The sequence below is a fragment of the Polyodon spathula genome, chromosome 9 (genome assembly GCF_017654505.1).
Source record: "Polyodon spathula isolate WHYD16114869_AA chromosome 9, ASM1765450v1, whole genome shotgun sequence".
NCBI lineage: Eukaryota > Metazoa > Chordata > Actinopteri > Acipenseriformes > Polyodontidae > Polyodon > Polyodon spathula.
In genome coordinates this window covers 41,386,031-41,452,942 of record NC_054542.1, presented here as the reverse complement: position 1 = coordinate 41,452,942, position 66,912 = coordinate 41,386,031, and the positions used below count along the sequence as shown (strand labels likewise).

The following is a 66,912-nucleotide window of genomic DNA, read 5'->3' as shown; positions in this document are numbered from 1 at the left end:
TGGGTTAGCGCTGCTGCAGGAGATGCACTCAGGCAGTGAGAATGAGGCGGCATGGCTGGCAGAATGGACTGCGCCATGTGTACTGAGCCACGGCTCAAGCACTAGTGCAGGAGTGGCAATTTTATTTAAGCCCAGCCTAGGAGAAACAATTTTAGATATTGAAGAGATTGAAAAGAGGGAGATAATAAAAGTGAGAGCAAGGTTGGGTGGCACTGTATTTGTTTTTATTAATATATATATATATATATATATATATATATATATATATATATATATATATATATATATATATATATATATATATATGCACCAGATAAGGGAAGGGGGAGCTCTTTCAAGTGTTGATAATGATGATGTGGTGGTTGTGGGAGGAGATTTTAACTGCACCATTGATTTTACTATGGATAGAAACAATGAGGAGCCCAATCCCCAGTCCTCCAGTGAATTAGCTGCAGTTTTTCAGTTCAGTGGCCTGGTTGATGTCTGGAGGTGTCTGCACCCTAATGCAAGGCAATACACCTGGTCTCATTGTCGCTCACAACAAATATATAGAGCAAGGTTAGACCGCTTCTACACGTCACACACTCATTTGAATAGATTCATTAAAGCCAACATCATTCCCAGTAGCCTCTCTAACCACCACTGCCTGTTAATTACAGTAATACCTACCACTGACTCTCACAGCACCTCCTACTGGCATTTTAATGTAAAGTTATTACAGGACACAGTTTTTGTAAAGCAATTTAAGCAATTTTGGAACATATGGAAAAAAAGAAAAAACACTATAAAAATATAAGGCAGTGATGGGACATTTGCAGAACACAGATTAAAATATTTTGCCAGCAATACACATTCAATTCAACTGGGTCACTGAATGCAGAGGTGAGCTTATAATTCTCCAGTTAGAGAGCAACCTGGACACAGACCACCAGGAGCAGACTCTGCAAACCCTGAGGGAGCAGAAACATATGCTGGGCAGCCTGCTGAAGGAAAGAGTGAAGGGGACGCTGGTGCACTCTCACTTCATGGAACTGAAAGACATGGACACCCCCTCCAGTTTCTTTTTTGGCTTGGAGAGAAGGAGAACAGACAGCCGGCAGATGCATTGCATCCGGATGCCTTGCGGCAGGGAGCTGTACAGCTGGGAGGAGATTAGTGGGGAGGCAGTAAAATGTTATGCTGAATTATATAGTAAAGAGCCATGTGACCATCAGGATATGGGCCTGCTGCTTCAGGATTTGCCCACCCTCAGTGAAGAAGAACAACATCAATTAGATAAGCCGCTAACATATCAGGAGCTGACCATTGCTGTTACACAGCTTTCAAACAGAAAAGCTCCTGGCATTGACAGACTGCCCTCTGAATTTAAAAAAACATTCTGGACTGTGATTGGAGAGGACTTTTTGCAGGTGCTGGGAGAGAGCCTCTGAGATAAAAAACTGCCCCTCAGTTGCAGGAGGGCAGTAATCACACTACTGCCCAAGAAAGGAGACCTGTGTTTGTTAAAAAACTGGAGACCTGTTTCGCTTTTATGTTCTGATTTTAAAATAATTTCAAAATGTCTGGCCAATAGATTTAAAAAATGTACAGGAACTGTAATTCACATGGACCAAACTTACTGTATACAGGGACGCTCCATTTTTGATAATTTTCTTTTAATTTGAGACTTTTTATCAATGGCTAATACATGTGATTTGGATGTTGGGCTGGTCTCTTTAGATCAGGAGAAGGCGTTTGACAGGGTCGACCACACATACCTTTTTAAAACCCTGGAAGCCTTCGGGTCTGGCCCTGTTTTTATTTCTTACATTCAGCTTTTATATTTAAATGATTTTAGCATTTTAAAGATCAACAATGGGCTGAGTCAACCCTTCCCAGTGTGCAGGGGTATTAGGCAAGGCTGCTCCCTGTCTGAATTGCTTTATTCGCTGGCCATAGAGTCCCTGCTGCACCTACTGAGGGGTAGGCTGGTTGGCTGGGCAGTGCCCTCCTCAACCTCCCCTGTCACAGTGAAGGTGTCTGCATATGCAGATGATGTGAATGTGTTTGTGTGCAGTGACTGAGACATCGAGGCACTACAACAGAGCCTGCACACATTCCAGAGAACATCTACAGTGGGTTGAGAAAGTATTGACCCCTCCTTGGAATTTTTCCTATTTTGTTGCCTTACAACCTGGAATTAAAATTGATTTTTATTTGGATTTCATGTAATGGACATACACAAAATAGTCCAAATTGGTGAAGTGAAATGAAAAAAATAACTTGTTTCAAAAAATTCTAAAAAATAAATAACGGAAAAGTGGTGCGTGCATATGTATTCACCCCCTTTGCTATTAAGCCTCTAAATAAGATCTGGTGCAACCAATTACCTTCAGAAGTCACATAATTAGTTAAATAAAGTCCACCTGTGTGCAATCTAAGTGTCACATGATCTGTCACATGATCTCAGTATATATACACCTGTTCTGAAAGGCCCCAGAGTCTGCAACACCACTAAGCAAGGGGCACCACCAAGCAAGTGGCACCATGAAGACCAAGGAGCTCTCCAAACAGGTCAGGGACAAAGTTGTGGAGAAGTACAGATCAGGGTTGGGTTATAAAAAAATATCCAATACTTTGAACATCCCACGGAGCACCATTAAAGCCATTATTAAAAAATGGAAAGAATATGGCACCACAACAAACCTGGCAAGAGAGGGCCGCCCACCAAAACTAATGGACCAGGCAAGGAGGGCATTAATCAGAGAGGCAACAAAGAGACCAAACATAACCCTGAAGGAACTGCAAAGCTCCACAGCGGAGATTGGAGTATCTGTCCATAGGACCACTTTAAGCCATACACTCCACAGAGCTGGGCTTTACGGAAGAGTGGCCAGAAAAAAGCCATTGCTTAAAGAAAAAAATAAGCAAGCACGTTTGGTGTTTGCCAAAAGGCATGTGGGAGACTCCCCAAACATATGGAAGAAGGTACTCTGGTCAGATGAGACTAAAATTGAGCTTTTTGGCCATCAAGGAAAATGCTATGTCTGGGGCAAACGCAACACCTCTCATCACCCCGAGAACACCATCCTCACAGTGAAGCATGGTGGTGGCAGCATCATGCTGTGGGGATGTTTTTCATCGGCAGGGACTGGGAAACTGGTCAGAATTGAATGAATGATGGATGGCGCTGAATACAGGGAAATTCTTGAGGGAAACCTGTTTCAGTCTTCCAGAGATTTGTGACTGGGACAGAGGTTCACCTTCCAGCAGGACAATGACCCTAAGCATACTGCTAAAGCAACACTCGAGTGGTTTAAGGGGAAACATTTAAATGTCTTGGAATGGCCTAGTCAAAGCCCAGACCTCAATACAATTGTGAATCTGTGGTATCACGTAAAGATTGCTGTACACCAGCAGAATCCATCCAACCTGAAGGAGCTGAAGCAGTTTTGCCCTGAAGAATGGGCAAAAATCCCAGTGGCTAGATGTGCCAAGCTTATAGATACATACCCCAAGAGACTTGCAGCTGTAATTCCTGCAAAAGGTGGCTCTACAAAGTATTGACTTTGGGGGGGGGGGGGGGGAATACTTATGCACGCTCAAGTTTTCTGTTTTTTTGTCTTATTTCTTGTTTGTTTCACAATAAAAAATATTTTGTGTATTTAGTATTAAGTGGTAGGCATGTTGTGTAAATCAAATGATACAAACCCCCAAAAAATCCATTTTAATTCCAGGTTGTAAGGCAACAAAATAGGAAAAATGCCAAGGGGGGTCAATACTTTCGTAAGCCACTGTACTGCAAGAGTTAATTGGGCAAAGTGTGACAGCTTCCTGTCAGGCAGTTGGCATGATTGCACACCTCCTGTCCTGCCCGAAGCACTGAGATGGTACAGGACAAATATAAAGGGTGTGTTTTTCGGAGTGGAGACTTAAGTGCAGAAAAACTGTGAGGGCCTGGTGGACAGGGTGAGGGGGCGGTTGCAGGGATGGAGGGGACTGCTGGCCCAGCTTTCCTTTAGGGGAAGGGTCGTGGTGATTAATAATCTGGTGGCCTCCATGCTGTGGCACAGGTTGGTGTGTCTGGACCCTACCCGTTGTATGGAGCAAGAGATCCAGAGAATACTGCTAGAGTTCTTCTGGAGCAGGAGACATTGGTTGCGGCCAGCAGTCCTGTATCTCCCCTCTGATGAAGGGGGGCAGGGGCTGGTCAGCATTGCCAGCAGGGTAGCAGCCTTCAGACTGCAGGCGGTTTAGAGGCTTCTATACACTGGGGAGGAGGCTCATTGGAAGAGGCTGGCTTGTTTTTTTCTCAGCAGAGTAGGGGGGTTGGGGATAGGCAAACACCTGTTTTTAATTGAGAGTAATGGATTAGCTAAAATAGGTCTCCCTTGTTTTTACTTTGGTGTTTTAGATGCCTGGAGGGCAGTGAAGGTGGAGAGAGATGAGGGTTCTCTGACAGGCAGGGTCCTGTTGGAGGAGCCCCTATTCTTCAATCCACTCTTCCCTGTGCGTTTCTTTCAGTCAATGACGCTCTGTGACTGTTTTGTGAGGGCAGGAGTGACCAGGCTGAGCCATTTGATCAACCTTGACCTCTCCTGCTGGTTGACTGCTACAAAGCTGGCCGGGCAGCTGGGCTGGCACTCTGAGAGGCTGGCAGAGAAAATGATTAGTGAGCTGAGAAGCTCTCTCTCCCCCGAGCTCAGGGAGGCTTTGAGGGAGGAGATGTCCAGCGGTACAGGGCAGAGACAAGACTTCATCTTTCCAGGGTTGCTAGTTTGTCCAGCAGTAGGTGAAGGAGAGGGGGGTGGAGGGAATGAGGGAACACTACTCAACTTTAACACAGTTAAAGACTTAATTCTTCACACAACAGGGAGTAAGAAAATCTACCAGTTGTGTGTGAAGACATCACATTTTCACCAGTTGAGGGGGTTGGTGGATTCAAGGTGGAGGGCATGTCTGGAGGTAGAGGAGGGGCACAGGCCAGTATGGAGGGTGCTGTATAAACTGCCTCTCACCAAGAGAACAGGAGACCTGCAGTGGAGGATCCTGCACAGTATTGTGTCCAACGGTTTCTCCACAGAGTTGATTCCAGTAATAGCTCAGAGTGCTATTTCTGCTCTGCAGAGGAGACAGTGTTCCACATGTACAGCGAGTGTGTTAGGCTAGGACCACTCTTCCATCTCTTACAGGAGCTCCTGCAGGGCCTGGGTGAGGAGTTCAATAAACAGCTTTTTATCTTTGGGGTTCCCTACAGCTTTAAAAAGTGAAACGGGTGTGTTTTAATAAATTGTATAATGGGTCATGCAAAATTAGTCATTTTAAAGTCCAGAAAGAACATGATCTCTGGGACCGGGCTGACTGATGCCGTGCTGCAGTTCAGGGTGTTGGTGGTCAGCTGGATAAGAGTGGATTTTGAATTTTTTAAACTAAATAATAATCTGGAGGACTTCCAGGAGAGGTGGTGTGTGGGAGACACCTTGTGTGATGTGAATGAGGGGGAGCTCCAGTTTTTGTTCTAATTTTATTTTTATTTTTATTTTTTATTATTTTACAGTGTTTTTGTTAATTTTGGCTTTAATCTGTTTTTAACAGAAAGAAAACACTGTGTTTTCTATTGATTTTTATGATCCTTTTATTCTGTTTAAAATCTGTTTTTAAGGAGAATGTGATGTATTTTATGATTTTTTTAATTCTGCCGAGGCAGTAGGGATCTTATTTTTTGTTGCGTTTTACTTTTATTGAATTTTAATGGATTTTATTTGGAATGTTTAAATAAAGGATCTTAAAAGTCTCTCTCTCTCTCTCTCTCTCTCTCTCTCTCTCTCTCTCTCTCTCTCCCTCTCTCTCTCTCTCAAATTCAAAATTAAAAACAGCTTTTATTGGCTGGACATGTCATTGCACTTGATCACATGTAGTCAGTTTGTATCGAAATGATTCTTCCAAGCGGATTATTTTTCATTTGGTGCACTTTATTTTACATTTGATCACTATATGCGGTTGACCCACGGGGTGTCACCTGCTCTGCTGTCAAACAGGTAGACAGCAATCAGTTAGATGTTTGTATAATATTTTATAATATGGGCAAAACAGATTAAAGCTCAGGAGGGATAATGTAGTGAAGAACGGCTTTAGGTGAGTTAAAGTGAAAATAAAGTTGTGACAGACTGGCGTTGCGGTGATGTCAGGCCAGAAGCAGGAACAAAAATACTGAAACCAGTACTGCAGTTGAAAAGAAAACATGTGGTGTGTCGTTTTATTTTTAACACAAAAATAAATAAAAGGTTTTACAAAAAGTACTGGCCGAATGACTTCACTGACGCAGTAAGTATTTATTTATTTTAATTATTATATATTTTTTTTGGTTTGTTGTCTTTCTCTCCCCCCAGGCAGCAAGCTGCAGGTTTCTACCAATTAGCTGATTATTCCCCGGCTGCATTCTGCACAAGTTTTTGAATTACTGGCAGAGACGAGTTTGCCAAACATGCTCATGCACATGCCGTCTTTTTAAATAACTAAACAAATAAATATACAAAATCATAATTCAACAATGAAACCATGCAAACACCACACAAAGTGGAGGAGGAACACCGTTCTAAAAATAAACAATACAAATAAAAAATAAACACATTTTAATCAGCAGGGCTTTGCCCCGCCCCCTTTTCAATGTGCAGGGCTCCTTGCCCTGTTACAAAAGTCATGAAATTTAAATTCAAAAAGCAAAACAACAGGGACTTGTGAGACCGTGTTAACGCTAATGACAAGAAAAACATTTATTTTAAATCCTGACTTTCCATTTTAACTGATTCCTTGGGAGCACCAGGCGCAAAGGAAAAAAGCACAGCAGGAAGGCAGCATCTGCAAATGTTTAACTAGGAGTAACCTTTGTAAGGTTTATCCAGACTGCTGCAGTGCACACATGTTTGTTCAGAGTGGTCAATCTCCTGGGCCCTTCTGCTTTAAAAAACAGCATCATGTGATGTCGAATTGAGAAACGGATAATTAAACAAATATGTCAGTTATTTGAAATGTTAATAATTCGCAAGCGACCGGAGCTCACGGTGTTGCAGAGCAATTTCCTTGACAATGATATAGTTGCTTTTCTCCTGGTTGATACTTGACTCAACGACCACTGGACCCCAACGCTGCCACCAGTTGTGAGTGACCACTGCACAGGATGTTGCGGTGCAAGGAGGAAGCGATGGCACAGGAACATTTTATCCAAATTTGTTTGTTTTGTTACTTTTATTTTTATGTACTGTTCCTGTCTGTCCCTGCAAGCTTGCTAATAAAAACCAGCCACCTTCCTCCTCCTACCACAACATCCTGCCCACCGGCCACTCACAATCCACAAAAGAAAGAAGTGAAAGAGTTGAGGATTGAGCAGCAGCTATGGGCCCAGCGGCAACAGCCATAAATCCTCTAGCAATAAGTCTAGTGACCGGACCACCCAGGGGAAGTGACTCCACTGTAACCGAGTTGACATGAATGACTTAGTCGGCTGACCTACCTGCTGGTTGTCTATTGACAGCTGCCCCAAATACCTACTGGGTTTCTGCCATTCAAGCTGTTCTATGGACTCCAGGTGAGAGACCCTCTCGTGTGCTAAATGAGTGTCCTGTCCTACGTGCTTAAGATGAGAGACCAGCTGGCAATGATGTCTGTGTTGGCTCGTGAAGGGTTAGGATTTAAGGGTTAAGGGTAAGGGTAGGGCTAGGGCTAGGGTTATGGTTGTGTATTTCCCTTTGCTACGGTATGTGGGTCTTACATGTACAAAGAAGCACGTGTTATACCAAACATATTCATTTTGAAAGGTCATTTTGATTTCTGTATAATATATAAAAATAAATTTCTTGAAAAGCCTAATGAGTGATTCATATGTTTGTGATGTAAGTGACTCTTTTGAGGATTATGGCTTTTTCTCATTATAAAATTGTTTCTTTGAAAACTTGGGGGCAAGAAAAATAAAAAAAAAGCTGTAAAGCTAAATAGACTGCAAAGAAAATAATGCAAGTTGATTCTGTAGAAAATTCTTTTGAACCAATGTTAGGTACCTGCCAGAAATGATTATGATGAAAGTTCTCAGCAATTAGCAAATAGCAAATTAGCAACAGACAGTGAGTAAAAGCTATCTAAGAAAGGACTGGGTCAAAGAGTGGACTCTAACTTCACGTCCTCTTGATGTCACCGTCACTACCAGCATTTACATTTATGTTGAAAGGAACAATGATTTGTACAATGAGTACAATACTGGAATTCATAGGTCGTCCTCTATCCCAAAATTCACTAGATTCCCATCTGGAAAGTTTCTTTACTGCTTCTTTCCAGTGGAGGTCAGTGTACACACAATATATATTGTGTACAATAATAACAATTAAAAAAAACACGATCACAAAATATAAAGTGATATATTGATGTTGTAAATAGAGCAGGCATAGTAATACCTATTTGAAATCATGAATCACCAAAAATGTGGCTCTCAATGTGAACATCATTTTTCAACTTCAAAGGTCATTTATGATGCTAACTCACTGTCAGGGTTTCAATCAAGTGTTCCTTCAGGTGTTTGAATACTATTTCTGTAGCTCTATCGGCCTGGTGGACCAGATGTTAAATTGCTTATTGTTTAATTTGTTTTTGTCTCTTATAAGCATTTCTACATTTATCATACCCAGATAAATTGTTACAATCCAGTTCCAATTTCATGGTTTTATTTATGACCCCCCCCCTCCAAAAAAAAAAACAAAAAAACATACAGAAACACGTGATCTGGGGTATGAGGGTTTAATTGACCCACATGCAAACAACTTGAGTTGCCTAAGAGACCTTGCACTGTAAAAATGTAAAATCATGTAAAAGGTTCATGCACTTAGAGGGGTAGTCTGCTTGTAGTAAGATATGCGCTTGCATGTGGGACTATTTTTGAAGAAAAAGAAAAAAGTGAAAATTGATTTGATGTCCACCTACAGAACAAGGTTTTAATCTGGTTTGCATCTGAGAAGCTTCCAGGTGCACATGATAGAGGGCATACAGTATGCCATGTGTGTCCTGTTATTCCAGCCATATTAGTGCATCTTCACTGGAAACAGCACCACCAGACAATGCAAAGATGTCAGCAGTGGGCTCTACCTCAGCGTATTGCTTTTGGAATGCTGACCGTATTTCTGTGCGGCGGTTTCAACAGGACACCTTGCTTTGTTATTTCATTTTGCTCATGTCTCTCGTTATCTCTCAGGGACATAAGCATGCAAAAGAAAACAGTGTGGGAATATGCTTGGGTTCATTCACCTAGCCCTGAACCCAGTTCCGAGCTGTGCTGTGGGTAGCTGCAATTCTGAACGGACAGTATTATTTTGATCTGTTTGTTACAGCCTGCATTTAACAAATATTGGGGTCTGTTCATTTGATCAAAGTCCTCCCTTCACAGCCAAAGTTAAAGTGTTTATGAGGGAGTTAAATAATTTTTCATAGTGTACCTTACAATTTCTTTTGGCTTTGCTTAGACAATTTATCATGACTTCCTCTTAAAAATGACTTGTTTTCAAATTGAATAAATACGTACCTTTATTAATCCCTGTTAAAATACTGATTAGTTTCCTTGGGCTTGCTTTAAATGTGGTACTTGAAAAATACAAATCCTGTGAGCAATTGCCCATGCTTATGTTTTGTAGGGTTTTTTTTGTGTCTGTGCTGTTAATAAAGTTTGTTTTGGATCACAATGCAGTAAACATCTTTAGCACCCAACAAACTGCAACTTTGGTTTAGCGTCACATACGATTACTGTAGCAATCATAACTTGCTCCAGAAAAAGCCTTTTCGATAATATCTGCCTGAATCAATATGCAGGCATCCATAAATTGAGATGTAATCCAATCGGGTTTTCCCATGAATTCCATACTTACTTATCTTTTAAATTTTACACTGTACAGTTATGTATCTCAGTGTCTTCCTTAAATACGTTAATAAGCAAATTAAATCATTATTATGAAAAATATGATTTGGAGCTAAATGTTTTGCTGACTGCACCATAAACCCCAATAATATGCCTATACAGAAAACACAATTAATAAAGAGAATATATTTATTACTGATTGGGTCAAAAGTACAAGAGAAGTATTTAGGTGTCTGGTTAACAAGAACTAAACAGGACCTGTGTAATGTCAAACAAAGAATACATTTTAACCTGCCATACAGGCATTTCAAGAAAGCACAATTTCTGTTGCGTACAGGTATGACTTGCTCAAGAAAGAATTTTACTTTTAGTAGATTAAAATTAAATGGTTTGAAAGCTTAGCACACATCATACATGTTGGTACAGTATTTTGATGTTTAAAATCACAACTTCATTGACAGCTATATCAGACTGTAGTGATATAGGATAAATGAAAGTATCTAAACCCTTCAAGCAACCCTGTTCTTGGAAGCAAGGTTGAATGTGTGGTGTGAACGATATAGGGCTAGATGAAACTCTTCTGGAAAATCAAGGATTTCAGGTAATTAAGAGGGTATAAAAGCCACAATTGAGTACTGCTTGATAAGGCCATCGAGATCAGGAGAAACTCCATAACTTATGTATTACCTCATAATTATATAATAATTGTTCTTATTACTACTCATTCACCATCATTAAGAGCTGTCTTGTATGGCTCAGAAAACAATTCAAGACATACAGACTGAGAAGTTAGCAAAAAATGTACTGTGTATTGTTAGAGACGCTTCATAGCCTGTTGAATCCACCGCAGGTACCTGGAGACTTGGGTATAGATGCCATATTTTCCTTTCCTGGCACACCCCTCTCCCCAGCTGACAACTCCCGTGACAAACCAAGTGTCTTTGTGTGCCGTGACATGGGGACCTCCACTATCGCCTTGGCAGGCGTCCATTTCCATTTGGTCATAGCCAGCACAGAACATATTGACAGAGATCTTGAACAGGCTGGACTCCATGCAGACATGCCTGTCCACGTACGGGACGTTCAGCTTCTGGAGCTTGGTGGACTGTCTTCCTCGCTCATGAACGCGCCCGAAGCCGCTGATTTGAGCAAATGGCTGATTCATGAGGACTCTCTCGGCAAACTCTCGGTTGGGTAGGCATGCGGGGATGATGTACTTGCTGAACTGTATTGGATCCTTCAGTTTCACAAGGGCTATGTCGTTGTTATAGGTTTTTTGGACGTACGAGTTATGAATAAGCACTTTTTCAACTTGGTAAGTCTTTTCTCGGCCTTCATCCTTTAGGGTGTCAAACTCCCCTAAAAAAAAATAAAAAAAACATCAAAAAAACCATTCCAGTTTTAAAATGGGAACTACCCCACATTTTTGTTCTATTCTTACAGAAACTAGTCTAGTAAAATCTGGGCATGGATGAATAAGATATTTTGCTACATCTACATTTTCCCTGCAATTGTATTAAATCTAAATTGTAATCCTCTGAAATAACATGGTTTGTAATGAAGCAGCTGTTTAATCACTTTCACAAGGGAATGGCTGAAAGTTATGAGCAAGAGCAATTGGGAAAGGAAAGTATTCTACATCTTGTGAAACAGTAATTTAGAGTAAGAGGAGATACAGCACATACCAAGAATGACTGTGAAATATTTGGTTTGGTTCATGCAGTGTGCTGCAGTCAGCACAATTCTGTTACTGAGAATTGTTCCTCCACAGAATCCCACCCCATCCTGGTTTACTAAAAGAGCCTGGAAAAAAAAAAAAATCAAATTTGAGCTTTAGGCAATCTGAAATCGCCAGCTACTCCTAAATCAAAGTGATCAAAATGGTCACCCACTGACTGTAGAAGAATTGTATATTAAGATATCTATTCTTGCAACAAAAAAAAAAAAAGAAAATCATAGAAACGCTCTGTATTCATCTATGAATCAAATGTTTTGGATACCTATAGTTTGATGGTCTATAGAACTGCGAAAAGGACACAAACCAATGTAACTGCTTAGGGTTTAGTGTCAAAAGTCATCTGCAACGTGGAAGAGGTTGTGTCTATTAACAAAGAGTTTAAGAGGCTTTGAGAAGGCTAGGTTCATCCTCAAAAGATGTTCTGACCACGCGCAGGGGCCGTGGAGCCTCTTGGTGGCTTAAGGAGGCATGACATATTAATGTATGCTTTCCCTGAACTATACAGAAGGATACGTTCATTCTCAAACAGCATTGGATTGCAAAAATTGTTTTTCTGAAGTTATCTGCAGGATAAATGCTTACCTTTGACTTCTTTTTTTTTAATGAAAATAATTGCTAATATTGTTAACTTACGTAGATTAAAGAAACTGTATATACTTGTGCCGTGTATAATTTAGATATAAGGACTGTTTAGCTATAAGGTTTTTTGGGTCTGATATTTTAAAATGTTAGGACATTCTGTAGATATATTGCCATTTTCCCCAAAAAGAGCTGGCAGCTAATTGTTGCATATATATTTATGAAATAGTGTAAGACTTCTTGTAAATAACACCCGTTTTTTAAGTAACAAGCGCAGTGGTGTGTTTTATAATAGTGTAAGCTCAGGAATAGTTCAGAGTTAACCTTGCATGATTCTTGAGTGAGAATGAGAGTGACTGAGACTGTGTGTGAAAGAGAAGGAGGAGCAGAAGGAAGATTAGGCAGATCCACATTCCTGTTGTCCACTAATTGTGCTGTTGTTGTATGGCCTGCTTCACTATTGTTAATAGAGTGATTCAACCTAATACCCGCTGTCTCAGTCTCTCATTTCCTAATAGTGTTTGGGATAAGTTGTAGCTAAGATAAAGAAGGGTATGAGATCCTCAACATACCTAATCTTCGTACACAATAAAAATATAAAAGTTGTTTTCTATTAACTACCTTGGTACATGGTCACATAGGCTTCCTAAACCAGCTGAACTTAGAGAGAAGACGTGTGTGAGGCCCTTTAGAGCATTTGTTTTATATTAGTTACTGTATTACACTGGTTAAGATAACTGCACCTAGATAAGGGGCCACACCAAGCCCTAATAGAAAAAATGTATTTCATAACCGTACCAAGTTACTCTTTAATGTGTCCATTGCCTACCTGCCATGGACAATGTCCTATAGGGCAATCTCCCCCACCCACAATTCTGCTGTTTTCATTTTCAGGTGTATCTGTGGGGTGCAGGTCAGTTCTGTTCTCTGCTTCAGTCAGATTTCTTTCTGGAGCTGGAAGCGGTTCAGCCACTTCAGATATTGACCGGGTTTTAGAAGTCTGTAGCAATCCACAAGGGAACAGGTCTGTATTGAGAGACAAAGCAAGGCACATCAAATCTAGTCGTGAAACATGCATTAAATGATCACATTTAAATAAACAGAAGTATGAAATACTTTAAAGATCTAGATATTTTCACAGACAGTCCCAGGCAACGAAGCAACCAGATTGCATCATAACAGGCAATAAGATAGGAGTGCAAAGAGATGAGGCCATGTGTAATGGGGTCATTGGGAACAAAATAAAAGAACAAAATACTAAAAAAAAATATCTAGGGCTATATCTGGACCAAAGTTATAAAAACAAGTGGGACCTATTCACAACCTTTAACTCGTGAATTATTTAAAAAACCTGGGCTTGATATTTTTTACAAATTGTCTTCTGTGATATTGAATGTAAGTACATAGCCAGAAGTGTACAAATCAAAGGAAGTTATGAAGAGGTTGTACAATGCACTGGTGAAATTGCATATAGGGTACTGTGTCCAATTCTGGTCGATCAGCTACTAGGATGAGCTCAGATGGGCCGAATCGCCTCCTCTTGTTCATAAATTGTCTTATGTTCTTACAGTATATTCTAAGTCCAACATTTTTCTAATTTTAAACTAATTGTTGGTGTTAATCCTTTCAGAAAACAAAATGTGCTAATAGCAATTTGGAGTAAAAACAAAAGTAAAAAGTAAAAACTTTGAGTATCTGGTCCCATTAAAATTGATATTTCCCCCCCGAAAGATGATCTTCAAATTACTGGATTCTCCAGTTTGAACACCAACGCCCCCTCCCCCAACTTTTAGCTGAAAGTAAAATATTCACCATTAATTTCAGTTTTTTAATAACCATGTGCAAATAATGCCTGAGATATCAGGCATTAAATATAGTGTATCACATGAATAAAAAAAACTGCCTAGAAACAGTCTCTCTGTGCATTAATGGTTTAGACAATTGCTTGCTTCATCAATGATGAAGGTTCAGATGACAAGGAGTTCAGCGGTTTCAGGTCAGATGACACAGACTCTGCAGTCTGATTGATCATGCTTTCCTGTTGTGACGCTGATAGAAATGGTAGCCGTATTAGTCCAGAGATGATAGACAAAGAGAAGGAGATGTGATACCTTTTTATTGGACTAGCTATATAATAATTAACCACAAGCTTTTGAGGCCTCAAGGTCTCTTCTTCAGGTGAAAGGAGGAAAGAGAGATTGATGTTTACATTCAAAGGTGGCATCAGAACATTATCAAGAAGAACCCATTTTGAATCACTACAATTCTAATGCAAGGAAAAAAGCTACACTCCATAGTTTGGAATTTTTGTAACTCAGGCATCAAAGCGCTTTGTGATGGTGGTCCACTACGAAAGGCGCTATATAAAATAAAGATTGATGGATTTTTTGTATTTAACATTTCAATGCTATAGTGCTACTTTGGATGCTACGTTAATGTATTTGTGTTGTGTTTTCACACTGGGCACTCCAATTTCTTCTTATTATTATGTAAAGTCATTTATTTTAGTGGACCGAAAATTTCATGTGTTTATATATTTTTTTAAATGTAGCTGACTTGTATTAGAGCATTTTTGCACCTAGACGTGTTTTTTGATATGTGCTTTTTTCACTGCACACTGTAGCTTTAAAGTTTAATGTTTGTTTTGTGAAAATATTTGAAATGCCAAAACAGTGGACATACTGCAGAAACTTTGAATTGTATGTCACCTGTTAATAACTGCACTTCATGATTCTTTAGTGTGACCCTGAGCTGTGCTCGACCTTCGAACTGAGGGCATGCCTAATTGTAAACATAATCTATCTACCTAATGTTTTATTGGCTGTAATTTCCTCCCCCCCCCCCCCCCCCCCCCCCCCCTCCCCCACCCCATACACACACTTTTGCCTTAACAGCTTTAGACCCCCCTGGGTCTACTCAGGGATTTACTCAATGCAATCTCAAAAAAAAGTGACATTCCAGTCTTAATAAAATATGTATATAACAATGAAGAACTAAAAACTTGGGACTGCTGGATGTGCAACCTTATGGACTGCAAGCGAGCATACGAATCACTAAGCAGGGGTTGAGCTCCTGGGTCTACTGTACATGATATCGGTTTCTAAACATGATATCTGGTAATGTAACAGACATCGCTGTCTTACACTGCTTAGCTGTTTAGGATCTTACTTGACAGGTGCTAAAGCCGGAAATCAGTCTAACAATAGCTTCGATGACTGTAAACTTGGTAGACATTAAAAAAAGATACCGGTTGAAATGCTTTTCTACCAGTTTCTTTAATTTTGCACAGAACAGATTACTTTGAAGTGGATAAACTTCAAGAAACTGCTTACCACTAGGCATGCATGATTTCCCGTCTTGTCCCAGTTTATACCCCTCAGCACATGAACATGTGACGTCCCTGTCCACCTTGCAGAAGTGATCACAATCCCCATTGTTGGTTTCACACAGCTTTGGAATTTCTAAAGGGTGTTTAATGAAGATTAAAGAAATAGGCAGGTGGTTACTAGCTATGCATTATAAATCATGTACATGTATAAGAAATCAACCAATTACAGTTATGGATTTGTTACAATTCCAGTACATCTTTTCTGTCAGGGCTCTGCGTAAATGTAAATGTGTAAATGTATCTCTCTAAATGAACACACATTAACCAGGAGCAAAACGCCAGTGAACTGAGCCTTATAGATTGGAAAACGTCTCCAATAAACACAACTACTGATGGATTTAGAATATTTGTCTGAGGGTTTTCCAAACTTCTGTTGTACTTGTGAAATGATTGCTCTCTTGAACCTACCAATTTCACAGTTTTTCCCCTGAAAGCCTTCATTGCAGAGGCAGGTATATTCTCCAATACCATCCTTGCAACCAGCATTGTTTTGACAAGGTTTTTTCTCACATTGGTCTCCGTCTGCATAAACACAAACAGATTAGTAAAGTCTTAGTTGATGAAGCATGTCAAGGGTATTAAATATATAGGGAATTGAAATTACTAAGTAGCACTTTATATTATCAAATAGTTTATTAACATAGACTGCTACAGTAGTTCCAGAGATGAGCTCAAATTGCTGTTGGTGATTACCATTTACGTATACCCTGTCAGCCAATCAGGAAGCAGGATTTGTCTCCATTCTGTATGGGAGGTTTGTTATTCGGCGTGGAAGAAATGCTGTAAACGCTGGTTATGGTAAGTTATTGACATGTTTCTCATACAAATAATTTAATATATAAAATATGAATATAAAACATGTCTTACCTACATATTTGTTCCAGAATTCCATCTAGAAAAACAAAGATAACAGTTGTTAAAACACAATAGGTTCTGGATTGCTCTGATTTTGTGGTGTTTTTTTTTATTTATTCATTTATATTAAGGATATGGGATATCAGTGGACTATTGTACCAAAATCAAATACATACTGTGTGACCAGTACATCTTCTCCACCCTTGCTGATCATAAAGTGGTATTTACAGTATATATGTCAGCGATTATTGGAGTGTGCTTGACAGTGTATTCTATTAACCCATTCCTATACTCCCCATCCCAAAGGTTTTGCTGTGTGTTAAACTGGATCTATTTCATAGCTCTGACCAAACCTGAAAGTATACCCACTGAAGGGGAATCAATCATAACAACAACAACACAGTGAAAAATAACTACAGCACATTTGTATCAGGATTTTATTTCAAGTAGTCTCTCTTTCATATTGAAGTAAGCCTGTGTCTGGTTAATACTAGCACACAGTATTACACACAATGACCAGGCTAACATTGTTCAGCAGGGTCCTGGCAATGCTTGTAAAGTGAGAAAGAAGGGCCAGTACTCACAGTTGGTTCTTCAGTCTCAAACACTTCCCTCGCTTCTTCATAGCTGCACTGCTCCTCGTGGCATTCTCTTTCCAAGTTACCTTTTTTTAGCTCTTCAAAAAAGCTGTTGGCACGCTTATGTCTTCTGAAAACTTGGCTTGCACTCTCTTGCGACAGAAACACTAAAAACATCCAGTAAGATGCTGGTATACAAGTTTTACCTTTGTGTAACGTGGTTAGAAATAAATCCCCAACCCCCACATTAATCACACAGTAACATTCTTAAAGTTTACAGAGATATGTAGTCGCCAAACACACTTTAAACAGTTACGAAACACCTCAAAATTACATTAGCCCTCAGCAAAAAGAAGGTCTAATATTTAAAACCACATTATTGATTTCACCTGGATAAAATAAAAGTACCTTTTTAAAATGGTACTTTGGAAAGAAAAAAAAACACACAATACATACCGTTTGCTTCGATAAAGGTCAGAGAAAAGAAGGAAAGACATATCCACAAGAGCTGAGCCATCATGGTTTGGCTGGTAAGCAGTCCTCTCCACCAGCTGACAGATCGCCTATAAAACAAAATGGACAAAAGTTCAATGACCAGCTTGGAAAAGAAAACAAAGCCTAACCAGGCCTCTCACAGAATTGAAGAGACTGAGTACTAGACAGAGGAGACCCTGTCACCAGCCCATAGGTGAAGAAACTATTGTTTATTATCGTTATTATTATTATTATAAAAAATATACATTTTGATAAAAACAGGTTGTGTAAAGGAGCTTTAATATTTTACATTAGAGAGACCTTTAGAGCTTTAATAGCTCAACTGCAAAGTAATGACAAAAAAAAGGCAACCAGCATAGCCAGAGATTGGTTGAGTGTCAGATTTATCCATATAAGGATGGAAACGAGAGACAGAGATGGGGCCTCTCAGAGAAGAGACCCACTTAAAAGCCAAGAATGTTTAAACTTTGTCAGACTGGAAAGTCTAAGCAAGACTCCAATGTGTGCCGTTAACTTTGTGTGTTTATGTTTTGGAAGGTCAGAGGGGGTCAGGGTTATAAAGAGATCTCCAATGCTGGAGTGCCTTGCACATGTTAGTATTCTCCAATGTTTGATACATGCTCCCTGGAGAGTTATTTTCAATATGCCACCTGAGCTGTCACCTGCCCTGCTGTCAAACAAAGAGACAGCAATCGTCAGTGAGATTTTTTGTAGAACATTTTACAGCATGTGCAAAACAGGTATACAGTTCAGGAGGGATGATGTAGTGGCAGGAGAAAGACAGCTTCAGTTGAGTTAAAGTGAACATAAAGTAATGGAAATTTAATTTAAGAAACCAAAACAACAAGGGCTTGAGAGACTGTATGTATGGTAATGGCAAGAAAGACATGTATTTAATCCTGGTTCTCCCTGCTGATTTTGTGGTCAAGAAATCAACGAGAGGGAAAATCAAAGTGCCTGTACAGTGGACAGCTACCCCATTGAGTCAAAGACAGAAATAATTTTTTACCCTGATCTTTCATTTGAATTCCACATTAGGAACATAACAAAAGTTTCTTTTTTCCTTCTCAGCACAGGATGCCGAGAGACCTATGCATGTCTTTGACTTCTAGAATAGATTACTGCAATGCCCTATTTTCTGATATTCCAAACTGTGTTTTGTTCAGACTGCAGCTCATGCAAAACACCCCTGGCATAATCCTAACAAAAACAAGAAAATCTGATCATATTACGCCGGATTTAGCATCCCTACACTGGCTCCCAATACGATACAGGATTGATTTAAAAGCCCTGCTTATAACCTATCAAGCTTTGAATGGGTTAGCTCCATCTTACCTGTGACTAATTGGTCCCATATGTTCCAGGTCAGCTGCTCTGATCTCAGGATGCTGGGTATCTCTCCATTTCAAACATTTAAAAAAAAGAACACAGGTGGTAGAGCATGGGGCTATAGAGCCCCTAAACTGTGGAATGAATTGCCAGCCTCTGCAAGTGAAGCACCAACTATGGCAGCTTTTAAAAGCTGAAGACATATTTTTATAGTCTATCATATACATGAATACTACTATTGCCTTCTTACTGTATGTTTTATTGTTTTTATTACTATATTTTATCACTCTTCAAGCATTTTATTGTACTTACTAATGTGGTGTTCTGCTTCTATTGCTTACTGCTATGCATATTTTCTTGTTTTGCCCATGTGAAGCGCTCTGTGGCAACTTGTTGTAAAGGGCGCTATATTAAATAAAGGTTTGATTGATTGAGTCTGGGAAGCACCAGTCCGTATTCATGAAACCAGTTGCGAAGGAAAAAAAAGCTGGAAGGGAGCTTCTGCAAATGTTTAACTAGGAGTAACCTTTGTAAGGTTTATCCGGACTGCTGCAGCGCACACATGTTTGTTCAGAGTCAATCTCCCGGGCCCTTCTGCTTTGAAAAACAGCCTCATGTGATGTCAAATTGAGAAACGGATCATTAAACAAATATGTCATCTATTTGAAATGTTAACAATTAATTTTGAACCAGGACGCATAGATAAGGATGTTAAAAGCCAAGATAGGATTTTGAATCCAGCAGTTAAATCAAAGCCCCTTCTAATCTATTGTTAGACAGGCAAAGCCAGGAGAAGGATATTCAAGTGCGGCACTGCACTGATGTACAATGTGCTCTTTATGACTGCCAAGAAGCCTGCCCACAAGTCTAACCACTTCAAACGTATTTGCTTTGAAATTAAGCGAATGCCCCAGATGCCGACAGGGGGCGGTGTGTACAAACTTGTTACATAGCTACCTTTTTGTGGCACAGAAACCCAGTGAAAAAGATGAGCTGGAAAGCTAATACTTGTAGGGTCTGCAACAAAAAAACAACTTTTAGTCAGGAGTTCTGATTTCAGATTTTACCAGAAAAAAAAAAAAAACAACAAAAAACACTGGAGGCTGCCCTGTATTTTGTGTTCATGGACTCATTCATGGTGCAGTTTAGTGTAATTTGATGCAGTTGAGGTACAGCGTTCAGTGTGCTGCTATTTGAAGTTAACAATTCTCAGGAGGCCTTAACACAACAGCATTAAACTAGGGGTACACGTGCCCCTGGGGGTACTTCTAAGGGTCACAGGGGGTACACAGGACGACTCAGAAAAGCAAAAATAAAAATTAAAGTAAAAGAAAATAGTGATCTTGAATTTATTTCTTTAACGGTATTATATATTATCGCTAAACAAATGTGCATTAATATTTCATTTTACAGTCTGACTATAGATACAAAATGATCATCTACCTGTAAGCATGCCTGATTTCGATTGAGCGGATTTCCACTGATAGGGTGTGTGAAGGACACGCCTGCAAATTCCGCCTTGTATGGAGAGCTCTGCTCAGAGTGCTCTTTGCTGCTGATGATCTTTGCAGTTTTCAGCTTATCGAATACTAATCATCAAAGCACAATCTGTCTGCTTTTTTATTCTACCTTTATTGGAACTGTGGTTCCATTCACTAGAGTGATAATTGTATAGGGGTACTTGAGCTGAAAACTCCAAACAGAAAGGGTACAGTTGTAAAAAAAAAAAAAAAATGTTGAAAAACCCCTGCATTAACACTTCATAAATCTTGAAGATTACTTCTGGGTTACAGCAGAAAGAAACCATCAGAACACTTTGGATGGAATAGAACGTAAGAACCCTGAAAATTGAACAAATCAACATAAAAACAAGCTCAAGGTGTTGTGGCAGAAAAATAATTTCTTCATTTGACTCAAAGTTTGGACCACCACAACCATTCATGTACACATTTATTATTATTATTATTATTTAACAGATGCCTTTATCCAGGATGACTCACAGAGACTAGGGTGTGTGAACTATGCATCAGCTGCAGAGTCACTTACAACAATGTTTCATCCAGAAGACAGAGCACAAGGAGGTTAAGTGACTTGCTCAAGATCACAGTGAGTGAACCAGGATTTGAACCGGGTACCTTCTGGTTACAAGCCTCCTTTCTTTAACCACTGGACCACACAGCCTCCTTCTGCAGCAACTGTTTCCCATTAACACCTGTCCTACCAGGCAGGAGGGCCAAGACCCCACTGATGAAGACTATTTTGTTAATGAATAAATTATCTTAACAGTGTTTCTCATGTCCCATTGAGGATTTCCTTGGACTGAGCTCAAAAAGGGGGGGAGGGTGGGGGGTGGCATGGTCTCAGGTTAGCATTGACCTATAGCAGCTTGTGTGCAGAACATCCTGGGACTGTAGTGCTAACGAAAGCTAATGTTTACTGTCAGCAGAAACAAAACCAATCATTTATCGTACATGCTCATGCTAAATGTCGTTTATTACAGAGGTTTCCAGAAATTAACATAATAAAGTGTTTATAACATGATAAATACCAGCCACAAATTATTGTATAAACATACAGAGGAAGCAGTTATATTTTAGAACAGGTAAAATTTATACATAATATTTTTTACAAAACACACATTTACACTGGAACAGGATTTAAATCTCCATTTGTGGTGGTCAGAGATGCAGCCTCGCTATAAGCAGTACTGCGGACAAATATTATAGATATTTAGATGACGGTAACATTAACAGCAGTTTGTGCAGACATGTGTTCCTTTAACCAGTCCAGGTACCTGGACACTCTCGTGTAGATCCCATAGAAGCCTGGCTGTGCGCATCCCTTCCCCCAGCTCACAATCCCAGTCAGAAACCAGGTGTTCTTGTACTTTGTAGCATGAGGCCCACCGCTGTCTCCTTTACAAGAATCCTGCTTTCCTTCAAAATAGCCTGCGCAGAACATGTTGTCAGTGATATTGAGCTTGCTGTTCTCTATACAGTCCTGGGTTTTAAGCCGCGGCACCTCCAGTCTGCGGAGAATGGAGGAGGTCGGGCCTCCTTCACTCAGCTTTCCCCACCCACTCACAGTGGAGTACCGAATGGCTGCCAGTTCGTGCACCGCAAGCCACTTCTCCGGCAGGCAAATTGGGACGGTATAATCGCTGTATATGATTGGCTTCTCCAGCCTAAGCAAGGCAATGTCATTGTCAGCCGATTCTGCAACATATTCCTTATGGATTATTATTTCAGCTACAGGAATCGATTGCTCAGTGCCTTCATGTTCTTTGGTTTTGTGTTCACCTTAAAACAAAAACTAACATCAATTCAATGACAGTTTGATATTACAATCCAGGAAATAGTGAAAAAAAAGTCTGGAAGGTAGTGGTGCTCTAAGTCTAATAGATAATCTTTTCTGCTAAGACATTTATACATGTTAAAAATGAAGGCATTAGACAAGACATCCTAGTGACTGATTTAAAAAGCCTCCACTGTGTTTTTGAAAACCTGAATGTTTTTTATACCTTCCATTCCTCATCACCAAGGAGATCTGTTTTTGGGCCCGGGGACAAAAAAATATTACCGGGCTTGAAAGCTCTCGTCAAAAAGTTTGTCCACTTGACTTATTGAGTGGGTTTTTCATGGCTATAAATTGCTCTTCTACTAAACTATATAAGAACATAAAAGCATTATTTACAAACTAAATGAGGCCATTCGGTCCATCTAATCTCGTCTGGTTCATAGTAACCAATTGTTGCAGAACTTTATCAAGTCGGGTCTTAAAGGATCCAAGTGATTCTGTCTCAACAACATAACTAGGTAGTCCTTACCATACCTTCACCTACTCTTTGTGTGTAGATGTGTCTCCTTCTCTCTCTCTCTCCTAAGTATATCTCCAGCTAATTTCCAGCTGTGTCCTCTGCTTCTGGTTTCTGTACTGTGCTTAATGTATTGTATTTATAGATGCACGTTCTCAAGCTTGTCTAATATTATAATTGTTACTGTAAATCCCAACAAATTCTCATCTCATAATAAAACCTATTAGTGGAACTCTGAAAACAAAAACAACAGAAATGGAGTTTTAAGTTTCCGAGTGAAAAAAGTACATACCAGCAACTACCTTTAGCTTCTTGGCATCTTTGTTATGCATGCAATGAGCTGCAGTAACAACCCAGTTTGCATGTAGTATGACTCCACCACACAAGAACAGGCCTGAATATTCCAGAAGAACCTGACAAAAAAGAAAAGTGGTAAATCCTGAACATCCAGAAATATTCACACTGTACAAACTGGAGTACCTTTAAAGGAATCCTGAACAGCTAGCATTAGGGGGCACATAGCAAGATCATTATGTTTAAAAGTTTTTTTTTGTAAATGCAAAACTATAGCCATCAGTAATCTGAAAAAAGCTGATCCCCACCACTTCCATCCACAGGATACAATATAAAAATGTCAGTCTAACATATAAACAGCTGCATTCATATGCTCCCATACTCTGATGTAAGTATGCCCAGGCATTACATAGTTCCAAATATCTGGAAACCTGCTATCCAACTTGGTACAAACATCATTTAGTACAAAACTACAGGGAGCATCAAATTGTCTAAATATTCCAATACAACCTGACAAATAAGAAATGGTTTCATTCTTGCATTTTATTAGGCATGCATATGTGTCTATCTGAGAGGCAGCAAGAGAAAGTGAAATGATGAACTGGCCTGCCATAGTATTGTAGCTTCTTGGTTAAGCAGATTTCATTCAAACTCTGCATCCTCCTCCTCCTCCTCTTTCTTCCCATACAGTAGCTTCACAATGACTATTTGGATGCTTTACCTGCCAAGGGCATTCTCCTTTAGGACACACAGTTCCACCAACAATCCGGGAAAGCGAGTCAGGAAAGTCCATCATGTCGGACAGCCTTCTTTCCAAAACTGGTATCTTTCCACAGGGATACTTCACTGTTAAACAGAAGCGTGAAATAATGTAATTCAGAAAGGTTGGCCAACTAAATGAACTCAAATACAAAATGGGTTTAGTTCCATACTTTTCTCAATGCAATGCCATAGGCAGTATAATGGAAATGAACCATAACAACAACAATAATAAAATATAATACACCCAACTGTATATAAGGCTGTGATTCTATCTAGGGCATCTAGTGACATATACATCAAAACCCCACGATAGAATTACAGCCTTATAGGTAAAGTTTTGGAGCATAGTCCTTTAAATATGCATGACGATGTTTTGTTGTGTTAACGTTGATTGAGCTTGTTTTTAAAAATTGAGGTTAGAAGTTTTATCATCAACCTCCTTATACACAGGCAATCTTATTATAAACGGGTCTCACGCCACCACAGTGTATAATAAGACTGTAAAACACTTAAGTTTATAGGATAATTATAGTTATCCATGTACAATAATAATAATAATAATAATATTAATAATAATAATATTTTAAAGCATAGGCAAGTTATTAAGAACCATGGCAAACTATGGTAAATGCATGTGTAGCGTGCACGGGGGAAGGCAGCAGCAGGGATGTTAGGTGACGTAATCACATACAAAGACATAAGCCCGATATATGCTCCTTGCAAAGAAGCCGGCTCTTTTGTACAGCGGTATCGGTGCTATGCTTTAGTGCGAGAGGTCCCGGGTTCGCGCCCACCCTCCACCTGTATGTGGATTCCCTCGCCCTGTGTGATGCGCCTGCCTGCATTAACCGAGATCGCTACACATGTATAGTATAATAATGGGACAAATGCAACATATGCCATGACAATGACTATTCACTGCTCTTTCAAGCTGTTCTGAAAAGCTTTCTCACCTTTCGAAACACAGGTTTGCTTATCTTCTGCCAGCTCATGACCATCTGCACAGGAGCATTGGAGACGGGATGCTGTGTCATTGCAGAAATGCTCACACCCTCCATTCAGATAAATGCACTTTTGAGTATCCTGTAAGGCTACGCATACAAAAAGGAAACATTGTTTAGAAATGCATAGTAGCACTTTTAGATGGGATGAAAGGTATTCAGAAAGAGTGGTAAACCAAATAAACTCATAAAGAAAAGAGCTTTAGTTCCATGCTTTATCTAAATCTGCAATTTGTAACCAAAAGATAAACGTTTTCTTAGGAGTGGTGATCTTTACCATCCATTCCCTACCTCTTATTACTGCGAACAAGCTTATCACAGGTTCTTTATTCATTGTACAATGAGGTAGGTGACTGTGTCTTTAAATGAAATTGTCCAACAACGAAGTGATTAGGGCAAGCAGCTGCAACGTTTTACTAAAGCAAAAGCATGAGCTCATTTCTTTCTATTTTATAATCTATACTAAACACAGTGGGCAGTGCCGTGCACTGAGTTTAACTGCTCCTCCCCATAACACATCTTGTTATATTGGGTTATGTTTAATATTGGTTGCGTTTAAGCATGTTTTGTGCTAACACTGCCCCCGAGTGCAGAACCAATGCATTTCCACTGAGGATCACTGTTTAACACAGTAAGTATCAGGGTTACCTGATTCACAGTTTCTGCCTTCATAGCCTATTGAACATTGACAGTTGTAGGACTTGATCCCATCAATACACACACCACCGTTGTGACATGGGTTGGAAAGGCACTGATCTTCATCTGACAGGACAATAAACAAGAGCACAAAAAAAAGCACGGATTTAATGAAAAGGTACACCGGTGTACTGAAATGACTAGAAAATCAACAATGCAAAACAAGCAACTACTTACCATTATAAACCTCCCAAAAATCCTCCTGTGGACACAAATGTTGTTTTTTTTAACATCAATTTATCAACATAAACAACCGGCGATGTCTTCTCTTTCTCTCATGCCTTCTTAATCAGCCACTCATACTCTTGCAGTCAGTCAGATCTCCATCCTTGCAGAGTAGAGTGCTGGGTCGGCAGTACCAAAGCTTCTGCTGTGCTGGTGAAATACTGTGCAGGATTCTTTTGCTTGCCCTAGCAGTTCCTAGTAGTCCCAGTGGCTGGGTATTGCTGTAAAATTGTTTACGACATTCCCAAACAGCAAGAAATATTTACAATGACCCCAGTGTAGCTTAGCTGTAGATCAGTCAGGCATTATTAAAAGGTAATTCCGCTTGAAAGATGACCCTTCTCAAAGTTTAGGTCTTAAAGTTTTATATATAACTATACTATGGAAGTTATGTTCAAAACTTGGTAATGGGTTTTGAATACATTTCCTCACTTTTATTATATCTGTGATATTTTTTTTCCACCACCATCATATATCTCAACATGATACAATGTACCACAGAGTCAGCGATCTTCACATACTCCAGAGTACCTCCATGTCCAGGCCTCATTGCATCTGGAAAACCCCTTATCCAATTGTGATGAAACGACATCTGTCCGTCCCCCCCTTATAAAAGTTTCCTCACAGTAAAAGCATAGCAAAGTGTAATAAAGCAGGGTAAAAGCATGGTAAAGCAGATTTGTAAAGAATAGCGAGGCATGGTATAGCTGCGTATTAATAAACATGACAAACAAGGGAAAACCATGGCATATTATAATCAGAGGAAAACTGCAAAAATACTGTGCAGAAATATTGTGGTAAACTTTTATAAGGGTTTGTATGTCAAACTTACATTTGTGCAGTATCTTGAGAACACAATACTGTAAATCAGTCATTTCAATATACTTTGCCATAATACTAAGTACATGTTCTTACCTATCAAGGTGTTGAATATACAATTTTCATCAAACTATGAATTGCCATTTCTGTTGATATATGTCATGCTCATCAACTTTTTCATCATGCTGTTATAGTACACATTTACCTAATACACATACATACGGTGCAGTACATGCATACATACATGAACGACATGGTAATTATTAGGATCTCAATTAGTTCCCCAGGTGAGCTAAAACAATACAGTATGTGGACTGTTGTCATGGCACTGTAAATCCAGCAGCGAGTATTTCCTGATGTGTCTTGTTCTTTGTATCAGTTAATACGCACCACTGTATTTCAGCACTTCCCCTTACCGTTCTCTTGTCATTCTGGAATATCTCCCTGGCTTCTTCGTAGGAGCATATCTCTTCATTGCACTCCCGCTCGAGCGACCCTGTCTTCAGCTCTTCCAACCACCAGTTGGCTCGTTTGTGTCTGTGCAAGACGCTGTTAGCGACATCCTTCTTCCTGAACACTAAGGAGACATTGCAATATATTCAAATCTCTGTGTAGTAATTTATACTTAAAAACTAAAACTGCTGCCTGTAAAACGTCTCTGTAACATGACATCTTTATTATCTACAAAATAATGGGGTTCAAATAAATAAAGATGTAATTGTCTTTATTTCCAGACAGCAGAATCGCTTAATGCTAACCCTGGCAATCCAGACTGACCTGTTGTCCAAACCATGTCGAAATACACGCTGTGTAAATAGTCCAGCAATCTCTGTAGAAACTTTTTATTTACAGGGTTATTCGACTTTCGCTGAAATACACTTATAAAAAACATTAAACAAAGACTAGACATTGTGGAGCAATGCGCCAAGCAAACCACTACTCTGAAAGGGGTTTGTTCCAACTGAATCCTTTCAGTTGGAGCCTTTACATGAATCATTTGTTCACATTACTTTTTGAATTAAAATGTTTATCAGCAGAAGTCTACGTAAATGTACCTTATGAACCGTACCTGTTGCCGAAAGAGAGTAAGAGGCCAGCAAAACCAAGCAGAAAAGTCGCAGCAGCATTGTGATCGCTGTTTTTGTAAATCCCAATCGCTACCCACTTGTCCGAAGTCCGGCCGATTAGAATGACAGTCTCTGGTGTGCCAAGGGTTAATTACTGTGGCGACAGGACTGGAATAACATTTGCAGAAATGTCTGATGTTAAAGTTAAAGTATTATAGAGCTTGTTTTCATCAGGCTCTAAAGAAAAAAAAAAAAACACCACACATTTGGCACTAGGACAACAAAGATTTTACAGTGTTACCACAGTGATATGCCCATTGGTTTGGCTCTATCTGGGTCTCCAGACAATGATTTCGGTTCATCCTGGTCTAACCTGCTCTATAGACCCGTGCCTGTTCAGTTGTAGTATGTAGAGGTATATTTGCAATGAGTTCAGACAGTCTAGGGTTATTTTGTTGCTACAGAATAATATATTGTAGACTGATATATGATGTGATACAGATTTGTATTTGGCGGGAAATCACATCTCAGATGAGCGATACATGTTATTTCTTCAGATTTTTTTCTTATTAACAGTATGATATGCTGTGAAATGCAAAGTGATGTTCTGTTTCTAAATGCTTTTACCCTTTCTTTTGTTTTATTGGTATTTAGTAGGGTGGACAGTCGGGAAAGGAGACTGAACGTTTCAGATCATCAGAGGTAATGTATTGTTTGTTTTCTTTTGTTTTAAATAATTTCAGGCCGTTTACTTGTTTATTAATGTATAATAAAATGCGCGTAGTAGGGTTTTAAGTAAACTCTCTGAATTGTTTGTGGTCACGCAGATTTGTGTTTTTATTATTATTATTATTATTTTTTTGGAGACGCGTTGGCCACTGTTTCTACTTCAGTTTTGTTACAGGTTTCTTTTCTCATTTTTGCTTTCGTTTGATTTGTGGTCCCAGTAGTCTGTGTGTATATTGTTTGCTTTGGTTCGCGTGTTTTCTTATGCTTGCTACTAACAAAAGGAAAACTGTTAATCTTGCGCCACAATGTTTGTAAAACTTTAAAACTGCAATTTAGGAAGTCTGTATTCAGCCGCCCTCGGATCACACTGCCCACTGGTGGTTGGTTATGCACGGTTTGGTTTTTGAGCATAGTTAAGATTTGTTTGTACTGTACTTGTATTTTGTTTATTTTGAAACCCTTGTATTTGTTCTTGTGAGTATTCTTCCAGACGCAGTGGCATGATTGCTGCCCTGACGTTTCTCCGCTTCAAACTTACCTTTGCATTCTGTTAGGCTGGGCCTACTGTAGCATATAAGAACTCTTAGTTACCAAAGTTGCATGTACTATGAAGCAAACCTTTTATTTGACTTTCTGTATTTCAAATAAAAATTGGCTTACCTGTGTGGGGGTAAGGTTTAAACTTTACGGTTTCTGTTGCTTTATTCTTTCATTTAATTGGAAGGGACTCAAGTGGGGATCACAATACAGAAGATCTGGTAACTCTGAGCTCCCCTTACTCCTGGTATAATTGAGGGGTGGTGTAGTTAAATCAATAGCCCTATAGACTGGGTGCCACATTCAGTAACTTGTTCTATTTGGGGGGGGGGGGGGGGGGGTGTAAATGCTCCAGCTTTTAAGATCTCTGCATATACAGTAAGTCAGGTTGGGCTGAATTGCATGCAGGAAGCCGTGATAGGAGCCCCAGCTATGGGGCACGTTCTCGACTAATGCCTGAAACATATCTTCTAGCTTTATTCTGTCTGTACTTGCTTCACGATTTAACGGAGTAGCCCAAACTGATCAACTTTTAAACTTCATTTATTTAAATCTTATTAGTTTACCGAGTCCCTTGTCATGTTGCTATAATCTTTCAGGCTATCTTTACTCGGTGAAGGAATGCTATCTTGCCACCACACCATGCATGTACCTTCTCTTCAGATGCAGCAGGATCAGTTGGCTTCAGTCAATGTGTCTAAGTCCTACAGAAAAATTACATGGAACTCTGAATTTTGTTTAATTGATTTTGCGTCTTTTTTGTTTAACTTTTTCATACAATTAGTATAGTGTTTCTAACATATTTTCCAATGTAGGTATTGTACGGTCAGCATAAAACAGTAATTGCGTTCCCAAAAATAACAGCTTTCATAAACTCTCATGTTAATAATTTGCTTTATTTTGGTTAATGTTAAAACAAAGCCAACAACATCCATAATAAATACACACTTGAAGATACCATGGCAATTTGGAGAAATGACAAGTAGTGCTGGTGGCTGACTTTTTTGTTCTGTGAAAGAACAACATAATCATTACAGGGTCAAATATAAGATCAGGGATTTGACAACTGTCAAACAGTTTGTGGATTTTGTTTACAATTCTATTTGCTGACGTAATGAATTAATCATGGAATGGACACGGGTTATGAAGACATGTGCTCCTTTAACCAGTCCAGGTACCTGGACACTCTCGTGTAGATCCCATAGAAGCCTGGCTGCGCGCATCCCTTCCCCCAGCTCACAATCCCAGTCAGAAACCAGGTGTTCTTGTACTTTGTGACATGTGGTCCACCGCTGTCTCCTTTACAAGCATCTTGCCGTCCCTCTGTGTAACCCGCACAAAACATGTTGTCAGTAATGATAATGTTGGAGCTGGCTATGCAGTCCTGTGTTTTGATTCGTGGAACCTCAAGTCTCTGTAGATAATCAGCTGTCGGTCCATCTTCTGCATACTGGCCCCAGCCGCTCACTGTAGAGAACTTGATGGATGCCAGTTTGTGGACCGCCAGGTGCCAGTCCGGCAGGCAGATGGGGATGGCGTAATCGTTGTAAGTAATGGCAGTTTTCAGCTTCAGCAGTGCTATGTCATTGTCTATGATGCTGACACTGTAGTCCTTATGAACAATTTTTTCAGCCACATACTTCACTTGCTCATTCCCTTCAATCACACTTCTTCTGTTCTCGCCTTTGAGAAACAAAACAGGAGATGTAATTCCAGCCATTTTAATTGTACTGTACTTTTAACCAGAAAAGGACTAGCCACTTTTTACAAGTAGCTGTTTTAATTGATCTTTGCACATACTGAGTATGAATAGAACTGCTGCCAAGTCCCAGTTTTCATTGTGTGTTTCAAGTCTGCAGTAAGTGTCAAGCTGGCAAATTAGACTGGCATGTACCACTAAAAATACATAGCTTTTGACCCTCAAACTTAAACTGTCTTGCAGTGAATCCTTACCCAGTGTTTTGCTCCGCACCATTTTATATCAGATTTGAGGATGGTGATCTGCTCTGTCCTTTAGTTCTAGTCTTTCCTTGTTCTGACTAATTTAAACTTACCCAGCACAACTTGTAGCTTTGAGACAGAGGTGTTATGCACACAATGCGCAGCAGTCACAACCCAGGTGGGACTTACTATAATACCGCCACATAGGAAAGTATCCAAATACTTGAGATAAGCCTAAAGAGAGAGAGAGAGAGAGAGAGAGAGAGAGAGAGAGAGAGAGAGAGAGAGAGAGAGAGAGAGAGAGAGAGAGAGAGAGTTTTGGGTATCTACTATTCTATTCAGTGTGTTCCCTTGTTCAATACTTATATTCCTCTAAAATAAAAGCATTCTAGAAAAAGCATAATAACAAAATTTACATCAACTTTGGAATTATGCTTACACATGAGACTCATATTTGATCTTAAGTAAATATTCAGAATTCTACTATGTTTTGCATATGCAGTCCTGTCAATACATTTACTGTCAAACCTGCTTACTGTAATATGAAATGTCCCTCAATTAAAGAGCCCGCAGGTGCATACAGCAGCCTGGTTAGATGAAAGATGAATCTGTACCTGCCAGGGACACTCTCCTTTGAGACACCTGGTTCCTCGCACTATCCTCGGGTATGCAAGAACATCCAAGTTGGGTATTCTTCCACAGGGGTATGGCACTGTTAAAAGAAGTGGCAGATTTCTAATGTTGATAACAATTAATCAAATGCAGTCATCAGAATACATTGATTTATTATAGGTTATGAGTTGAAATATCAGGAAAAAGATGAAAAGCTGAGGTCTGTTTATACACCTTGAGTATTGAAATAACCCATACACACATGCATATGGAGTCCTATAACTCATACACTGCTTTATTATTAATATACAAGTTACAAAATACAGCTATTTGTTCTAGTTATGACCAGCCTTAATTTAGTTTTGTCATTTTCATTGGAGAGGGAAAAGGTTGATAGAGAATGCTGTTAAGTGGTAGAGGTAGGGGACTGATTGTGATGTCACCATTTTGAATTGATGTCATGAATAGGGTTTCTCTGCGATATATTGTCACACAGGATAATGTGCTGTCATTGGCTGAAAGATACTCAGCAGCCTATAACAACACATATAGCTTAACCTGACTGACTGTAGGAACATAATTTGGGAAAACTCTGTCAACTAAAATGTGAACGTGCATGTTGGTGGAAGACAGGGCTTTTATACAGATGACCACAATGGAAGCAAACTGCAGGCCAAACTGAAAGAAAGAGTCAAACCTTGTGGAATACAGGAGGTGTTGTCCTTGTCTAGGACATAGCCTTCCACACATCCACATTTCTGAAGAGAGCCCTTTGTGTCATTACAGAAATGCTCACATCCCCCATTATTGGTAACACAACTTGCAGGGTCTTCAGTTTCTAAAAGAAAGTAAAGGGTGCTATTTTAAAAGTTTACCACAGGCTAACTTCATGTCAAATTCAAAACCATACAGACAGTATTATAATAAAGAATAACAGAGTTTTGACCTGACTGGCAGTTTCTTCCTTCATACCCTTCACGACAGTAGCATATATAGGACTGCACTTGGTCTACACATGCAGCCCCATTTTGACAAGGTCCAGAATCACACTGGTTCCCATCTGAATGAGCAAGAAGACAAATTAAGATAAACATCCTGTTTGAACGCTGAAAAAAAGACAACTGCTTCAATTAGAACAACTTAAAAATCGCAGTGTAGATAGAAATGTCAATGCACACCATCAAAGAATAATACAAATAAAATATAGAAATTGAAACATAAGGTAAATGGAGTCTTAAGTCAACTGAAATGGCAATCAATCTCACACCACTTCCATTAAAATTATATATATATATATATATATATATATATATATATATATATATATATATATATATATATATATATATATATATTATATAATATATATAATATTTAAATTATATATATATCTATATATAATTTAAATTATATATAAATTAAATTTAGTGCCGGAAGGTTTGATATACTTTAAAAGGCAAAATACTCTGGGGCCTCCCAAGGACCCTTACACATTGACCCTAGTATTTGTGCAATTGACCCTGGTTTGTCATGTTTGTTAACATGCCTCGCTATTCTTTACAATGCTTCCTTATGCCTTATTAGACTTTGCTGTGGCATGGCAAGAGGAAAAAGGGTCATATTTTAGTATGTGAACCGTGGTATCTAGACCCACCACCATTTAGATCAACTGAATTCACCTCAGAACAATCTTCATATTAAATAATCTGACATCAGGAAACATGTGACTGAGGATATTTTAAAAAAATATAGGTTGAAAACGTACCGCTATAAATCCTCCAGAATGATTCCTAAAAAAGAAAGGGCAACCATAGCAGAAAACATCTTCTTTTGTGGAGTTGTACATAGCATCAAAAGATCTGACTAGTGCTATGAAACTAGTATTTGTTTGAATAAAAACATTTAATTTCAAGATGTATGCAATGTAATTGTCAAGTTAGAATGAGGCTCTTGAACTATGCTAGATCTAAATCCTTATATATATATATATAGCATGCAGTGCTGCATAATGTTGAGTATATTGTTCACCCACTTTAATGCTTTACATTGTCATACTTCACTGATAAACCACATGGTAAATGTTCATTTAGCTTTTACTGCATGTAGCTTTGTTTCAAGCTACCACGGCATTTACTTAGCATTGAAAATTTTTCCCTTTATCTAATGCATTTCAGTGTCCTTTTTTTCCCCCCATACTTACTAAGTTATCCGATATCCTGAATATCTCCGAAGCTTCTTCATAAGAGCACTTTTCTTCCAGACACTCCCGTTCAAGATCCCCCAGTTTGACTTCTTCTAAAACAGTGTTTTCACGCTTTGCTCTTTGCAGGATACTGCTTGCTTCATTTCTCTGCAAAAAAACTGGGAAGCATTTGTGTAAGCAAACCATGTGAAAGCAACGGATTTCAAAATAAATTGTTGCATAAGTGTCTTTGATTGAAGTTAGTGTTTTCTGTTTTAGATCAGTATTTATAAATAATATTCCACATCAGTTGATTGGTAAGATTTGAACACAAGCATTTCACTTCTATGAACAGTGTATCCACTGTTCATAAAACAACATAACAGTTGTTTTTATGCAAGAGAAGACAATATTCTTTCTGTTGCATGAGTGTGTGGTCAGTCACGAGCTTATAGGTCTTACTCGTCCAGCTTTTTGTCAAAAACAATCATCACTGACAACCACACAGAAGACAATGAAAATGTGAGTTCTAATTACTGGCACTGCACATACGTTATTGTCAGATCAGATTAGCAGTGTATTAAAATAATACGCTTAAATAAAATATAAGCAGTACAGTTTAAAAAAGATTATGATTTACAATAATTGTGTTTGTTTCTCCATTAAGGCAATTCATTTATGTTTATTTGATACAAGTCTTTGAAGAACGCTTCTTTCTGCATCTTTCGTGTATTGTGTCTGTCAACTATTTCCACCTTTTTCAATCTGAATGATAATAATGCATGTGAACATTACTGTTTTACAAAAGAAAAACAAAAAATGAAACTTACCATCTAGAAAGCGACACAGAGAGTTGTTGACAAAAAACAGCAGGACAAGGCTTAGGGACTGTGCTTTCCAGCGGTTCAAAGCCATGATGACAATCGCTGTGATCAAAGTTCTTAACATGCACTTGAATACAGACAGGGCAAGATCAGCGATAGGCACTGTTTGTGCTTTGTGCTGTTCAATAGCAAATCAATGTAAGTGCATAACCCTTACTGGGTAATGATTAGTGGGTGAAGAGGTTTGTTATTGGGTGCTGCCTTCATTTGTGACTGCCACATCTCATCTTGTTTCCTTCATTAAGGTTCACTTATTTCTATCTGCCAGGCAGACGGTTCTTACATCCTTGAATTTCCCATTCTAACCCTATTATATGCATTGCCATCAACATGATTTTACCTGAGTTTACAGGGATTCACAATGCTTGCCTTTACTATGGTTTACTACACTTTGCTTCTCTCTTACCACTGTTCACCACAGTACATTTTCCTGTACTGTAGGTCAAACTAAGTTGACCTACAGTACAGGAAAATGTTGTAAGTTAGTGTTCTTTCTTCCTTTATGCATCCGTCAGTATAAGTAATTGTGATTCTGAACTCCATTATAGATTTCAAAGACATTTTATTCAATACAGTTAAACAGTTGGGTATTCCATTTTCCCTAAGCACCGGTCATAACAGAATCAACAAGACAATACAATGTTGGGATTTAATACAGCTTCGCTTAGACATCATCTCTTATTTCTTAACCTATCAGAATATCATTGACCACGCGGGTCCAGTTTTGTTTTATTACCTTAAGTGATTGTAACAAAGCCTGTTTGATGTTCCACATGGGAAACCCTGATGTTATAAAGATAAGGAAGGAAGGAGATTGTTTAAGCTTTTGAAGGTTTTAGCTCCCAAAGTGTTCTCTCTGACAAAGCACAGGGTCCCCTTTTAAACTGCCATTTGGTGCACTTTAAACTTTCCCCTTGCCATCTGCCTTCTTGCTCCAGTAATTAATATAAAACCCAAATTGTCTTTTAACTAACTAATGGAAACCCAAATACTAACAAATCTAAAACTAAACAGTTATTCTTTTAAACAATCATTTCTTAAAGTGCATGTTTCTCCAACACCCTCCATCCTCTTCATGTAATTCGATTTCTCTAGCGGTAGTGTTCAGAGCATTTCCCGGGTCATGCGCTGCAGCTCTTTGGCAGTGGTAGACAGACTGTGCTTTCAGTGCTGAGGCATGACACTCCCTTGGTGAAGAGCAGCTGCTCCTAGAAGAGCCCCCAGAGCAGCACCATGGTGGCAGATTTCTCTTGAACAACGAGAACTTACTCCCCCAGTAAAATCATCAGCATATTGGTGGGCCAGGAAGAACATGCTGCGAAGGGCCCCTACAGAAAGTGAGAAAAGGCTTATGGAAAAAGTATTTCAGTGGTTTTTTTTCTTTATTATATGAGGCAACATTTGTTTTAGATCAAAGCAAGGACAACAAAAAAATTCTGCTCAGTTCTATGTAGCAAAATTTCAGCTTCATCTACAAATCCGTCCAAGGCCAGCATAGCCTCCCAGCCTTATAAATGACTGCTTGTAAACAAAATCCGCTTTTGGTAAAGTTTCTGCTAAATAATCAGTACAGCACATTGCAACAAGGCAATTAAAAGCCTTACAAGTCTTTTCTTTGTTTTTGTTGGTAAATGTGTCTACCAGATTAAAGGCCAGCATACCCGGTATTTCATTTATGCGATTTTCTAGTTTTCTGCAAGTTGGATCGTGTATCTAGAAGTTACTACAGCTTGTAAACTACATTTTCTGTGCAGAATGGAATAGGAAGGACTTTTTCTTACTGTACTCAGATTTCAGTAATTTAGTTATGGATGAAAACCTGGGTTTTGTGAGTCAGTCCAGAGTTTGATTTGTATGTCTTACGTTTTGTATAACATGCCAGGCCAAGGTATGCGGTGGCATTCTGATAGACTTTTAATCTCTCTTCTGATGACTTAGGATATCTGCAACAAGAAAAACAACAATATTTCTAAAGGTACCGTCCACGGCACCAACATTCCCACTTGGGAGGCAGTTTAGCCTGTTATGTTATAAAATTAACGTGACACAGAAGATTCTGGGTCTATATCACAGTTTGCATGTACTTCAAAACACACTCTATATGTTTTACAAACAAAAGAAAGCAACATTAAATTGTACAGTGCGCCTGTAACTAAAAAACAGGGTTTGTTATGCATAAAACATACAACAATAAATAAAAATTGAACAAACGAAACACCTACCCACACCTCCACATTGGATTTGCTAATATCACCAGAAAAAGGTTCTCCACTTCTCCACAGGTTATTACAGGGTGTCAAACTGACATTTTTAATGGTGGGATGTTGGTAGAATTTAGATATGTTTAAGTAGTCAGTTCAAATTTTCAATTTGCATTTGTGGACTCTCTCTTTTTTTAAAAACTTGACTAGCAAACCAAATGTACAAGCTTACTCAATTAAAGTCATAACACCAAAGTCATAAGACTACTTACAGCCTCGTCCTCATTTGATCGAGCAGACAGAAGAATAAAAGGTATTCCCATGGGAAAACAGCCTATTGTATCAAGCTGGCTATCGCCATACGACAAATTAATCTTCTGCTGGTAAGAACATAAGAACATAAGAACATAAGAAAGTTTACAAACGAGAGGAGGCCATTCGGCCCATCTTGCTCGTTTGGTTGTTAGTAGCTTATTGATCCCAAAATCTCATCAAGCAGCTTCTTGAAGGATCCCAGGGTGTCAGCTTCAACAACATTACTGGAGAGTTGATTCCAGACCCTCACAATTCTCTGTGTAAAAAAGTGTCTCCTATTTTCTGTTCTGAATGCCCCTTTTTCTAAACTCCATTTGTGACCCCTGGTCCTTGTTTCTTTTTTCAGGCTGAAAAAGTCCCTTGGGTCGACACTGTCAATACCTTTTAGAATTTCGAATGCTTGAATTAGGTCGCCACGTAGTCTTCTTTGTTCAAGACTGAACAGATTCAATTCTTTTAGCCTGTCTGCATATGACATGCCTTTTAAGCCCGGAATAATTCTGGTCGCTCTTCTTTGCACTCTTTCTAGAGCAGCAATATCTTTTTTATAGCGAGGTGACCAGAACTGAACACAATATTCAAGATGAGGTCTTACTAGTGCATTGTACAGTTTTAACATTACTTCCCTTGATTTAAATTCAACACTTTTCACAATGTATCCGAGCATCTTGTTAGCCTTTTTTATAGCTTCCCCACATTGTCTAGATGAAGACATTTCTGAGTCAACAAAAACTCCTAGGTCTTTTTCATAGATTCCTTCTCCAATTTCAATATCTCCCATATGATATTTATAATGTACATTTTTATTTCCTGCGTGCAGTACCTTACACTTTTCTCTATTAAATGTCATTTGCCATGTGTCTGCCCAGTTCTGAATCTTGTCTAGATCATTTTGAATGACCTTTGCTGCTGCAACAGTGTTTGCCACTCCTCCTACTTTTGTGTCGTCTGCAAATTTAACAAGTTTGCTTACTATACCAGAATCTAAATCATTAATGTAGATTAGGAATAGCAGAGGACCTAATACTGATCCCTGTGGTACACCGCTGGTTACCACACTCCATTCTGAGGTTTTTCCTCTAATCAGTACTTTCTGTTTTCTACATGTTAACCACTCCCTAATCCATGTACATGTGTTTCCTTGAATCCCAACTGCGTTCAGTTTGAGAATTAATCTTTTGTGCGGGACTTTGTCAAAAGCTTTCTGGAAATCTAAATAAACCATGTCATATGCTTTGCAATTATCCATTATCGATGTTGCATCCTCAAAAAAATCAAGCAAGTTAGTTAGGCACGATCTCCCTTTCCTAAAACCATGTTGACTGTCTCCCAGTACCCTGTTACCATATAGGTAATTTTCCATTTTGGATCTTATTATAGTTTCCATAAGTTTGCATATAATAGAAGTCAGGCTTACTGGTCTGTAGTTACCTGGTTCAGTTTTGTTTCCCTTTTTGTGGATCGGTATTACGTTTGCAATTTTCCAGTCTGTCGGTACCACCCCTGTGTCAAGAGACTGCTGCATGATCTTGGTTAGCGGTTTGTAAATTACTTCTTTCATTTCTTTGAGTACTACTGGGAGGATCTCATCCGGCCCAGGGGATTTGTTTATTTTAAGAGCTCCTAGTCCCTTTAACACTTCTGCCTCAGTTATGCTAAAGTTATTTAAAACTGTTACGCTGGTAACGCTCTTCAGCAAACTCTAGAATCTGAAACAATTTTAGAACAGACAGTGGGTTTGAAGTTTTATTAATGTAAATGCAACAGGTTGATGTGGGTCATGAACTGGCAACCACACACTCCCTCGTCAAGTGTAATAACAGCTGCACAATAAAGCCAAGCTCATTTTTATATAGTTCTTATCACCTGCACAGATCAATAATCTTTGACCACAGTACATCACTAGCAAACACGGCACTGCTCGGTTACATATAAAACAATGGTATGGCTAGCTCCCCCTGGTGTGTCACATGATTGAAAACATGCACTTAATTCACTGAGACTGATACTGTGTATGAGATTAAGGGGTACTCCCCTGCCCCCAAAAGAATGAGAAACAGGTCCTTTCATTTTAAGATAGCTAGACTAAAACATTACAATCTTGCCCTAAATGTCAAATTTAAACATATGCATGATCTCACCCTTGTCAAAATATGCATGTTCTATTTAAAAGCTAAATCATTTTTTCATTAAACAAGAAAAACAGTTTGAACTCTTTTGAACTGATTACTGCAATGTGATCGCTTATGTGGTCGAGTTCCATCTTTGCATGTTTTTCCTGCATGTTTTTTGAATAATGAAGCCAGACATCTTCCCTGGGGTATTCTTGCTATGGAGATGCACACACAATCCACTTCACATGCAAACACAAATGATCTTGGATGCAACACAAGCATGTTCACTTGACATGACGAACATTTACAAATAAAGTATTTTACCATGTTAGAGACTGGGCGACTTTCTTGGCAATCAGCAAAGAAGGACCTATGGAAGGATTCAGCATAGGTGTCCTTATGAGTGCCTGGTGTTGTCAGAAAGCGGACGTACTCAGCAAGAACAGCAGCTCTAGCTCAAAGAGCATTCAAAGTATTGTCTCCAGGCTGCATACCTTTAAAAAAAGAAAGTTCTCAATGGACAATGAATTATGTGGCACTGTAAAAGACACCAGTACTGGTGCTGGAATATGTGTGTCTTCTGCAAGGTTTTAACCCTTGCATTGTAGTTCAGCAAGGCCTTTTTCTTTACTGATTAGTATCCAAATGTAGGTCTAATGAATGGCAGTGTATTTGTGATTGTTGATCCTTGATTACTTACTATATATGAAATATTAATAAAAATCAAATTTACATTGAGATCAAATTTCATACCTCTTAAAAAGAGCTGCTATGTGTTGTGCCTACTGTGTATAACTCTTCATTCAAATGAAATGATTTCAGTGGCACTGGAACCCCACATTTGCTAAAGGCCACTGTTCTACAATAAACCAGTAATCTGCTCAATCATACCTTGCTGGTAATGAACACATTCCCCAGATCTATTCTAGAACTTCAATTTGTCATGAAGAATGATGTTTCCAACCAATGGTGTCTGGCCACCTTGGGACAGGCTGGTTCGACCACTACCAGCGTAACAACAATAAGAGAAAAACGAGTCCTTTAACTAAAAAACATTACTCCAGGTTATTACATTTTCTCCAGGTTGCTTCTATAGTTCAAACCCCTGTGGATTCAGGTTTAATGATAAACCACTTTACATCAGCTCTGATCGAATTGATTCGGAATCCAGTTCTACGAAGGTGGAAATCAAAGCTCTCCCCACAGCAACCTCTCGAAAGGACAGGTGCATAATATAGCATGTTGTAAATGCGAACATTTCCTCTAGTATTATTGCACTGATTTATTTTTAATTGGGTGCTTGTGAAAGACAATGAGGGTCAATTCCACTGCCTAGTCAGGCAGGCACCATGACATAACTTATAGGTTAAAGTTGGGCTGACCTGCAGACACCAAACTCCATTCACTTGAACCATACAGGAAAGATCCTAACCCCCAATATTTGTTACTACTGAGATCGTAACATTGTATCTGGGTCCATTTGCCTGGTCTGAATCTATCCTTCCTTATTCAATGTGCATTTATTCTGCTTCCTGTGGTCTCAACAGTCATCACACACAGTCAGATTTTAAAGTTTATCCTGTAAATGCATGAAGTCTGGCGATGTGTGCCTTATAGTAGCCTCCAATATTTTTTTACGACTGAGATTTATATTATATCAACTGAAAATGTGACACGGGAGACCACTGAGATATATGTAAGGTACCTGAATTGGAAAGGTTCATGATGCTGGAGGGGTGTGTGCTTTTCGGGGGCCTGGTACCCAGTTATCCAGACATTGAAGTCTTCCTTAATGTTGTTTACCACATAATACCAATGAACAGGCATCGACATGGAATCAGCTATGAACATACCCCAGAGGGCCTCTCCTGCTGCCTTCCTCAGTTCAGTTATCTGCAAATGTTTGATAACCTTACAAGAAAACCAGGATAGCCAATCCACAATTATGAAGTAATGCAAAACCAGGAATAATAATAATAATAATAATAATAATACAAAACACATTTACAGAAAGGCCTGCTATAATTTCAGATATGTTACACGCTTGTTATTTGTGGTTGATTTGTTTCAGTTTCTATTGAAATGTGTTTCCCCAAAGGGTACTGCAAGACATTTCAATCTGGACAAAAACTTGCATTTGCAATGTGTTTAAGGAAATATGAGGCAACCTACCCGTTTTAGAGTTCATAACAAAAGGGGTCGTCTCCTATACCTGTTATTTTGACAGCCTGCAGGGGGTGGTGTAGACCAACAGGGCCACTTGCCTTTTAGTCAGGGCAAAAAAGAGTCGCTTGCTCAGCAAAGCAGTACCTGTTTCACACTGGCAGTGGCAAGCGCGCCACGGCTGCTAGCAATAATTTGCCATGGGACTAAATTTAGCCTACATTTCCATTGTATCACTGAATTAAATACAAGTACGGTGTACACTGCATTACTAATGGCTATTAAATAGGAACGCAGCGACACACGTTAAGCAGCACAGCCAGGGTTTAAAATATCAAGGAGGTGGGGAGGGGGAGGATAATAAAAAAAAAAACAAAAAAAAAAACGGAATAATTTAAAGCACTTACATATTTTATTTAATACAAAACCAATTTGTTCAACAGGTTTTATAAGCATTTCTTACACGTTTTGCTTTTCTGTTTTCGTAGCCAACTAGGACATTATATAAAAGTACAGTAATACTGTAGTAATACTTCAAATAAGTAAACATCTAAAAGACACACCCTTACTTACAAGTGCAACTCTGAACTTCCACAGAGCTCGCAGATTCCCAACCCATTAAGTAGACTGCATTGCTATAAAAAAATAAAATAAAAATACTACATTCACAGTTTTAGATTCACAAATTATTATAAATGAAAAAAAAAAAAGGTTTTCATAAACTAGCGCAGACAGTGTTCCAAACCTATCTTGTTTCAGGTCTGTCGATAGTAGTGACTTATTTCAATCACGGCAAAGCAAATACATTGTATCAAGTTAACTCTACAGCTGCACGTCACTAGCAATAACCAGGGGAAGGGCAGACATACACATACAGAAGTGGCGCTCCTGTTGTTATGCTCCTCTCTGTAGACTGTACGCAAATATTTTCACTTGTAATAATTGCCATGGAAATAAATACTTACAGTTCTCGTGAAAAGAAATGTTTTTAATTATTTATAGTAACGTTGCATGTTGTATTGTTTCACTACAGTACAGCCGCCGGCAAGTCAAGATGCAGAAATATTTACTTGAGCTCAGCTCCGGCTGAATTTAAACCCCATCTACATTTAAACTTTATGATGTGTGTACAATAAGATTAAAACCCACAACTGTATATGTCATTGGTTCCAAACAAACTGCTGTTGACATGTGTTATTGTTATAATTAAAAATAAATAATAAGCATGTACCTCTATGTAACAAGACATCTTCTTACCTTAAAGCAGTGAACTCATCTTGTTATGTATGCATTGCACCAAACCTGCCCGTGTTCATTGGATAAGCACAGACAGAACTCTCCAGGGTTAGTTTATAGGTACTATAATATATATAGATATATATACTTATATATATATACATATATATCTATAATAATGATATAATTATTAATTCGGAAAATGTCATATAAACTGTTCTGCTGTGGAGTAGGCGTGGTTTAAAAAGTCGTACTCGTTCTGTTTTGGTGATGCCAGTCACCCTCCGATGGCGCACCCGCAACGAACTTAGAGCAAAGAAAGCAAACCTGCAAATACACACGGCACGGAACTCGTAAAACACCATAGACAACGAACGCTTTGGAAGGTGATGCTGAGGTATCGTAGATAATGCAGCATAGCATATCCATTGGCACTGCTGCATTTCCCACACACAAGACTGCTGTGATCGTAACATTGCATCTGGGTCCATTAGCCTGGTCTGAATCTGTCCTTTATTCAATGTGCACATTTGTTCCGCTTCCTGTTGTACTAGTGTCATCATACAGAGTTAGATATTTACTCCGGTGATGGGTGACTCATTACTTTTACAGGTGTTTCGGCCACTGTAAGTATACCTTCTCATAAGTATGCTATCGTGAAATGGACATCAATTTCGCATCCTAGACAGGTTTTTGCAAGTACTGCATCTTTTGAACAGCAGGCACGTTTGTACAAACCTTAAGAGACACATCTGCAAGCGGCTTCAGTGCATTGCTTTATCATTTGGGAAATCTTTAAAAATGAATACGTCATCTGTGCGCGACAATGTTGTTTTATTTTACTATTATTATTTTTCACAGAAAAAAACAAAACAAAACATACGTAAGTAAAACTAAGCATCCTGTTCCTGCAGACGCATTTCGTCAATTTATCATAATTTATGCTGCAATGTATTTATCACGCCAAAAAAACATTATTAGCTTGACTGTCCCGTTTGTTTGCGATTCCATTTCCCAAGATACAACAGTCTTTTTCTCACATGAAACCAGTTGCCACCAGCAGCTGCTCATGCAATGCAAAGCTAACAAAAAAAAAAAAACAGGACCCAAAAACGACTAAAAACCCCAAATGTAAGGAATTCCAGAGAGATTGCCCTTAGTGCTTTGGGTTTCAGTGCAGATTGTACCCAACGTCAGAATGCTATACCATAAATTCTGATCTATTTAAGGTGCTGTACATAATTACCTTAACATCCATACTGTATGTCAAGATTACAGAAAGAAAAACATTTTCATAAGAAGTCTCTTATAAAACACTTTGTTCGTTTAATCATATTACTAAGTACTGTACTATACCCAGTGATTGTATGTTTACATGTGTCTGCAGGGATGGAAATAGGACTCCTATGCATAGCAGCCTTGCCCATTACAGGTTTTACTACAAGTTCATTAGCCACAGTGTATGGGTAACAAGCTCAAGTGTGTCTTCTTAAACTCCTAGTAAAACCAGGACTGGATGAAACTGCTGTGCACTCGGAGCCTTATTTCCATCCCTGGTCTAGGAGATGCTGCAGCATACACAATGACAATTTTGTAATTGTGTATAATTAGATCTGTTCTCCTTTCCTAGTGTATCAATGAAGATGTCTTTAAAGCATACATCACCCCAAAAAACAGAGGAACGGAAAGGCTGTGGGGAGATTGTACACTCAAAATATCAGCTATCTCCCCCTCCTGAACTTACAGTAAGCCTGGGGTTTGCAGCTTGATATCAAATATTTTTTTTATGCTAGCTTCACACTATAAATTATCAGTAACCCACAAGAACGTCCCATTATGAATGAAATGCTTTTCAGCCAGTAAGATGTGTTCACCAAGGAAGTAAAGCAGACTTCCTGGAAGGCAAGGCAAGCAAACTGATAACTTTAAGCTAGCGTGCTACCATGTGTCATGTTTTAAAATGAAAGTTTGCCATAGCATTGTTTCTTTTAAAACTACATATTTATTTGATACCTGTATTGTCAATTAAATTGCACAACAGTTAACATTTATGACATAGTTTTGTTGACTATTTAAGCAAGACAGCTCAGTATGATTTCCCTAGGAGTTTTCTTTTTTTTGGGTTCCCCGGTTTATGTATTGAAAATTGCACAGGAAGAAACTGATTGACAGAATAAGTTGTATACGTTGTGATTTTTAAAAAGTGTAAAATTAAGAACGACCCACAAGACTGCATACAGGTACTTGGGGCAGCATTACAATGGTAGGTAGTTCTGGCCTTAATATTAGTAATATTTGAGCTTTTCCTAATCTCAAATAGGTAAAGGGCGATTCTTTGACAGTGTCTTCACAAGATCAGGCTTTTGAATGCACAGAGAAAACTGAAGTTGGTAAGACATGTCTCATTTGTAATTAATAATGCAAAGAAAATATTTTGTAGAGCAGTTTTCAGGCACATGTCGAAAAAAATACCTCTTGCTAGGTAAATACAAACTACACAAGTCTATGAAAAAAGTAGCAATTGCTGGTTTCCTTTGTGTTCCCAGCTGCTGGATAATTGGGCATAATAAAAACACATGACATATGCATAGAAAACAAACTATTTTTTATTTGTGTTAATCTATTAAAGAAAATATGTAAACACGTAACAAATGCAGAGTATTTGAAATACAAGAAACAAGATTTGATTTCGATGTGATGGTGATAGGAAATAAACAAATCTGATTTCAAATCACAGTCTGTCAGTCCCTTTGGCAGAGGGAAATGTGCCCTTAGATTAATTATCTGTTATGTGCACTGTAACTGGCTGTTTATTTGTTTTTCCAACATTTTAGATAAAGCAGTGCGATTTTGGAACAACCTAATTCACAATGCAAATGTGGACTTTGCATTTCAAAGGTTGTATGCTTTTTTAAACGCTCTCAATCAATGCATCAAGGATGGGTCTGCAACAGATCAAGGTAAGAACACGATATTACATGCGATACTGTTAAAGTGTGTTGCTGTGAAAACATTATAATGAAAACCAAGCTTATGGCCCTCCCATAGCCGTACTTACCCTGGGCCTAGGATTACGTTTTATAATAGCACTGCTGTCCTTATAGTGGCATTTAACAGATATGAAATGATATGTAATTTTAAAAGCTAGAAGGACAGTGGTGTTATAATTGGAAAGTAATCCTACTAATGGTTGTGTAGTGCCTTGTTTACATACTATCCCAACCTTTTATTTTGCAGAGTATGTGAAGGCCATGAACTTCATGCTTGAAGCTGACATTGTAACTGATTTAAATGGTGAAGGTAAGGACTGTACACAAAACACAATTAGAAATGGTAATGTTTGATAAACGCCTTGTTATTTATACAGTGGTTGCATTACAGCAACATTTCCTTGTTAGATTAACATCTCAAAGGACCTCTGTTGTTTCCCTGTTGATCTTTTTGTCCTGCTGTCTTTTTATTTTTGCTTTTACTTCGTGAGTGACACCAGTTATCCTGTCTCAACTAGCTTTCTGTTTTAATTTTACAACACCAGCAAGAAACATTTTTGTTGCATGAAAGAGCAGGTAAACTTAAGTAGTTTCTTGCTTTTTTCATACAATTTTATACCATTATATGGCTCAATGATATATATGGTAGGTTCCTTTTATAACTGGAACACAAGAAGTGAAGCCTCTGAAACAAATAGTCTGGAAAACATGAACATCGATTAGTTAATATTAAAACTTTAACCGTTTGCGGTCCTGTGTTGGACCAGGTCCGACATTACAAATTTCCCTTTCAAGTCCGATGTCGAACCCTGCCCGACATCATCAAAAAGACGTAAAGCACAGGTCTCTAGTCATTTTTTCTCCAGAAAAAGCAAAAAAAAGGGCGTTTCTCATAGCCCCATGCACTATAGAGATAACAAAGGAGGTAGCTGCTTCTGCATCCAGCGCTCAAAGAATATCACTGACATTTGCAGAGCTTTTTGAGATGTTATATAATAAAATAATAGTGATCAGGAGATGATTTATCAGTGTGCACATCTATAAAGAGATATGTGAAAAATACAGCGAACAAGGGGTGGGGCTTGGCTGTAGATACAGTACTGAGTGTCCTTTTGCAACTCAGTGCCTTTTAAACCTGTTTTTGTCTGAAAAAATACATTTTAAACAGCATGTGAAATAAACAGCATGTGTGAAAATAAATTGGACCTAACGAGCACTAAATAAATGGACGGCAAATAGTTAAAAGTCTAAATTGGGTCTACATTCATTGTCATGAAGCAATTTAGTTTGAAGGTGATCTTAAAAGTAAAGTCATGGAAAGGTGTATTGGAAAATAACAAAATATGATTGCATTTATGACCTAAAATTGTGTCTAATAAATGAAAGTAAACGAGATTAGGCAAGATTATTGTTACTCCAAATCATCCAGCTAAGCAATTGTTTTTAGTTTTTTTAGAAAATAAAAACACACCAAACCAGAAAATAAAAAGAAAATAAGAATTCTTCTGTTTCATTTAGAATTGTAATTGGTGTTTTTGCACTTTCAGAAAAACAACAATAATAAACACACTGATAACGATTTGGAGTAAAAGAAAACAGAAACAAAAAATCAATTCAACAGTATTGTATCCTTCCACTCTACTGCTTCCAGCTGATGTCTTATTTACTGTTTTGTGATCTAGAAAATGCTGTTATGAAAACGGAGGCTGACAAAGAGATCAGTGCAGAAAATGCAGAGCCTAATGAAACAGCAGAAGATCCTGTGTTAGAAGAGGGCCTTGTTGGGTGCGTATTAAAGGCTTTTCTCATTTAGAGATGGTTCATAAAGTTAAACATGTTATGGGTCAGACCAATGGTTTCAAACATGATCTGCTACTTTAACATTTGTTTAACAACCTTCTTGCGAAGATCACTAGGTAGCAATCCGGTGATTTTCATTATTGAGGAAGATCTGCTCTCTTTATGTGAACTAAAATGTATTCTGTATCTTGTAAGCATATTAATCTTGTCCTGTATTTGAACAGAATTAAGGAAAATGAGCCTTCCGGCACAGTCACAACTCCCTTGGAGGATCTTAAAGCTCCAAGTTTTCCGTCGGCTGTTTCTTTCCAACCCCATGCTTGTTGCCGGACATGCCTCCCAGTTAGGCCGGAGACGGCAGAGCAGTTCAGAGGTCAGAACCCCCTGAAAATCCCCCTGCTGTGCCACTTTCAGAGGGCACACGCCAAGGCCGACTGGAGGAGCTTCCAGAATGTGTCGCTGAACGTGTTCTACAAGGCCCCGTGCGGCAGGAGCCTGCGTGATTTTCAAGAGCTTTGTCAGTATGTGCTCGAAACGGAGTGTGACTTCCTGTCTCTGGAGTACTTCTCGTTCAACACGTACGTGCAAGTCTACCGGAGTGCTGCTTTAACGGAGCCCCTTGCTTTTGAGCAGGACCTGAGTAGAGGTGAGGAGCTGGTGGCTGTGGAGTTCCATAACGATGTGGATGAGACCAAGCCGGACACGTTCAAGTACAGGAAGGACAGGTGGCCCCACGGGTGTTTTATAAATGGCTCAGACAGCATGTTTGTGGACTGTTGCGATTGTACAGATGGATGCGTGGATGAGTAAGTAATCAGGAACTGAACAGTATTCCTAATAAGTGACTAATAATGATTGGAAGTGTCTAATAATGCTACTCTGACTTATCCAACTCTACTGATGTTGAAAAAGTATTAAAGTTGTGCACCAAGATTTGCATTTTAAAGTACATGCTTGGTGGGACTTATGTTATACAGTGTATGTGTCTCTCTCTCTCTCTCTCTCTGCTAATGTGTTACAAGTTTGTCATAGGTGTGAAATTTCAGATGATATTTACGTTAAAGAGTAAGTAGCAGGGTTTTGAAAAATATTATATTATACATCCTCCCATATTGCTACAACTGTTTAAATAACATACCTGTATTTTTTCTTTTCATTTCCTGTGTCCGCTCTAGTGCCCTAGGGTTTGAGATCTGTCCTCGAAATCACTGGAGGAAGAGTGATTTAAGGAAAATAAAAAAAAGCATAACAGCAAGTGCTCTGACTTTTCTGTTCTGTACCACATCATGGATCGTTATTGCTGTGTTACCTGTTCGACAATGTGGGCAATAACCCTTACACTGTCAGTGCACTAGAGCAGACATTTTGAAAACAGCTTTGAAACAGACTTTAAAGTTCTAAGTGTAAAAAGTTGTCAGGATGTTAACAATGAAACGAAAAATTACAGGTACATTATTTAAACAGTTGTAGCAACTCGTGAGGACGTGTAATCTTTCGATGTCCATCTTTTTAATTATATGATGACATCAAGTCAGAAGACAGTTTTCCTGCATTTAGCGCAGAATGTGGAACATGACAGTAACCCTTTCTATAATTTCTATGCATTTAGACAGTATACCCATCAGTAATTTGTTACAAAATAATCATTAAGATGATGCTGTTTGACATATAGGACAAAATGTGCTTGCCTGAAACTAACTGCGAAAGCCTGTGCCTTGAAGCGCAACAAGAAAAAACGAAGTGGCCCACCACCATATAAATACAAACGGCTAATGAAGCCAGTGCCTTCTGGGTAAGTTAGGGTATAAGGTTGTTTGATTTGCATGTATTGTCTGTGATTTAGAAACTGCAGAACTTGGCTCAAACCACTGTGTAGTACAAAAAAGACCACTTGGGTGTCTATTTATATGGGTTAACTATACACTGCTGTGAACAAAATATGCTTGTTGCTGGAATTGTAAAGGAAGGTTTTTTTTGTGTGTGTGTGTTGACAGGATTTACGAGTGCAGCGCGTGGTGCAGATGCGACTTAAAATTGTGCCAAAATCGAGTGGTACAGCATGGCCTTCGAGTCCGACTCCAGGTGTTTAAAACGGAGGAGACCGGCTGGGGAGTTCGCTGTCTGGATGACATTGATGAAGGGACATTTATATGCACATATGCAGGTAATGCTGTTCTCTATATTGTCTTCTGTTACTTCAACAAGCAATTGCATAATAGTGTTTTTGTGGCCCAATCTATTAGAAAAACATATAAAAAATGTGAATTATCTTATACAAGATGTTCATTCAAGGAGCAAAAGCATAAACATATGAAACCTGAAGGCCAGGTACACACTGTCACAGGGCATTCCAGGCCAGATCAACAAATCAATGACCACATGGTGAACAAAGGAAACTGGTGTCTGTGCTTTATGACTTTAAGTTGTCATGAGGTTTTTGATTTTAGATAAGAAACTGAAAATTGAACTAATTGGGCTTTTTTTTTCAATACAGGTAAAATTTTAATAGAGGGTACGGAAGATGGATTCAAAACTAATGGCACAGAGCTGGAGGCTGGCCATGGGGATGCAGATCCAGCAGGACAGGCAATAAAGAGAAAACGAGAAGCAGCATCTTCAGATGACGACATCGAGGTGATTGAAGAGCCGCAAGAGGCACGGGAATGCAGTCTGCCTGAGGATCTCGCAGCTCCCCAGCAATCCACTGACAGCAGCAAGGACTCTGAGTGAGTTTCGTACACCATCTGAGCAATAATTTGCATGTTGTGTTAGATTTTGTGAAGTATGTAGCAGAAAAAAAAATAACAAACCACAATACATTTGTATAGCATGTCACACATACGACTGCCACACTCATCCCATTTAAATACTTTAACAGTATACACGCTACAAAAGCAGCAATTTTAAAGTTACATTAAAACCCACTAAGATAAGAAAGCCATTTATAAAAGTGCGTTTTTAGTGTTGACTTTGTAAAACTGTAACGGTCCCAGCTTCCCTGATAAACGAAGGCAAAGCATTCCATAATTTAGGAGCTCTACAAGAAAAAGCCCTATCTCCCATGTCGCTGTTGTTGACCCTAGGAATAACCAGCAGCCTTGCATCCTGTGTTCTCAGAGTGCGGTTTGGAAGATACGGGGTCAGTTACTAGGTACTAATCCATTCAGGGCCTTGTAAGTTAAAAGCAAAATCTATCATAAAATTTAGGTGCAATAAATCTTTCCTATAATATTTCTTTTCCAAAAGCAATCCCAGTTATTTATAAATCCTAGCCTTTCTTGCACACAGCAACCAGCTAGCCAAGTATTTAAGGCACTAATTCTACTAAATACTTTATCCCCACTACCAACAGGTAGTAGACCTGAGAGAATAATTCTGCATCCAAACTTTTTCAGATGTCTTGATAATGATTTAAAATCTCAGATTTTTCAGAATCTCAGATTTTCCGTTCCTCATGTCATTTGTACAGGCATGTACAATGATCACAGACTCTTTTTTGTGATTTAATCATCTGTGCACTCTTGATTCAATATCCTTTACTTTTGCTCCAAGGAGACAGGTAACAACCCTATTTACGGGATCACTGTGGCTAAAATCACTGCCGACACAGAGTATAATTGAATATACCTACTAACAACACCTCACCCCTGTTTTGATCCAGCACTAGGTCGTCATTGTTCAGTGCTGGTATCTATTGGCTAGATCAATCTCCTCTAGATGTTGACTGTTCGGTGTCGTCCTCCTCTTCATACTTTTTCTAACAGTTACCTAGTCGCCACTCACTTCCTCCCTTTCATCTATATTTACCTTCTCGGGTCCCTCTACACATACAGTTCCATTGTCATGCTGTGGCATTGAGGCGTTACATGGAGCAGGTGCATTTATAAAGTTAAAATCAGAGTTGTTTTCAGTTTCACCTTGAGTAGCCAAAACAAGACAATAAATACATAAGATTTATAATAATTTAACAAGGAAGAGAGCAGATGAAAAAATGGTGAGAACTGAGTAAAAACGTAAGGTAAAATTATAGCATAGGATACTAGTGACTTACTCCTGTTCTGGACTCAACACAGTTCTGCTCAACCAGCAGCAGCTCTAACAGGTTAGTAGGACTGGTGGAGGTCTTAGAAAGCATATATTTTACATTATTTATATATAGTATGTAAGTGTGACATAAAGACAGACATCCTCAGAGTAATAAAGTACAGATCATCAGATGGGGCATCTTTCAGTCAATACATAGACATATAAACAATGATGACATGACCTAAAAAAGAATGAAGCACACCATAATCAAAATACTTTTGCTGCTTCCTCTGTTTCCTTTACAGTTTAACAGGTATGTGTTCGCAAAATTCCTTACAGTATCTATACAAAAGAGAAAGGAGGGCGATAGCAGTTCACTCATTTTAAACCTGTTTACTGAAAACATTTAAAAAAGAAAATAAATTAATTTTAGCATGAACTGTAGTCTTCAAAAGTATGCTAAACTAATCCCAAAATGTTGTTTTTAATTCTCGCAGAAAAGATGCTATGGGGATAGATTGTGGAAATATGTCGCCATGCCTCTCTGTGATAAAGAGACCCCTGAGCAGGACGGCAATGCTCCAGGCCAGGCTGGAAAAGCTGAGAGAGGAGGTGAGGTTAGGGTTAGGGTTCATGAGTAGCTTTAGCAATGTCCACATACACTACCCTGCAACATGAACTGGGTACTAAAATAAATGTTTTTAGACAATGAAGGCTTTTTCAGTGTCTTTATGTATTCTTCATACATGAAATTGATGGACTTAAAGAAACAGTAAAAGTAACACATTTCTACAGTATGTACTATATCTTAGTATGCTATACATATTTCTATTGAATGTTTTATATATGTAGAGAAAAATGTTATGCTCCTGAGTAAATGTTGAGGAATGAATTGCCTGGTTGATTTAAGACCCGTGATGTGTGATTAAAATGTTAAAAAGATTTGGCAATATGTTTAAAATATAATGCTGGATATTAACAACACAGGACATAGCAATGGTGACATAACACTTTTCCTGTAAACTTTGCAGTGTGTTCTGTAACACTTCAACCGTGTCTTACTAGGTCCGAAAACATTTTGGGAGAATCAGTAACTAGGTAGTTAATTTAAAGGTCACCTTTATGAAGAAATTCAGAGTTCTCTTTTTGAAATATCTGAATTCTAGGGTGCAATCAAATGCCATCCCAGCAGCTCTGAGGACGAAGAAGATGAAAAAGTGCATTTCTCTCCCAGAACCAAAGTTCATAAAAAAAATGGTCCATTGAAATCAAATTCACCCAAGACCAGAACTAGATCAGGTTAGTAACTTTTTTACTTGTATTTTGTCTTGTATTGCTATGTTTAATATCTACGAAATAAGAGACTCCTAAGAGAAGTGTGAAAACGAGCTTGACAAAGACCAGTTTTGCCACTCCGCAATACATTTTTCCACTCAAGTAAAATGTCGTTTGATGAGATGCTTGGCTGCTTGGTGTTTAGCAGGTCTTGTAGCAAAGGCTGTTGCTGTCCCAGATGTCATCCAGCAAGTTGTGGAATCGGCTGCCATTGGACAAAATGTAACGAACCACTCTGACCATGAAAGAAAAGAAGATTTAAAATTGACTCGGGTGTGGTCCCTCACTGAAGAGAGAAGCGAAGCTAAATTAGAAGAAAGTGCATCAGGCCACCAGAAGTCAATAGATCATGACCCAGAGTATCATTATTACTTAGATGCAACGGAGGAGGGAAATGTAGCCCGGTTTCTTAATGTAAGTATTTACCACCGCTTGCATTATATCAGGTATAGCACAACCCACGGTGTTAGGTGTTGCACTTATATACTTCATATGTGGCATCTGGGGTGATCTACACTGGTAGCGATGGCTACTTTAAGGATGATTATGCATCTATCCACAATGCCAGAGTTTTACTTGAACGATTTGAGGAGCACGGCAGAGACTTCAGGCATCTTTCACGGCCACCAAAATCCCTAGACCGCAGTCCAATTGAGCATGTTTGCGGCTTGTATGGCACGTTCGTCATCACATTGTTCTGCCTACCTCTCTGCACCAGTATTTGTGTGAAATATGATGGAAGGGATTACAATACCTTACAACACCTTCTGGCAATTTTGGAGTGCCATGTAGAATAAGACTCGGATCAGGTCAAACGGTGGCGAAACCTGATATGTACAGGTCCTGGCAGTGTAATTATATAAACAGGGTGGTGGAAAACTGGAACTGCACTCTCTCAAAATATATCTGGATCCTGTGGGATATGTAAAATAGCAGGTTCTAACGAGAAGCAGGTTTCAGGGAGTGGGGCTTGTCTCCCTATTGCTAAAACTACCTTTGGTTAGGGAACATAAAACAGACTGGTCTGTTAAAACAGAATGACGAAAGATTGCAGTAAACAGAAACTAACATTCTAGTGTAAAGTGTAACATCATTCTGGGGTTTTATTGTTGATGTGTGCTGTGAGTTAACTCTTTACTCTCTTTGCTTTTTTTTTTTTTCCAGCACAGCTGTTATCCAAATCTCTTTGTGCAGAATGTATTTGTTGACTCGCACAACAGGAATTTTCCCTTAGTGACGTTCTTCACAAACAGGTGAGAAAATAAACTGTGAAAAAATTGGTGCTGGGAATAATGAAAAACTTTGTGAAACTTTCAGAGGTAATAACGATCCAATAGTTCTACTGCTGAGGCGTAGGCAATGGTCTTAATAGAAGGGTGATTGGTGGGTTTATGAATAAGGTAGAGCACAAGCTGTCAGCTCTTGGATATTCAGTGGTAGTATTTATTCACGGTGCCATAACTACGGACTGCCTAGTGACACAGAATGCAACTAGTATATATTGCTCTGATTAGTTTGTTTACCGTATAAACTTTCACAAAATGCATCCTTCTATTATGGTCGTGTAATTGACAACATTATGGAACTGAAAACCTTGTCTCTACTGAGAGCTCTAATTTTGTTGGGGGTTGTAATTTATTACTTACATCATTGGACAATTATGTAATAGGGATTATCATATGTTGAATATTAGACCTATTGCTGGGTGGAGGTATAGTGACATAAAGCAGTAATTAAGTGGATGTGGGCTCTTAATTTGTGCCTACAAAAGATAGACAGATACAAAAATAGGTGTGGCATCTCACTTAGCAGTACGTTTTTTTTAACAGCAGTGAAAGGTGAACGCTGGACTTCGCATTACGTTTGCTGTACCAAATACAGTCCTTAAATCTCAAACATGCAATGGCTAAGTCCAAATGCATTGAAAACACCACTTAAAGTTAACAAGCTAACAGGGAGCTACCAAAATCATTCCAGTAAACCCTGTGTAATATGTAGTAGGTCTCACATTTTCCTGTGTAAAAAATACGTGCGCTGTGGTAAAGGCTGTATTTGATTCACAGTTGTCACGATTTTCGTGAAATGTAGCCATTGTGGTGTAATGTGTAGTTCCCAGTGAAAATTCCCATTTCTGAAAGAATAGTGTAAATATGCATGTTTTTTTATCACTTAACAGTAAATACAGCAAACGTTTGCCTTGTTGACGTACTACCTGTTACACTGCGTTTAGGAAACTGGCAGTTGGTTCGTTTTGCTTCCGGAAAATGATTGAACACACCGCATAGAGCAGCACGATTTCTTTAAAATCTCTTAAACGAAAAAGACAGCAGCTGCATCAAAGATTGGAAATATTTCTTTTAAAGAACGCTCTGTCCAGTAAAAGGAGGGGGCATTTCACTTATCAATTGTTGTTTTTACATTTATTTAGGTTTATATTTTGTTTGATAATTCACTGATGGTGAAAATATAATTTCTTTAAAAGACGGACATAAAAAAAGAATATTCTACCATTTTGCATGCACTGTTTTTCAGCTAAGCATTTAAATACATTTGTTGTATTATTACTCTAGAGTATATGATCAGTTTTTAATGAGGCAGTGCAATTTTTTGTGAATTAGTAAAAATTATGTTTGTGAAATATATACCCATTTTTAGATCATGAAATGCAGTGAAATAAGCAATTTACACTGGAACAAATACAGCCCTAATTATGGTAAATATATTTTTTAAATGACATAAAGCTTTTCATGGGAAAAAAAAAAATGTATTTCATTGTTGCACTTCATGCTCATCCTCGCATTCCACTTCAAGAGAACACAAAAAGCAATGCAGTGATGCTGAGGCATAGGAAAAGCGTCAATCCGTTACAGTGCTGAAAGGGCATGCCAGGCACAAAGCCTCTGCAAATTTAAGTTCTGTTGATCCATGCAATCTTATATGACCTCTTAAAGAGACACACAGCAGAGAAATATCTTCAAGATGCGATCTGTAAAGTTTAACAGATTCCAAAGAAATATCTATAACAAAACAAATACACATTTACCATAACGTAAGTGTTTTATAATAGAAAACACAAGATCTTGGAATTGATGGTAGTGCACATTAGGTAAGATTTACTGAAATTATACTTCTAAAGAGTCTGGACTGTTTACTGTTGACTAAGTTTTTTAATAAGAGTATTGCGTCTGAGCCACCACTGCTGTACATCCCAAATTTAGCCAAATTGCATTAGCAGTTACTGAGGTTCATGTACCTATTCCTTAAGAGATCTTTGGTTTAATCCACTTGTCCTTGAGGGAAGTTTAAAGTGTAGCACTATGGTCCGGACAGTGTCTCTCCAAAGAGGTCAGTCCTGTCTCACTTGAATTTCATAGCCAGTCCCTTACTTGAGAGGAAGCGGATTCATTGTGTTGAGTTTATAGAAAATAGGCAGCCATTTCATAACACAATAAAATAGATGCTGGGCCACCATGGGCAGTGATTACCGCACTTATTCCATCAGATAGGTGGAAGAGAAGGTGCAGTACAGCCTGCTCTGCAATAGGTAATTGTGTGTGTTTTAACATATTTGTTTTGTACTTGTAGGCATGTAAAGTCAGGTACAGAGCTAACCTGGAATTATAAGTACAAGGCTGGAAGCACACCTGAGAAGGAAATTGAATGCCAATGTGAAAAAGAGACATGCAAGACCAAACTGCTTTGATATAAACCACATTTACTTTTGACATTTGTTTTTTGACAGTACACTTGTCTTAAGCGTAAGAAAATAACTGAAGTGATGCCAACCGAAGAACCTGAACCTAATGCAATAAGAGTTGTTGAATATTTGGTGTTCCTTATTTATTGTGTGTTCAAGGTACTGTATTTGTCTTACCAGATTCAGTACTACTGTACTTAAGTTATTGAAGTCTTTTTTTTTCCATCTTGATTAAAAGACATTGGGGGCTCCCGAGTGTTGCATCCAGTAAAGATGCTCTGCGTGAGTGCAGGATGCGCCCTATAGCCTGGATGTCACCGGTTCGAGTCTGGGCTATTCCACAGCCAACCGCGGATGGGAGTTCCCAGGAGGCGGCGCTCAATTGGCTGAGCTTCGCCGGGGGAGTCTAGGTCGGTCAAGGTGTCCTCGGCTCCCCGCACACCAGCGACCCCTGTAGTCTGGTGCGGACTTGCCTGTTAGCTGCCCGGGAGCTGCGTTTTCCTCCGATACTATAGCTCCTGGGTGGCTGCATGGTGAATCCGCAGTGTGTAAGGAAGCGGTTGGCTGACGGCACACGCTTCGGAGGACAGCGTGTGTTCGTCTTCACCGTTCCCGAGTCAGCACAGGGGTGGTAGCAGTGAGCTGAGCCCAAATAATAGTTGGCCATTTCAGATTGGGAGAAAATAAAAATAACTGGCAAATAACATTTATAGAAAAAGAAAAAGACATAAACACTTAAATTGTAAGGGGGCAAACAATTATAAAGCTTATTAATATGATTTGTTTTTCATAACTTCAGATTAAAAATGTCGCTGCCATGGCATGGTGTTTCACGAATTGTCATAAGCTTGAAGAAAAGAATTTTGATTGCTGAGGCCATCAAAAGTTTATCCCCTTTGTATGGGTTGCAATTACAGTTTTGGAAACAATGCTGTCAAATCCCAATTGCTACAAATAAGTATAATATTACAAGCTATGTTATAGTAATGATATGCTTTATACGTTTATAAGTAGAGTTCATGACAGGGGAGACTATGGAACAAAATATAGTAAGGAATCCTTTTTATCAGGAGTATAACATTTAATATAATTGTAGGACCCTGTACCACATTAAGATGTGGAAGAAAATGATGTTAAAGAAGTCTTGATTAACAGCGTCAGAGACTTTTCTTTGTCCGTTTACCCCAATATGTCATTGATTACAGTGTCTGTACTCTGGCATTTGGCATGTTTATTAAAGTCTGCAGCATATTCTACTGCCGACTGTCTCTGAGCAATCAAGAAGAAAGAAAGAATTTCTGTTATGAGGGCTGTAAAAAAATGATCTCTGTGGTGGTTCAGGGGTAATTTTCTTCCCCCTTGAAACAGCGAGTTTGTTAAAAGTTGGATAACCTCTGGCTAACTCACTTTTTTATAGGATGGAAGATAAAAACAAAATAATAGATGATGATGAAGAATACATCAATACTTGATATATATATATATATATATATATATATATATATATATATATACTATATATTATATATATATATATATATATATATATATATATATATATATATATATATATATATATATATATATATATATATATATATATATCGATCTATATCCCAATATTCATATATGAAGGTATATTCTGCCTTAATTACCTAAATTTTACCGGTCGTTTAACTGGTTTTAAATATGGAAGAAGATATATATTTTTCTGAACACAGACTTTCAGCATTTGGATCAGCATAGCTGTCGAGCAGCCAGTACTGGATGTGGTTGTAGAGTAGTTGCCCCTATTTGCTAAATCAAATGTATAGGTATGTTGCATATTTGAGTGTGTTTTTATGTATTGTATTTGTAACGCCATAAGTGCCACTGTATTGTTTTTTTTGTTTTTTTAACTAATGTCTCATCTGCTGGGTATTTCATGTATTAAATGTCTGTGCTATTGTACATTTTATAAAGGGGTGTAAATAATAGGTACCCTTAATGTTTTGTTTTAGAGGATATTTAACTCTTTAGTTGTTGTGACCTGATAACAGTTCTAGGGAAGGCCCCCACGTTCCACCTGGTCAACAATCCTCACTTGTATAACACTGGATTATCTTTTTTCATCAAGGACCATGTGGCTGTTATAGATAAATCAGTGGGGCCCTTTTTCTTTTCAATTGGTGGGACAGATCAACATACAAGCAGCTGTTCTATTTGTTGTTCTATATGTCTATATGTTATGTGTAACTTTCTTTTTATATATAAACCTTTTGGTTTGGTTTTACGATTTCTGGCTCAGTAGTTTTTTGTGTCTCCTGAAAAGTAAGTTTTTCAGGAATATTAGCCTAAAATGAGACTTAAGCAACAAAACCTTTATTGCAGGGCATTGCTGTCTAGTAGAAAATGGATCAAAGAGGTCCTTTAACCTGACTGGGCAATGTGGGCTCGGGAAGGTTACAGTCCGAGCCGTAGGTGAAGACCCTAAAGGACAGACCAAGGTACTGCATCTACCCTGAGGTAGTGCCATGCAGTTGAGTTTCCTGATTGGTGGATGGAAGTTCAAAGGCTTCTAATGAGCATTTATATCAGGTCAGGCGGAAATGTATCACTGTAATAGAACACTCACTATTTGATGTTCTTGTAATGGATTTCTTGCAAGCGGCTGATGAGGTAATAATACTGACATTAGCTTAAGACCTGTACTTCTCTGTCGACTGTAGAGGTTGTTCTTTCATTGAATTCTTTCGTTGAACCGTAGGGTTTGTAGCTCGTGTCCAGCCCTAGCCTTTTCAATTCAATTCGCCGAGATGCCAAATTTATTAGGCTCTTCCTTTATGTATTGTTAGGTAGTGCCTCAAATATTAATGACACCAGTGCCGTAATCGGTTTTATTATTTATTATTATTTATTATTATTATTATTATTATTATTATTATTATATAATAATAAATAGCCAGTTGGATGCATTTCTTTCTTCCCCCAGGGTTTTCCACTGGGTTCCCTATTGTTTGCAGACTGGTCATGTAACCCTGATTTACAGGGTCAGATCGTATATATCCCAAATCCCGCTGTGACGTGTAAGAAAAAGTTGAGTTTCCATTGAAAGTAATGGCTCTCTAGGATAGGCGTTATGCAAGCTTTCAGTTTTTGTCCAAACTAGACCTGTGATATAATTAATTTAATGGCATTTGGCTGGTTTACCACTTGCATATTTGAAAAACCATGGTATATGGGATGCCATGTGTTAAAAAAAAGAAAAGTTAATACTTTGTTTTTTTTTTCCCAGATTTAATTTAAATCTTGTATTTTTTCCCCAGATTTAAAGATGTTGTGAATATATATATATATATATATATATATATTGTTTTGTAATGTGTTCATTCAGACATAATTTATAAATCTAGTTACAAGATTTAACATTTAGCTAAATATTTAATTTAATCTTAAATCTCTTTACAAGATTTAACATTTAGCTAAATATTTAATTTAATCTTAGATCTCTTTACAAGATTTAACATTTAGCTAAATATTTAATTTAATCTTAGATCTCTTTACAAGATTTAACATTTAGCTGAATATTTAACTGACCAACTAAATCTGGAGTTTGTATGCAAATGAGCTCCGCCCGCTTTGTGCTTTCACGCAATTTGATCTCCCGAGTAGCATTACAAGAGTCAATAAAATCGCGCGAAAGGAGGCGGAGCACGTTTGCATAGATTTGAAATCCAATGGGATTATACTGTGTGAAATGGACTGTTTCTCTCCATTTTTAGTTATTTATTATTTATTTAGTTTTTTTATAAAAAAATGACAGTGTATATATAAATAGTTGTATATTCTCATTGAAAATATATAGTTAAAATTTATATAATGTTTCTAAAACAAATACACCAGTTTAAAGTGTTACCCCCCCCCCCCCCCCCCCCCCCCCCCCCCCCCCCCTCCTACCATGTCTACAACTGCAAGGCTTTTCACTGTCATGTGACTGAGTGGTCACATGACCTCCTTACACTCACGCTGCACAGTGAGGACTGTGCTGAGTCCGAGGTATACTACTAGCAGGCAAAGTAGTTGCACTACGAGAACAAGCACAGCAATGGCTCTCAGTAGAATCGGAGTGATTTTCTTTCTTTTACCGTGCGCTTTTGACTGCATTCCTCCTCACGACGAAGCAGCCGAAGTGGCCAGGTTTGTAGCACATAAGTGCGACTGGGCTTCAATATCGACGATCTCTACCCACGACCCAGTGAAAGGGCAGCCTTTTGCCAATGTGTTTTCTGTAAGCGACGGACCGAAGGCGAAAGGTACCGGAGTGCCATACATGTACCTGACAGCTATGGAGATCTCTGTGCAAGATCTACAGGTAATTAAAAACAGCTTTTATTGGAGCATTAGACTAGTCTGCGGGTGTTATGTGATCGTGAATGTGATTTCAAACCTTTAATTAATAGTGCGTTTTTATGTGTGTCCCCCCCGGCCCCCCCCCCCCCCCCCCCCCCCCCCCCTTAAATTGACCTAAGCATTTACAATGTCAAAAAATACGCTAATCGAATGTAAACAAGTCTCTAAGCATACAATTTTAGCCTTTGATAGTCTCTATACCGTCTACAGTACTGTGTGATTTGGATAACTAAGTTTGTGTATGTTTCAAATTGCTAGTAATGACAGTGTATTGCCAGCCGTGTCTGTATGCGTTTGTTTTCTTAAACTTTTATAACCTGTTATCTATCAGTCACCAGAAAGGAAAGTCTACTGACACGTTCTCCTGACAAGTTCAGATAAGGGAACTGTGCAGATGTCTCTAATGAGTCAGCTATATTTTTGTTTTTTTTTTAAATACAACGCCAATGATGAGTAAGCAAATTTACTAGGGGAAGAACACAGCATATCCATAACAGCATGCCTGTTTGACGTCAGTCTGTAACATCTTTGTGTCCAATGTTTGTATATATAATATCTCTCATTTATGCATTAGCCATTCCTGAAGTACAAGTGGCTGAGCTGTTCCAACCCACATACCATACTGCTGGCAGCTGACATCCGCTTGTTATGCAGTTTACAGTCATTCTTAGTATTTCTTACTGTCTTTCAGTTGTACTTGTCTGCATTACAAATGCGTAACTTTTAGCCAAGGTGTCTTTATAGAAGTCTGATCTGCCACTTTGGGTCCAGTTTCCCTTTGTCTTCCTGGCAAGAGACTGTTGTTCACTAAATGGTTCTTGATTGCTCCAGCCAAAGAACCAGAGCCTGAGACAAAGAACCTTAACATGTGCTCCTCAAAAAAAAAAAAAATGAACAAAAACTTTTAGACTGATTATCAAACATCATATTTGAAGGAACAGTGAAAAAAAAAAAAATCCTTAGAAATGTAATTTAAAGCAACTTTGTTTAATACCAAGTGTGCCAGAAAAATAACCCAATTTTCTTGTATTGTTGTACATGTTGTATCTATCAAACAAAGCCAACAGACACTGCCTAACACACGTGTTTCCTTTCAGGTGAACCCCACAGCCTCTCTTGCGATGTCACTGGCTCAGACGAAGTACTGCAAGAAGCACAGCTATGACCCGCAAAGCCCCCTCTGCGCTCACATCATCTTGTCAGGCTCAGTAATGAAGGTAAAGAAACAGAATGGTGCACCCTCGAAGCTCAAGACCTAACTGCAACAGGAACGATCTCGATCAGGGCTAGGCAACGTCCACAGTTCCAGTCCTGGTCTTTAGACCAACCATGTCCTTCATCCACAACTATTAAACACTCAATCCTGCTGAATTTGGAAATACTAAAAGAAACCTAAATTCAGTGACAAACGTTTCCACTAGAAGTCTTTTTCACCGTCTATGATCAGTGTTTCTAGTCTAAATACTTGTCATTCAATCATATCCTTATTTTTTTATTCTGTTTAACTAATTAAACACTGGAAAGGGTGCCAAAGCAGCTAATTGTTTAATTTTACCCAATAATATGACCTAATAAACCTGAAATGGAATGGCACTCCAGGACCGGAGCTGTCTTTCCCCGACGTAGATATTGTGGTAGTTTTTGTTGTCCAGTGTTGAGCTGTGTTAAACCCAGTGGTCTACTCTGTCTAGAGGGTCCAGTTAATGGACATTAACCCTTTTAGATCGAGAATATTGTATTACATTGCCCCCTATTTCTAGATTCTCTGCTTTTAAAATGTTTCTTCCTAGCGTAATAATATACAGGGTGCCCCATAGATCGGGCATCATAAGAAATATCATATATGATGTTTGTAAGTGTTCGGTGGCTACCTCAGATCAACTTAAGAGTTTGTTTCTCACACACTCTTTGCTGCGTTGGGTCTGTCATACACAGAGTGCAAGAGAAAGTACACTCTCGACTCGATTGGAGGTAGCCACCAAACATTTATCAACATATTATAGGTCATTAAATTCAAATAAAAAACAGTCAAAAATCTAACATTAACATAATTCATCTGTTTGTATAGAAATTGTTGTAAACATTTGGAATTCACTGATGTTCTGGGTGCGAGATCTCCGCTCTTAGCAATACTAGAAGTGCAGTTGCTCCTGCTGGGTTCCAAAAGGGGTGTGGCTTGTAATGTTGATTAGGGTGATATCGCCTTAATTATAATTCGTCCCTTTGTTTAAAGACATTTGACAAGAAATGGAGAGACAGCCAATGTTAACAGTTACGCCTATGAATCCTGCTTATGGGACACCCTGTATAGCAGAAGTCATGTTTTACGTATTTAAAGCATGCTAGTGGAGTGTGCTTAAGATCAGCTCAAACGGGCTGGAGGAGCTGTGTAGAGCGAGGTCTGAAAAAAGCAGGCAAAAAAAAAAGTTATCATGAAATACAATATCCCATTGGCATCTTTTGAAGAAGTGCAGGAGTGAACCCTGGTATCATGGATACATTCCAGCCAGGGTCAATAAATTCACCCTACCCTGAATAACTCAAAAGCAGTTATTCCCCAGGTCTGTAAATGAGAGCAGTAATGGTGTTGCGCTCCTGTTGCAGGTGAACGACACAGAAGCCAGTTTTGCAAAGCAATCCCTGTTCAGTCGGCACCCTGAAATGGTAGACTGGCCTTCAGATCATGGGTGGTTCTTTGCCAAGATGAATATCACTCAAGTTTGGGTCCTGGATTACTTTGGAGGGATCAAAACTGTCACACCTGAGCAGTACTTCAGTGCTGAGCCTTTTAGCACCACAACTGACTTTGAATAAACTGTGAGTACAAGTACTGGAACATTGTCTCTTAAAACATTCTTAAGTTGTTTGTTTTTCGTTTTGGAACAATACATTAAATACTGGAGGTATCCATTTAAAAATGCATTGTGTGTGTGTGTGTGTGTGTGTGTGTGTGTGTGTGTGTGTGTGTGTGTGTAAACAAAAATATCCTGTTTAATAAACCAATTTTTCTTTCTTTTTTTTTAGTTCAAGATATGCTTTGAAAAGATGATTAAAGGGGGCAGAAGAACTAGGATCCATTATTCTGGATGAATGTGTGCCTTGTAATACAGTTATGCACCTTATATATTTTATTAATGTAGAAAATTATGCATGTTGTCTTTTGCACAACTAATCATCAGCCAGCTAACAAGTAAGTCTGTAAGCAGCATAGTCATTTGTACAAAATAAATTCAAACAGAAAAGCATGTTTCAGTGTATATATATATATTATATATATTATATATATATATTATATATCTATATATATATATAATATATATAGACATGCGTCGCAGTGATTATCATCGGTCAAGACTTTCAGAGTGTTGTGAGTTCTACTCAAGCATGATGAATGCTCAGAGGAATCAAACAACAGGGATTGTACAAACCTCCAAGAATATGCTCAATTCCAAGAAGGAGCAGTGGAAGTGTTGTTCCGAGTAGTTTCTTGCTGGCTTTATTTTGTGAAAATCTGACAATTTGCTTCTACTTTTGCACTTGCTTCAAAATACTGTTTGTTGCAGTTACATCATGTTACCAGTGAGTGGAGCCTATCCCCACATTTTTAACTCCAGTATTTCAGTACAGTGTGGTACCCTGTTTCATAATCTAGCCCAGTGGTTCACAAACTGGAGTGTGAAGAACTTTAGGAGCCCACAGGGGTTGCCCAGGGGATCCCCAAAAAATTCTATAAAAAAATCAAAATAAGAAAATTCAATATATGAAATAGGTAGGCACTGGCTACATTTATAAAGAGTGTCAAAGAGCCAGGGCGGTGCATTATCTTCCCATAATGCACTTTTTTGTTACGCACTTAATTTTATTTTTATGAAGTGTGTGATAAAAAGACCCAAAGAGGGTTTCTCGGCCATTGTCGGTTTTTGAGAAATAAAACAGATTTGCATTGGTATGGCACGCTTCAGGATGTAGTGAGACCGATACACTCAAGTGAACGGATTCATGTGCCACAACACCAATTTTAATAGCAGTAAGGCAATTGGGAGATTTTTTCAAAATGCATTTTTGTAAAAAAAAAAAAAAAAACAGCAAATGCTTTTTGTTTTATACTTAGTTGTATTACATTGCAATGGTAATGCTTTGCTTGTTTAAAATAAAATAAAGGCTTGATTTTGGCTATATTTGCATATGGTTTTGTTGAGCTGTCTCAAAGACACACTTATGAAAGTTTCCCATAGTAAAAGCATAGCAAAGTGTAATAAAAACCAGTAGCATGGTAAAGCATAGGTAAGTGTTGTAAAGCACAGAGAGGTATGGTAAAGCATATTAAAAAAAAAGGCTGCAAAGATTATGTGTAAATTTACCCTGGTAAGTGTTTTTTTGTTTTGTTTTGTGTGTGTGTTCCCCAAGTTTATTTTTAAACAGGGATACCATTTTATCATGGAAACTGATTGCCTTCACCACGGATGATAATAATAATTAATATGACGTGATAAGCCCTGGGAAAGACTGAGTAATAAGCATTTACCTCTGTGGTCTGTTTATTTCTGTGTCTCTGTTACACAGTATGTCATGACTAAAAGCCACAGGAAATATTCTTGTGTTGGTCTTCCATAACATTGTACTGCTAGCTGTTACTGGAACAGTTACTGGGTAGGAGGCATAATATATTACAATAAAAGAGATTTTCAAATGTTTAACTAGGCCAGAACCCAGAGCACACCGGTGTTTTCCACGATGTTAAATGGAGATTGTACAGTGCTTGACAAGATTAAAGTATAGGTCATTGTGTTAGTGTAGTGTTTCACACATGGCTCATTTCAGTGTTGATGGCATTGGCAACTGTATGGAAAATTTATTATTTAACAACATATATAACAAGTTATTTTTCACCCATTTATAGATTATTTAAAGAAATGTGAAAGTGTATAATACACGACCTCCAACAGAAACAGCACATCTCCCAACACTGTAATAAACAGACATTTGCTCAAAATCCCGGATGTTTTATTTGAGATCTTCATGAAGGTGCTTTGAGTACGAGTTCTGGATCTGCTCTTCAGTTGAAATTGCCTGCCATTGGTTTGATCAGTCAAAGTGTCTTTATATTACCAAGCACTATCATCAGCTAGTGTAAAGGAGTGTAGTGCCAGAAAAAAAGGCAACTTGATCCACAGCAGCTAATTACTAGATGGCGCTGTTTCTTTTTCTCTAAATACACTTTGGCAGATCTAGCCTGTGTTAGATATCTCTCTAGAATTGAAGATCAGCTCCTGAGCAATGGTCAAAACACCACAACACAGACACAGTAGTCTTTGATTTCATGCTTACAGTGACTGACTGCTATTAGTTAGACAGACTTATTTTAAGCTTTATTTTGTAAGTTAGAGAGGGTCCATTGATGAGGGGCTTTGATTTTAAAATATACATAAACAGCAGGTGGCACTCCACACCCATCTACTGAAAAACGAAATCATTTACAGGCAAGAAGTCCTAGCTGTGTTTTTACATGTTTTTACAGCACCAGACTGGCGGTTAATGCAATCATGGGACATTCTCCAGAGCTCTAAAATTCTCTAAAAACAGCTCTGACTAATCCTGGGGGGTTATGTTGCTCAAACCCTTAGTCTTTTTCAACAGCTGTTTTTCTTATGGTCGCTTACATCCCCATACACAGGGCTTACTATGAACTCCAGGGGCCTATTGCACCAAAGTGGTTTAAAAAAGCCAGGCTTAGTTTAAGTTATCTGGTTTCAGTTAACAGGATATAATTTAGCAGGCTAACTCTGTTGCAAGAACATAGACTGAGTTTAAATTAATCTAGATAACTCAAGCGTTGTCATGGTAATCTTTATTAACGGTCATCTGAAAAAACTGAGAAAATGAAAGGGTGACTTTTTTTTTTTTTTTTGCTTCCGAGCAACATATTTTAGTTTCAGCATATTCCGAGTACACCAGCACAAATCCCTGGGCTTTATTATATATATATATATATATATATATAGAGAGAGAGAGAGAGAGATATCGTGCTGTATTTTGATTAATGAAAAATTAAAAAAAATGTACTATATAGATGTTTTTGCCTTATTTATATGGACAATGTATATATGTTTTGTGCAACAGACTAAGTCTGACTTTCACAATTAAACTTGGAAATTATCAGGATAATTCTTTAAACCACTTTTCTGCAACAGGCTCCAGGTCGTTCGTATCATTAAAATGGGTTTACATTTGTTTAAAGGTAATTCTAAAG

At 38.5% G+C, this 66,912-nt stretch overlaps 5 protein-coding genes and 1 long non-coding RNA gene across 10 annotated transcripts; 2 read left to right on the top strand and 4 right to left on the bottom strand.

The window, feature by feature from the left end:
- Positions 1–10,046: 10,046 nt before the first annotated feature.
- LOC121320870 (coagulation factor X-like) lies at positions 10,047–18,874 on the bottom strand. Its single transcript, XM_041259614.1, has 9 exons — positions 18,840–18,874; positions 17,466–17,572; positions 17,016–17,176; positions 16,444–16,468; positions 15,985–16,098; positions 15,521–15,649; positions 13,018–13,214; positions 11,557–11,674; positions 10,047–11,230 (listed from the first exon to the last, which is right to left on the bottom strand). Exons 1-9 carry the CDS (start codon positions 18,857–18,859, stop codon positions 10,686–10,688), a joined length of 1,416 nt encoding a protein of 471 aa, XP_041115548.1. The 5' UTR covers positions 18,860–18,874; the 3' UTR covers positions 10,047–10,685.
- Positions 18,875–21,298: 2,424 nt separating this feature from the next.
- On the bottom strand, positions 21,299–27,795 carry LOC121320869 (coagulation factor VII-like). The gene is made up of 8 exons (XM_041259613.1): positions 27,514–27,795; positions 26,861–27,021; positions 25,578–25,602; positions 25,353–25,466; positions 24,657–24,794; positions 23,663–23,787; positions 22,940–23,060; positions 21,299–22,132 (listed from the first exon to the last, which is right to left on the bottom strand). Exons 1-8 carry the CDS (start codon positions 27,569–27,571, stop codon positions 21,564–21,566), a joined length of 1,311 nt encoding a protein of 436 aa, XP_041115547.1. The 5' UTR covers positions 27,572–27,795; the 3' UTR covers positions 21,299–21,563.
- Positions 27,796–29,659: 1,864 nt separating this feature from the next.
- Positions 29,660–34,501, bottom strand: LOC121320868 (coagulation factor VII-like). Its single transcript, XM_041259612.1, has 8 exons — positions 34,343–34,501; positions 33,531–33,691; positions 33,096–33,120; positions 32,277–32,390; positions 32,028–32,168; positions 31,333–31,430; positions 30,832–30,952; positions 29,660–30,460 (listed from the first exon to the last, which is right to left on the bottom strand). The coding sequence occupies exons 1-8, from the start codon at positions 34,458–34,460 to the stop codon at positions 29,919–29,921; spliced, it is 1,320 nt and encodes a 439-aa protein (XP_041115546.1). The 5' UTR covers positions 34,461–34,501; the 3' UTR covers positions 29,660–29,918.
- A 483-nt stretch (positions 34,502–34,984) lies between these two features.
- LOC121321026 lies at positions 34,985–42,525 on the bottom strand. 2 transcript variants are annotated; one of them, XR_005950906.1, is made up of 7 exons: positions 42,447–42,525; positions 41,763–41,824; positions 40,732–40,919; positions 39,351–39,520; positions 36,870–36,974; positions 36,260–36,339; positions 34,985–35,724 (listed from the first exon to the last, which is right to left on the bottom strand). It is a non-coding gene; the product is annotated as an uncharacterized LOC121321026 (long non-coding RNA). The 2 variants fall into 2 exon arrangements; XR_005950905.1 differs by lacking the exon at positions 36,870–36,974.
- A 255-nt stretch (positions 42,526–42,780) lies between these two features.
- Positions 42,781–56,544, top strand: setdb2 (SET domain bifurcated histone lysine methyltransferase 2). Of its 4 annotated transcripts, none has more exons than XM_041259610.1 (15): positions 42,781–43,051; positions 44,056–44,170; positions 44,746–44,815; positions 45,260–45,385; positions 45,663–45,725; positions 47,098–47,200; positions 47,440–48,021; positions 48,888–49,007; positions 49,210–49,379; positions 49,710–49,941; positions 51,739–51,853; positions 52,408–52,540; positions 52,722–52,990; positions 53,746–53,829; positions 56,162–56,246. In XM_041259610.1, the coding sequence occupies exons 1-14, from the start codon at positions 43,014–43,016 to the stop codon at positions 53,782–53,784; spliced, it is 2,175 nt and encodes a 724-aa protein (XP_041115544.1). In that variant the 5' UTR covers positions 42,781–43,013; the 3' UTR covers positions 53,785–53,829; positions 56,162–56,246. The 4 variants fall into 4 exon arrangements, with proteins under 4 accessions (XP_041115544.1, XP_041115545.1, XP_041115543.1 ...); XM_041259609.1 differs by having other exon boundaries at positions 42,782–43,051; positions 52,725–52,990; positions 53,741–53,829; positions 56,162–56,544; XM_041259608.1 differs by having other exon boundaries at positions 42,782–43,051; positions 53,741–53,829; positions 56,162–56,544.
- Positions 56,545–60,266: 3,722 nt separating this feature from the next.
- Positions 60,267–63,935, top strand: creg1 (cellular repressor of E1A-stimulated genes 1). The gene is made up of 4 exons (XM_041259606.1): positions 60,267–60,624; positions 61,760–61,879; positions 63,267–63,479; positions 63,687–63,935. Exons 1-3 carry the CDS (start codon positions 60,358–60,360, stop codon positions 63,474–63,476), a joined length of 597 nt encoding a protein of 198 aa, XP_041115540.1. The 5' UTR covers positions 60,267–60,357; the 3' UTR covers positions 63,477–63,479; positions 63,687–63,935.
- Positions 63,936–66,912: the final 2,977 nt, after the last annotated feature.

Excerpts from the sequence above, each read along its gene's own strand:
- creg1 (XM_041259606.1), top strand. The coding sequence starts at position 60,358 with ATGGCTCTCAGTAGAATCGGAGTGATTTTCTTTCTTTTACCGTGCGCT. Across the intron at positions 60,625-61,759 it reads TCTCTGTGCAAGATCTACAG|GTGAACCCCACAGCCTCTCT; the intron begins GTAATTAAAAAC and ends GTTTCCTTTCAG. Across the intron at positions 61,880-63,266 it reads TGTCAGGCTCAGTAATGAAG|GTGAACGACACAGAAGCCAG; the intron begins GTAAAGAAACAG and ends CTCCTGTTGCAG.
- setdb2 (XM_041259608.1), top strand. The coding sequence starts at position 43,014 with ATGGGTGACTCATTACTTTTACAGGTGTTTCGGCCACT. Across the intron at positions 49,008-49,209 it reads ATGAAGCCAGTGCCTTCTGG|GATTTACGAGTGCAGCGCGT; the intron begins GTAAGTTAGGGT and ends GTGTGTTGACAG. Across the intron at positions 49,942-51,738 it reads GACAGCAGCAAGGACTCTGA|AAAAGATGCTATGGGGATAG; the intron begins GTGAGTTTCGTA and ends TAATTCTCGCAG.
- LOC121320868 (XM_041259612.1), bottom strand. The coding sequence starts at position 34,460 with ATGTTAAGAACTTTGATCACAGCGATTGTCATCATGGCTTTGAACCGC. Across the intron at positions 32,169-32,276 it reads AGGAAGAAACTGCCAGTCAG|AAACTGAAGACCCTGCAAGT; the intron begins GTCAAAACTCTG and ends ACTTTCTTTTAG. Across the intron at positions 30,953-31,332 it reads AAGGAGAGTGTCCCTGGCAG|GCTTATCTCAAGTATTTGGA; the intron begins GTACAGATTCAT and ends CTCTCTCTTTAG.
- LOC121320869 (XM_041259613.1), bottom strand. The coding sequence starts at position 27,571 with ATGCTGCTGCGACTTTTCTGCTTGGTTTTGCTGGCCTCTTACTCTCTT. Across the intron at positions 25,467-25,577 it reads TTTTTGGGAGGTTTATAATG|ATGAAGATCAGTGCCTTTCC; the intron begins GTAAGTAGTTGC and ends TTGTCCTGTCAG. Across the intron at positions 23,061-23,662 it reads AAGGAGAATGCCCTTGGCAG|GTTCTTCTGGAATATTCAGG; the intron begins GTAAAGCATCCA and ends CTTTTTTGTCAG.
- LOC121320870 (XM_041259614.1), bottom strand. The coding sequence starts at position 18,859 with ATGGGACCAATTAGTCACAG. Across the intron at positions 16,469-17,015 it reads TTGAGACTGAAGAACCAACT|ATGGAATTCTGGAACAAATA; the intron begins GTGAGTACTGGC and ends TTGTTTTTCTAG. Across the intron at positions 15,650-15,984 it reads GGGGAAAAACTGTGAAATTG|AAATTCCAAAGCTGTGTGAA; the intron begins GTAGGTTCAAGA and ends AACACCCTTTAG.